This window comes from Macaca fascicularis, chromosome 2 (genome assembly GCF_037993035.2).
Source record: "Macaca fascicularis isolate 582-1 chromosome 2, T2T-MFA8v1.1".
NCBI lineage: Eukaryota > Metazoa > Chordata > Mammalia > Primates > Cercopithecidae > Macaca > Macaca fascicularis.
The window spans coordinates 27165417-27237505 of record NC_088376.1 but is presented as its reverse complement, the minus strand read 5'-3'; the positions used below and the strand labels follow the sequence as shown (position 1 = coordinate 27237505).

The window sequence follows — 72089 nt, the reverse complement described above, 5'->3', positions numbered from 1 at the left end:
GTTTGTGTCACACATGTCCGTATAGAAGACCACCTAAACAGGCTTTGTGTAAGCAACAAGGCTGTCTGTTCACTTGGGTGCAAGTGGGCTGAGTCCGAAAAGACAGTCAGCGAAGGGAGACAGGAGAGGGGCAGCTTTATAGGACTTGGGTAGGCAGTGGAAACTTACAGTTGAAGGTGGTTATGTGTTGTCAGCAGGGGAGGGGGTCACAAGGTGCAGGCTGGGGAGATCGTGAGATCCATTGTCCAGGAGAAGAATGTCATAAAGCCGATAGATCAGTTAGGGTAGGGCTGGAACAAGTCATAATGGTGGAATGTCGTAAGGTTGGTTACTCAGTTAAGGCAGAAACTGGCTGTTTCACTTCTTTTGTGGTTTTTCGGCTGCTCCAGACTTCTTGATTCCTGCAGGCCATCTGGATGTATACATGCAGGTCACAGGGGTTACAATGGCTTAGCTCTGGTTCAGAGGCCTGGCTATTTGTTTGTGTGTGTTGTATCTTCCAAAGGTTTTGGAAAGAGAGGATATGTAAAAGGATATATAGATTTATATATATATATATATATTTACAGATTTATATATCAATCTATAAACTGATAGCTATATTTTATATTTATATAAATTTATATAAATTTATAAATCTATAAACTGATAGCTATATTTTATATGCTTTAATCAGTTAGCACTTTCCTTTACCACTGTCTCAAGATGTTTGCAACAATCTGAGCATAGCCTCTCTCTTATATATAAAACTATACTATATGCAAGTACATAAAAATTACTATATAAGTATATACATATCTGTCTGATGATCAGAATTTACAGGACAACGTGTGTTCTAGCCTTTATTAAAATATCTCTATTCCTTCACTGTGTTGTTTTGTAATGCTTTTTGTATCATATCACATGTATATTATGTATTATATTATTATATAGTCTCTGGTCCATATCAGAACTACTTATGTTAGCTCACTGATCTGTTATAACCATAAATCACTCATTTATTTGCTATACTTTTTAAAATGATTCATTGTAGAATAATCGACTGTGCAAGTGTTTTATTTCCCCTTTTCAAAATGGTTTATCTGATTTTTTTCCAAGTAACTTAAAATTATTTTGTCAAAATCCAAATAACTTTCTCTTGGTGTCTTTAATATGATGGCAGCCAATGCAAAATAATTTTAAGCATAAGTAAAATCTTTTTAAAAATTCAATATTTCCATCTAGCAAAATGCTGTTTCTTTATTTAAATTTTCATAGCTCATAGAAATGTTGTGGCTTTGTTTATGTAAATTCCAGTCATTCCCCATTAAAATCGGTTATTTCTATAATATATATATAAAAATACTTTGTTTTTATTTTAGGAAATTTCAATATATTGTAAATTCTAATGGGACTTTAGTGATATATAGGAAGGCTGGTACCTTTTTAATTAGGTATTTTACTAGGCTTTGTTGTTAATTCTATTATAGTTAATCATCTGGAAGCTTTAAAAAACAAATGTGATGACATCATTGCAATAATTTTGTATTATTCTTTCCACTAGGTTTAACTCATTACTTGTTCTCTTTTCTTTTCTTTTTGCTTTGACTATAGCTTTCAAAAAATGTTAAATATTAATGCCACTACCAAACTTTATAAAATTATTTATAAACTGGAGAAAATTTCATTACAGCTGTGTTTTCCTAAACGTTATCCTTGAAGTATTAGTCTCTCCAGATGCTCTGCAAGAAAAAATTTTGTGTTTAAAAAAAAAAGTCTGTGAAAGTTTTCATTAAGGTGTTATAATGTATTTTTGCATGGTAAAGATCTAAGAAATTCTACAGTAGTAAAAAAAATATTTAATTGTGTTTTACTTCATTTCCTTCTAACAGTTTTTTCATAGTATTTTAATTAAAAAGTTATTAGGGGCCGGGTTTGGTGGCTCATGCCTGTAATCCCAGCACTTTGGGAGGCCAAGGTAGGTGGATCACCTGAGGTCAGGAGTTCGAGACCAGCCTGATCAACATGGAGAAACCCCATATCTGCTAAAAAAAAAAAAAAAAATACAAAATTAGCTGGGCATGGTAGTGCATGCCTGTAATCCTAGCTACTTGGGAGGCTGAGACACAAGAATCGCTTGAACCCCGGAGGCGGAGGTTGTGGTGAGCTGAGATCACGCCATTGCACTCCAGCCTGGGCAACAAGAGTGAAACACCATCTTAAAAAAAAAAAAAAAAAAAAAAAGTCATTAGGATTCATTTTTCCTTGAACAAAATTATCTATCAGTTAATACCAAGAATAGGATTGCAGATGGGAAAAAATGTTCTTCTCTGGGGGCAGACAATAAGGAATGCATTGTCTGAAAAAAATTAAAAGTGTTAATAAAGCCGAACTAAAGAACAGTTTTATTATTGCTCTATATCTATAATTCTTACCCCCAAAATCTTTGGTTGATCTGAGCTCTACATTTAGATAATTGTTTTTGTTTCTGTTGAGTCTGTATGATATGTGTATAAGCTTCCATTTTGACCATTTTAAAAAATTATCCTTTAGTAAGTATTATATTCTACATGGCAGTTAGTTTGAAATATTCCCATTTAGATAGTGACTCCCAAGACATACAGAATCAACCACATGTGTTAATTTGGAGAGTTCGTTGGTAAAGGATAGAATTGTCATACTTAATTGGGGCCAAGTTTCTATCACTGTGGGTCTATGTAGTCCTTCACTGAAACCACATATTTGAAGTCAACAATCATAACATAATGGTAGCAAAGACAAAGAAACAGAAGGTGTGTTATTTTGATTCTATAATTCATTATGTACCCTTTGAGATTTTATTTGTGTTGAGGAGTATAATATTTGTGTTGGCTTCCTACATAACAAAATTTTGCTAAAATAGAATGATATATTTAAGCTGGCATTTTTAGTTATTCCTATTTGGGCAGCAGAGCTGGCCTTTGTTCTCCTGAATCAGTCATTGGCTCAGACTGGGAGTGAGGCATCTCCCATTAGGAGAAGATAATTCTTCACAGGAGGAACTGCTGTGAGCAGTTAGCACCCAACCCTCACAGCAGCTGGGGGTGGTTCACTGGCCTGGTAAGGACTCTGAGTGTGGAACCAACAGAATGCAGTGCAGCGTCAAACTTGTATTCTGTTAAAGAGTTCTTCAGTTTCTTTTTCAAAAAGACACCTGAGGTAGGCATAAAAAAATTTCCTTTCTGCTTAAAAAAATTCATTGCCTGGAATCTGGGAATTTTATCTAATATGATTAAGAAAACAGTCTTTGCAGATGTGATTAAGAATATTGAGATATGGAGATTAGCCTGGATTTTGCAAGTGAATCCACAGTGCAATCTCATGTATCCTTATAAAAAGGAGGTTGAAGGAGATTTTGCACAAGACACAGAAGAGGTGATATGATTACAAAGGCAGAGATTAGAAGGGTGCCGTGGCAAATCAAAAATGGCGGCAGCCTCCAGGAGCTAGGAGGAGCAAGGAATGAATTCTCCCCTAAAACCTCCAGGGGCGTGGCCCTACTAACAACCTTGATCCATATTGTGAAATAATATATTTGTCTTATCTTAAGCCACCACATTTGTGTTAATTTGTTGCAGTACCCATAAGAAACTAATGCAACACTGTATTCGAATTCACAGGTAAATAACTCTGAATTAGGCAGACTTCCTCATTCATATCACATTTGTGCCAGATCTGTAAATAAACTTTTTCCCAATATTCATAGATTTTTCTCTTAGCAAGTTTTTTTGTCTATATTGTTGGTGCTACACAAATGAATCTTATTTTGTACTACCTTTCATTAATTGTTTCATGTGTATTTTTTCTCTTTTATTCATTAGCCTATAATGTCCTATTGAACAGAACCTATTTTGGTAAAGGTAGAAAGAAAATAATTTTTAAAGTCAATTTTTCTTGGTTCTGAATTTCAGACCCTAAGCAAGATACTTAAGTATTACACCCTCAGGTTTTTTATATATAACACAGTGATAATAGTACCTATGGTGTAAAGGATTATTGCATAGACTAAACAAGGAACAAATCCAGAGCACCTGGCTCAGAGTAGGAATCAGATAAAATTCCCTTTCTTCTTCTTACCCTGAGTAACAAATACATCCTTTGGCACTATCACACCTTTGGGTAAATACTGTACTTGCTTAGGACACACATACAATTAAAATTTTAAATTGAAATACTCTTAACATTTAATATTTACAGGGGGTACATATATTATTTGTATATCAATGTTATACATTGGAGTTGAAGGGGACTTGGGAACACTTTAGGGGTATGAGGGCTAAATTTTTTTTTTTTTTTTTGCCCTATTATAAATCTTTCTGCATGAGGAAGCAGTCAAAAACAAGTGTTACTAACACTTTTAAATCTGATACTTTTTTTGCAATCTGAACATAAGAAAGCAATCACTGGTATGCTAGCTCCTTCAAATGTACCTAGATATGTGACATCTTTTTGGTGTGGTCTGGATGTTGCTATATGTCTTTGCATATGTTAGTAAGTCTAACTAATTGTCAAGAATAGACACTAGAAATATTAGGTTGGTGTAGAAGTAATTGCAGTTTATGCCATACTTTTAATAGCAAAAACCGCAATTACTTTTGCACCAACCTAATACAAATGGCATTCCCAGGAACGAATGCTATTTCTGGGCCTTGTATTGAGCCATTTTCATAAGAAAGAGATCATGAAAAAAATGAAAGTTAATTAGCTCAAAAGAAAGGCGGATTTAAAAGAAACTAAAATAATTAGGGGAAATAGAGTAATATCCAATAGATATTTTGGTGACCCAGTGAGTCCAGGACATGCTGGATAGGTAGAAAAGCCAAATAATCTCAAAAGATAATATAAATACATTTTTTTTCTTGTAATCTCAATAGCAAGTGGCTCAGGGTATGTCCTGAGCTGCTGGATCAAACTAGTTCTTAGAGTTCATTAATTAATCTAATTTGCTGCTAGATCCACTGTGAGTTTGTCTTTCAGCCTTGCCAGTGACACTCTTGTGTTGTCCTTGTTTGCCTGCAGATTCTGACCAGCAGCAAATGTGTGTCTATGTGTGTAAATAAACCCTGGCCTATACCAGGAGTATCAGGAATAATATAACTAATTTATTGAGAAGATTATTAAGGGAAAGTGTTTGCTTTTTAAAATGTTTTTCTCTCTCTTTATATGTGTGTATGTGTCTGTGTGTGTGTGTGTGTGTGTGTGTGTGTGTATATTTACAGATTAAAAAGGTTACTAACAAGGAACAGAAAACCAAACACCGCATGTTCTCACTCATAAGTGGGAGTTGAACAATGAAAACACATGGACACAGGGAAGGGAACATCATACACTGGGGCCTGTCGGGAGGTTGGGGGTTAGGGGAGGGATAGCAAAGCATTATTTTCTTATAGTCCTCATCTGAGTTAATCCAACCCCAGCTACCCAGTAACCCAAACTAGAAATCTGGAACGTGGTTTAGTATAGCAAAGGCTTGGATAGCCTACGTTTGACTTCACTTTTCATGACTTTGAATAACTTTGCCTCTCAGTGCCTCAGTTTCTCATATATAAAATGAGAATATAATAGTGTATTATAATGCATTCCAGGATTCTTGTGAGGATTAAATGAGAGTTTATATATTTAGTGTTTAAAATTCAATAAATGTATAACTTTATTCCTTTTTTTATGCACTACATTCAATCTGTAAGTTTATTATTTTATTTTCTCTTATCAAAAATTTCCTTCGCATCATTATCACTTCCTTGCTTCAAGTCCTTCCAGTCTGGCTTTCCTGGATAACCTGTATCCAGTGTTTGCAAATTACTTCAACCATCTCTCTCCACTCTTCCCCTTAGTCGTATTTCTTCTCTGGTGGTGTGTACTGCTGATGGAGTGTGTTTTCTTGATATAAAATATTTTACATATTTATGGAGTACATGTTAGTATTTGTTACATGTATAGAAAGTGTAAGCTGGGCACCATGGCTCATGCCTGTAATCCCAGCACTTTGATAGGCCAAGGCAGACAGATCACCTGAGGTCGGAAGTTCAAGACCAGCCTGACCAACATGGAGAAACCTCGTCTCTACTAAAAAATATGAAACTAGCTGGGCATAGTGGTGCAAGCTTGTAATCCGAGCTACTCGGGAGGCTGAGGCAGGAGAATCGCTTGAACCTGGAAGGCGGAGGTTGCAGTGAGCCGAGATCATGCCATTGCACTCCAGCCTGGGCGACAGAGTGAGACTCAGTCTTAAAAAAAAAAAAAAAAAAAGAAAATGTATTGATCACGTGAGGGGCTGTTTGGTATATCCATAACCTTGAGTATTTACCATTTCTATGTGTTGGTAACATTTCAAGTCCTTTCTTCTAGCTACTTTGAAATATACTATACAATGTTGCTGACTATAATCACCCTACTCTACTATCAAATAATGGGGTTATCTTTTCTATCTGACTATATGTTTATATTCACAAATCAATCTTTCTTTATCCCCCCTTTCACTCTTGCACCTTTCCCAACCTGTGGTATATATCATTATATAACATTCTATTTTCTAATTACAGAAAATCAGTTTTTTTGTTTGTTTGTTTGTTGTTTTGTTTTGAGATGGAGTCTCGCTCTGTTGCCCAGGCTGGAGGGCAGTGGCACGATCTCGGCTCACTGCAAGCTCCACCTCCCGGGTTCACGCCATTCTCCTGCCTCAGCCTCCCAAGTAACTGGGACTACAGGTGCCCACCACCACGCCCCGCTAATTTTTTTGTGTTTTTAGTAGAGATGGGGTTTCACCGTGTTAGCCAGGATGGTCTCAATCTCCTGACCTCGTGATCCGCCCGCAAAGTGCTGGGATTACAGGCATTAGCCACGGCACCCAGCCCAGAAAATCAGTATTTTAGCTCTCACATATGAGTAAGAAAATGTGGTATCTGTCTTTTTGTGTCTGACTTATTTAAATTAACATAATACCCTTCAAGCTCCACCCATATTTCTGCAAGTAACATGATTTTATTCATTTTGATAGCCCAATAGTATTTTGTTGTGTATATATACCACATTTTTAAATTTATTAATCCACCAATGACACTTGGGTTGATTCCAAATCTTTGCTATTGTAGAGTGTTGCAATATTCTTTTGATATACAGATTTCTTTTCCTTTGGATAAATACCCAATAGTGGAATTGCTGGATAAGAACATAGTATTAATTTTTTTTTAGAAAACTCCATACTGTTTCCCACAGTGGTTGTACTAAATTACATTCCCACCAATAGTGTACAAAAGTTCCCTTTTCTGCTCGTCCTTGACAGTATCTGTGCTTTTTTGTTGTTTGATTTTTAAGTAATAGCCATTCTAACTTGGATAAAATGGTATTGCATTCTGGTTTTGATTTGCATTTCCCTAATGATTAGTGATGTCGATTATTTTTTTATATACCTGATAGCCATTTGTATGTCTTATTAAAAATTGCATTCATGTCCTTAATACATTTTTTAATGGGATTATTTGATATTGGTTGTTGAGTTGCTTTAGTTCCTTGTATATTCTGGATATTAATTAGTCCCTTGTCAGATAAATAGTTCGTAGAAGTTTCTCCCATTCAACAGATTGTTTCTTTACTCTGTGCATTTTTTCCTTTGCTGTGAAGAAGGCTTTTAGTTTAATTTAGTCCTACTTGTCTATTTTTGTTATAGTCGTCTGTGCTTTTGCAGTATTAGCCATGAAATGTTTCCCAAGACCAATGTCTTAAAGCATTTTCCCTATGTTTTTCTCTAGTAGTTTTATAGTTTTGGGTATTATATTTAAGTCATTCTTCTGTATATGGATATCCAATTTTCCTGGCACCACTTTTTGAAAAGGATGTCCTTTCCCCATTGTGTGTTCTTGGCAACTTTATATTAAAACAACAACAACAACAAAAAAAAACACAGTTGCTTGTAAATGCATGGATTTATTTCTGGACTATCTATTCCGTTCCATTTGTCTATGTGTCTATTTTTATATCAATACCATGCTGTTTGGGGTGCAATAGACTTGTAATATATTTTGAAGTCAGGCAGGGTGATGCCTCCAGCTTTGTTCTTCTTTGTTCAGGTTTCCTTTGGCTATGTGAGCCCCTTTTTGTTTTCATACAAATTTTAGCATTTTTCTTAATCTCTGTGAAAATAGAAAATACTTAGGGATTGCACTGAATCTATATATTGCTTTGTGCACTATGGTCATTTTAACAATAATGATTCTTTTGATCCATAAGCATGGGATGTATTTCCATTTGTTTGTGTACTCTTCAAGTTTTTTCATTAGTGTTTTGCAGTTTTCCTTGCAGATATTTTTCACCTCCTTAAATTTATTCCTAAGTATTTTATTTTTGGGAGCTGTTATAAATGGGATTACTTTCCTGATTTATTTGTCATCTAGCTCATTATTAGTGTATAGTGTATTGATTTTTTATGTTGATTTTATATTATGCAACTTTACTGAATTTATTAATTAAATCTACAAGGCTTTTGGTGGAGTGGTTCGTTTTTTCTAGATATCTGATTATATCATTAGGAAAGAGGAACAATATGACTTCCTATTTTTCACTTTGGATGCCTTTTCTTTCTTTCTCTTGACTGATTGCTCTTATCAGGACTTCCAGGACTATATTGAATAGCAGTGGTGAAAGTGGGCATCTTTAACTTGTTCCAGTTCTTAGAGGAAACACTTTCAGCTTTTCCCCATTTAGTATGATTTTAGCTGTGAGTTTGTCATATATGGCCTTTATTATTTTGAGGCATATTCCTTCTATTCCTAGTTTGTTGAGAATGTTTATCATTTTTAAGTGATGTTGAATTTTATCAAATGCTTTTTCTGCATCTTTTGAGATGATCATATTATTTTGTTGAAGTGATGTATCATGTTTACTAATTTGTATATGTTGAATAATCCTTGCATCCCTAGTATAAATCCAAGTTGGTCGTGGTGTATTATCTTTTTGGTGTGCTGTTGAATTCTGTTTGTTAGTATTTTGTTAAGGACTTTCTCCATCTATGTTCATCGGGGATATTGGCCTATAGTTTCTTTTTGTTGTGTTCTTGCCTGGTTTTTGGTATCAGGGTAAAGTTGGCCTCATAGAATGAGTTATGGAGAGTACCTTCTTCAATTTTTTGAAATAGTTTTAGGGGCACTGGTATTTTTTTAACATGTTTGATAGAATTCGGCCATTAATCCATCCAATTCTAGGCTACTTTTTGTTGGAAGACTTTTAGTATATGATTCAATCTCACTACTTGTTATTGGTCTGCTCAGGTTTTCTGTTTTTTCCTGATTCAGTCTTGGTAGGTTTTATGTTTCCAGGAATATATTAATTCCTCTATGTTCTCCTGTTTATTGGCATATAGTTGCTCATAATAGTCTCTCATTCTCTTTTTAAATATTTCTCTGATATCAATTGTAATATCTCCTTTTTCATTTCTGATTTTGTTTATTTGGGTGTTCTCCCTTCTTTGTTAGTTTGGCTAGAGGTTTATAAATTTTGCTTCTTTCCAGAGACCCAAATTTTATTTGGTTTATCCTTTGTATTTTTTAGGTCTCTCTTATTTAGTTCTGCTGAGATCTTTATTATTTCTTTACTTCTAGTAAATTTTTTTTTTCCCTAGCTTTTCTAGTTCCTTGAAGTACATTATTAGGTTGTTAATTTGAAATATTTCTACTTTTTTGATGTATGCATTTATTGCTATAAACTTTTCTTTTTCGCTGTATTTGCTCAGGTATTGGCATATTGTGTTTTCATTTTTATTTGTTTCGAGAATATTTTTTATTTTCATCTTAATTCTTCATTAACTCAATGGTCATTAAGGAGCATGTTATATAATTTCCATGTATTTGTATATTTTCCAAAGTTCATCTTACTGTTGATTTTTATTTTTATTCCATCGTGGTCTCAGAGGATACTTGATATAATTTTAAGTTTTTAAAAATTTGTAGATATTTGTTTTGTGTCCTATTATATAGTCTCTCCTAGAGAATGTTCCATGTGCTAATTAGAATAATGTATATTCTGCAATTGATTGAAAATTTTCTGTAAATGTCTACAATATCCATTTGGACTAGAGTCCAATTTAAATCCAATGCTTCCTTATTGATTTCCTGTCTAAATTGTCTATCTAATGCTGAGAGTGGGGTGTTGATATCCCTCACTATTGTTGTAGTAGATCTAGCTCTCTTTTTACATCTAGTAATATTTGTGTTATGAATCTGAGTGTTCCAATGTTGGGTGCATATATATTTAGAATTGTTATATCATGTTGCTAGATTGATCAATTTTTAATCATATAGTGACCATCTTTGTCCTTTTTAAAACTGTTTTTGATTTATAATCTATTTTAGCTGATATAATTATAACTAATTCTGTCAGCTTTTGTTTTCCATTTGCATGGAATATCTTTTTCTATCCCTTTATGTGGAATCGATATGTGTATTTGTAAGTTAAATATGTTTGTTCTAGGATAGTTGGATCGTTTTTCTTTATTCATTTTTCTCTATATCTTTCAAGTGGAGAATTTAATCCATTCATATTCAAGGTTGTTATTGATATAAGAGGGTTTTTTTTACTATCATATTGTTAATTGTTTTCTGGTTGTTTTGTATATTCTTTTTTCCTTTCTTTTTCTCTTATTGTTTGTCATTGTAGGTTGGTGTTTTACTGTAGTAGTACCATTTAAGTCCTTTATGTTCCTCATTTGTGTATTTGGTTTACCACTGACTTTTATCTTTTCATGTGTTTTTATGACTATAATTCATCCTTTAGCTTTAAAGTTTTGAACTCCCTTGAATTTTTCTTATAAGGCTAGTTTCAGAGTGTTGAATTCCTTTAGCATTTGCTTATCTGGAAAAGACTCAATTTCTTCTTCATTTATGAAGGATAATTTTGTTGGACATAATATCCTTTGGTGAAAGTTTTTTGTTTTCTTCCAGCACTTTGAATATGTCATATCATTCTCTTCCTGCTTGTAAGGTTTCTGCTAAGAAATCCACTGTTATTCTGATGGGGGTACCTAGGTGCTTTTCTCTTGCTCTTTCTATTATCCTTTATTTTGCTTTGACTTGAGACAGTTTGACTATAATGTGTGATATGGTTTGGCTGTGTGTCCCCACCCAAAATCTCATCTTGGAATTGTGATCCCCATAATCTTCAAATGTCAAGGGCAGGATTACCTGATGGAGGCAATTGGATCATGAGGGTGGTTCCCCCATATGGCTCTCATGATAATGAGTGAGTCTCTTGAGATCCGATGGTTTTTAAGTAACTAGTATTTCCCCTGTTTGCAGTCACTCTGTCCTGCCACCCTGTGAAGAAGGTGTCTGCTTCTCTTTTGCCTTCCGCCATGACTGTAAATTCCTGAGGCCTCCCCAGCCATGCTGAACTGTGAGTCAATTAAAACTTTTTCCTTTATAAATTACCCAGTCTTGGGTATTTCTTCATAGTAGTGTGAAAATGGACTAATACAATGTGTAAAGGAGAAAACCTTTTTGTATTATATTTGTTTGGGAATCTTTGAATTTCTTGCATCTGGATGTCTAGGTTTCTTGCTAGAATTAGGAAGTTTTCATCTAATATTTCATTAAATATATTTTCTAACATTTTTATTCTGTGTCCTTAAGGACACCAATAATTCAAATATTCACTTGTTTTCTATTGTTGCAAATGTCATGAAGACTTTGCTCATTTTTTTCTTTTTTCTTTGTTTTTATCGAATTGCATTATTTCAAAAGACCTATCTTCAAATTCTGAGATTCTTTCTCCTGATTGATCTAATATATTGTTGAAACTTTCAAATGTATTTTATATTTCAGTCAATGAATTATTTAATTCCAGAATTTTTGTTCTTTTGTTTTAATATCTATCTCTTTGGTAAACTTCTCATTAATATCCAGAATTGTTCTTATGATTTCTCTGTATTGCTATTTCAAACTCTTATATATCTTGCTGAGTTTCTTTAAAAATTAGAATTCTGAATTCTTTTTCCAGGATTTTGTAAATTTCTTTTTGATTAGGATATGTTGCTGTAGATTTATTTTTGGAGATACTGTATTTCCTTGCTTCTCCATGTTTTCATGTTTTCTGTGTGCTTACATTAATATAAATGTATCTAATGTAAGAGTCACTTCTTCCAATTGTTGAATTTGCCTCTATAGAAAAGGATTTTTGCCTGAAACTGTGTGTGTGTGTGTGTGTGTGTGTGTGTGTGTGTGTGTGTGTGTGTGTAGTATAATCTTTGTATGATTTTTAAGCTGTAAATAGTGTCAGTGGTATCCAGGATTTTCTTTGCGGTTTAGGAGGTGTTTATTAGTGGAGGCTTTGGTGAAGTTTTGCTGAGGACTAGGAAGCCAGGTGGGCCAGTCTCCAGGCCCCAGTGGCGGTGGCAGTAGGCTAAGTATGTCTGTCTTTGAGCCCCAGTGTGGCATACACTGGCACCATAATTAACAAGTCCATGGTGGCTGTTTTTGGGTTTCCAGGTGGCTTGTTCAGACGCTGGCAGTGGCAATGGTAGGCCAGGATTATGGGCCGGCTCTTGTGTTCCTGGACAGCAGGCATGATGTGGATGATGGCAGAAGCAATAGTCGGGTGTACCCCCTGGTCTTTGCTGGTGGTGGTGTTGGCTATGACGGGTTGAGTAGACCAGTCCCCTAGCCCTCTAGGAGTGCATGAAGATGGGTGCTAACTATGTTAATATCAGCAGGTAGTGTTGTCCTGACCACAGACTCTGGGAGAAGTGTTCAGGTGCCAACAGTGGTCGACTGGTAGGAGCAATCGCCAGATCCCTGGATCATATGCTTGAATAAAGGGGGGTTGGGGCATGTAGGACTGGGCCAGTGGACTTGTTTCAGTCCCCATGGTCATGTGTTCAGGCACTTACTGTGATAGGCAATGACAGCATTATCCTCAATTTTCCAGCATAATGCTCATGTATGTTCACTGGCGGTTGCACTGTGAACCAACCAATGCAAAGGGCAGAGACCCTCTCAGCAGGAGCAGGATAATCAGGTAGCTGTGGGATGTGAAGTTTCCCCATACCTTGATCTCACAGTGGCCTGCAATAGCAACAATGGGATTTGTCTCTGGGATGTATGAAAGTGCCCAGTCTCGCCTCTCTGTCCTTGGGCCTGTGGTGGTAGTGGCAGTGGCAGTTCTGGTTGGTCCCAGGGCAAAATAGATCTTCAGAGGCTGGGGTCTCAGAATGGCACAGGTTGTGGTCCTCTCAATGGGGAGGGTGGAGCCACTCTCAGTGGAAGCAGCATAGTTGGGAGTATAGTTTGCTTGAATCTTGGTCCCTCAGCAGCCCTCAGCTGCAGAGGGGTGATTGTCCTTGGGGTGCATGAAAGTGCCTGGCTTCCCTCCTCATCATTAGCACCAGTGGTAGCAGCAGTGGTGGCATCAGTTTCAGGGTAGGATGCAGTCCTTTGGGGGCTTGGCTCTCAGAATGGTGCCATGCTGAAGCTGCTCATGGCTCAAATACCTGTGGGACTCAGCATGAGTTCCTTCCCTGAAGCAATGCCTCTGTGCATCTCTAGGCAGCTCTCTCTGTTATCCTTGAGGCCCCTGTAGGTTGAGGGACTCTCCTGTAGCTAGAATTGTAAAAGTCCATGACAGGAATGTGGGGCCCTGGGGGCTGTTCACTTACCCTTTACTCATGTCTGGGAGTTTCTCCTGACTCCCAACTATTCTCGGCCAAGCAGGATGCCTGCCATGTGATATTGTTTGCTGTGTCCCCACCCAAATCTCATCTTGAATTGTAACTCCTACAGTTCCCATATGTCATGGGGAGAACCCGGTGGCAGATAATTGAATCATAAGGGTGGGTCTTTCCCATGCTGTTCTCATGATAGTGAATAAGTTTTATGAGATGTGATGGTTTTAAAAATGGGAGTTTCCTTGCACAAGCTATCTCTCTCTTTGCCTGCTGCCATCCATGTAAGACTCCTCCTTGCCTTCTGCCATGTTGAGCCTGTGAAGCCTCTGCAGACACATGGAACTGTAAGTCCACTAAATCTCTTTCTTTTGTAAATTGCCCAGTCTCAGCAGCGTGAAAACTGACTAATACAGTAAATTGGCTGCTGCTAAAAAGATACCTGAAAATGTGGAAGCAAATTTGGAACTGGGTAACAGGCAGAAGTTGGAACAGTCTGGAGGGCTCAGAAGAAGATAGGAAAATGTGGGAAAGTTTGGAACTTCCTAGAGACTTGTGAATGACTTTGACTAAAATGCTGATAATGATATGGACAATGAAATCCAGGCTGAGGTGGTCTCAGATGGAGATGAGGAGCTTGTTGGGAACTGAAGCAAAGGTGACTCCTGTTATGTTTTTGGACAGAGACTAGTGGCATTTTGCCCCTGCCCTAGAGATTTGAGGAACCTTGAACTTGAGAGATGATTTAGGGTATCTGGTGGAAGAAATTTCTAAGCAGCAAAGCATTCAAGGGGTGACTTTGGTGCCATTAAAGGCATTCAGTTTTAAAAGGGAAATAGAGCATATAAGTTTGGAAATTTTGTGGCCTGACAATGCAATAGAAAAGAAAATCCCATTTACTGAGGAGAAATTCAAGCTGGCCACAGAAATTTGCATAAGTAACAAGGAGATGAATGTTAATGACCAAGACAATGGGGGAAATGTCTCCAGGGCATCTTAGAGACATTTGCAGCAGCCCTGCCCATCCCAGGCCCTGCAGTTTAGGAGAAAAAAGTGGTTTTGTGGGCTGGACCCAGGGTCCTTCTGCTGTGTGCAGTCTAGGGACTTGGTACCCTGTGTCACAGCCCCTCCAGCCATTAGTAAAAGGGGCCAAGGTACAGTTCAGGCTGTTGCTTCAGAGGATCAAAGCCTCAAGTCTTGGAAGCTTCCACATGGTGTTGAGCCTGTGAGTGCACAGAAGTCAAGAATTGAGTTTTCAGAATCTCTCCCTAGATTTCAGAGGATGTATGGAAACACCTGGATGCCCAGGTGGAAGTTTGCTGTGGGTTTGGGGCCCTCATGGTGAACCTCTGCTAGGGTAGTGTGGAAGGGAAATGTGGGGTTGGAGCCCCTGCACAGAGTTCCTACTGGTGTACTACCTAGTGGAGCTGTGAGAAGAGGACCACCATCCTCCAGACCCCAGAATGGTAGATCCATTGACAGCTTGTGCCATGTGCCTGGAAAAGCTGCAGACACTTAATGCCAGCCCATGAAAGCAGCCAGGAGGCGGGGGCTGTACCCTGCAGAGCCACAGGGCTGGAGATGCCCAAGGCTGTGGGAGCCCACCTCTTGCATCAGTGTGACCTGGATGTGAGACATGGAGTCAAAAGAGATCATTTTGGAGCTTTAAGACTTGACTGCCCTGCTGGATTTTGAACTTGCATGGCGCCTGTAGCCCCTTCGTTTTGGCCAATTTCTCCCATTAGGAATGGCTGTATTTACCCAATTCCTGTAACCCCATCATATCTAGGAAGTAATTAACTTGCTTATAATTTTACAGGCTCATAGGCAGAAGGGACTTGCCTTGTCTCCGATGAGATTTTAAACTGTGGACTTTTGAGTTAATGCTGAAATGAGTTAAGACTTTGTGGGACTGTTGGGAAGCCATGATTGGTTTTGAGATTTGGGAGGGGCCACGGGTGGAATGATATGGTGTGACTGCATCCCCACCCAAATCTCATCTTGAATTGTAACTCCCACAATTCCCATGCGTCATAGGAGGAACCCAGTGGTAGGTAATTGAATCATAGGGGTGGGTCTTTCCTGTTCTGTTCTCATGATAGTGAACAAGTCTCACAAGATATGATGGTTTTAAAAATGGAAGTTTCCCTGCATAAGCTCTCTCTCTCTCTTTGCCTGCTGCCATCCACGTAAGATGTGACTTGCTCCTCTTTGCCTTCCTCCATGTTAAACCTGTGAAGCTTCCCCAGTACATTAAACCTCTTTCTTTTGTAAATTGCCCAGTAAAATTGGGTATGTCTTTATTAGCAGCATGAAAACAGAATAATACACCATCCTTCCCTCTCCTTAGCTGCCAGAGCTTCCCATCACTTCTCTGTTGAATTCCATTGTTCTCTCTTCAATAATCTATTCAAAATGTCATGAGTGTGGTCCTTGACTGGACTTCTTTTCTGTCTTCAGCCAATTTCATTGTAATAAAATAACAAAATAGCTCCTTTTAATAAGTTTTCCTCAAATTTTATACAGAAACAAAACATGGGTCTTGGAGTACATGACTTGGATTTCCACATTTAGTTTAAGGCTAGATATATGTTTAGACTACCTTAAGATAAAGTGTATTTATAAACTAGGACCAAGGCAAACTCATATTATCTTTACTATTGACATGGATAACAATATTAACAAGTTTCACATTTCAATGGATTTCAAATTTTATTATGTAAAATATGGGCATTGTAATATCAGCTTCATAAATGTTTTGTGATTAATTATAAAGTATGAGGTATTTTACATGGCAATTTTGATTTTTTTGGTGAATATATATACATTTTATATTATCAATCCTGATTCAGTATATTTTAAAACGCACAAACTTACTTCTGAATTCCTTTTGTAAGCAAGTCAGATTTTCTTTATCATTTTTCAATAGAATGCATCTGCCTTCATAAATCATATATAAAGTTGATAAAAGCAAAGAGCACAGCCTTAAGAAAATCTAACAGGTCAGTAGCTATTTATAATTTGACAATTTATGAGAACAAATGTCTCCATTACATAAATAATTCCCTTGCATTTCATTTGCTTACACACCATTATTTCTAAAAGTTTGTCACAAAAAGAATGGTGATCAATTTATCTTCTTAGCTGGCACAGTGGGAAAATGTGAGCACCACTGCATTCCTTCAGTCAGCTTGCTAGGAAGATAATATTAATCTTTTATTTTATAAAGATATACCTGAATTTTAGCCACAGGCCAATGATCCACAGAGACATAAAAAGCCCTATGAGTAATTCAGCCCTGAGCTTTTTCTGTGTACTCCAGTGATCATTTGGCTGGTTCCACCTGAGTCACTGAATGGAAATGGGAACTGTCCTTAAATATTATTCAGCCCTTTATTGTCTCTCATCAGCATAAGAGTACGAGCAATAAAATTGCTTCGGGGCATGTTTGCCAGCTTGTGTAGAAGTGAAAAGAGCCTTCCATGTACTAAGGATTAGACAACTTGTGTTCGAATCAAGACCTCCCATTGGGTATTCTTGTGCCAATCAATCATAAAGCATTCTGAAAATCACTTATAAAATAAGAAATACAGATTAGATATGCCCAATTATAAAGGACATTAAAAGCCATTTCATTTATAAATAATAAAATCATTTATTATATAAGAAGGCTGGACCACATGCTTGAATGTGTTTTGTCAATTTGGGTAAGAATGGAAACTATATTTCTCAAACTCCCCTTCCCTGTGTGGGTCCAGAATAGTTTGGGTCAAGAAAGAAACTTGTGTAAGATTTGGATGGCAGAAATAAATGTGGAGTCATTACTCTTGGAAGAAACTTTATAGTCAGACACTAGGATAGCAGACCAGAAGGGCCCAATAGTCCACTGAACTCCAGTTTATCTTAACTCTCCTCCCTTTCTGAGATCATAGTTGCTGGTATGTCAACCAGCAGTAACCCTGCGCCTACAACTATGCACCTGACTACAAGTGCCTTAGAAGTACTAGTCATACATAGGCACCAGCTTCTTCAGAAGGGGCAGTAACTATGGGCCTCCCCATGAGTACTCTCTTCAGGGGCCCACTTAGAGATCCAGAGGCTCTTGTCTAGAATTTCCTGTAAACTAACTTGTACACACATACCAGTGCTTCATGTCAACGTGGTTACAGCAGTTATTTCTCTGATCTCCTCACTTTCTCTTTTGTTAAATCCTCACATATTCACAATTTGCTGTGACCAAGTATCTCAGTCCAGAATATAAGTTCTCAGGGAATATAGCAACTACAGATGCACAGATGTGACTCAGAGCATCTGGGAACACCTGGAAAGTATGCATTTGTATTGAGCATTTTTCTAGGTAGAAGGGGTACATAATTTTTAACATATTTATAAAGAATTCAGTAAGTCCAGGCTGAGTGCAGTGGCTCATGCCTATATTCCCAGCACTTTGGGAGGCCGAGGTGGGAGGATCACTTGATGCCAGGAGTTTGAGACCAGACTGGCCAACATAGCAAAACCCCGACTCTACTAAAAGTACAAAAATTAGCCAGGTATGGTGGTGCACAGCTGTAATCCCAGCTACTTAGAAGTCTGAGACACGAGATTCACTTGAACTTGGGAGAAGAAGTTTGCAGTGAGTCGAGATCGTGCCGCTGCACTCCAGTCTAGGGGACAGAGTGAGATCAGTCTCAAAACAACAACAACAACAAAAGAATTCAATAAAATTCAGTGAGTCCAAACAGATTAAAATCAACGCTTAAGGCTGTACTGCTTAATATGGTCATCACTGGCCACATGTGACTACTTACATTTAATTAATTTAAAACTAATAAAATAAAAAATTCAGTTTCTTTGTCACATTAGTCACATTTCAAGTGCTTGGTAGCCACACATGGTTAGTTAGCTATCATATGGGACAGTGTAGACAATGTTTTATCATTGCAGAAATTTCTGTTGGTTAGCGTGCTTCCAGGATAAATAACATTGTATGGAAATGCAGAAGTTCCATTGCTTTCTATATACGATACTAAGTGAGCTAAGCACCTTTCTTATTATTTCCCTACTTCCTCCAATTTCTCCACCAAACACAAAACCCTATTCAAGTAGAACATCAAATTCATTGAACAGCTTAGTACAACATCTATTTTTCTTTTATAAAGGTCAGTGCTTTTGGTACAGCATGATTGCATGCAGAGTTGAAAAACAGATCCAATTCACCTACAGAGCCACATAAATATTTTAAGACTGTGTTTTATAAACTGTAAACTTTATTATAGGCTTTGGTTCCAGAGCAGGTGAAGTCTATATATCATCAAGTCCCACCACTCGTGGCTATTGTTTTAGTAGCCTGCTTCTTCACTTCTGCCATACACTACCCAGCAGACTGGATTAACAGCTCTCCCAGGTCCCCTTCCATCTTCCAGGAGAAATACTGATTGAACCAGAAGCAAATTCTTCCTATTCTGACATATATGTATACAAGAAAAGCCTAGGATTTACCAACAGCACAATAGGCTACAAACACGAAACCAATCACGTTCCTCAGGGAAAGCACTAAGTAGTTTATCATCCTTTCAGGCCAGAAAGGTTTTGAAGGGTGAACACAGACCTCTACAGCTGCAACTGACTTCTTTGCATTTTAAGGAGCAACATAATAGCATTCCCGATTAGGAACTAATTAGAGAAATAAGCAGCAGTTCTAGAATTTTGGCAGCTATCCCACACAACCTGAAAGCAACAACAACAAAAACTCTTCAAATTCACCTGCATAAGGAAAGACTGGAGTGGGAGTCAATATCAGCTTTGTCATAAAGGGAATATAGTTATTTACCTTAAAATTATCTAGAATTTATCCTATGCAGGCCATTTAGAAGTAGGTTCTCTGCTTCTACAGTAACTCAAAAAATAATATAGGGGACTGACAGTAAATTGCTCCTTAAATTGAAATATATGTAGCACCAAAGTCTGGAATGTTTTTAGTCTTCCACCATTGAATATGATGTTAAGTGTGAGCTTTTCATATATGGCCTTTATTATGTTGAGTTACTTTCCTTTTTTTACCTACTTTCTTGACAGCTTTAATCATGAAAAAATACTGAATTGTTTTAAACACTTTTTATGCATCAATTAAGATTATGTGATTTTTTTTTGTCCTTCATTGTATTAACATGATACATTACATTGATTTTTGTATGTTGAAACTTCCTTGCATCTGAGGGATAAATTCCACTTGGTCAGAGTGTATGATCCTTTTAACGTGATGTTGAATTTTTTTGCTAGCATTTTGTTGAGGATTTTTGCGTTAATATTCATTGGGGATATTACTCTGTAGTTTTATTTTTTTGTAGTATCTTTCGGTTTAGTATCAGGATAATGCTTCCCTCATACATTGAGTTTGGAGGTGTTCCCTATTCCTCAAGCTTTGGAAGAGTTTGAGGAGGATTAGCATTAATTCTTCTTTAAATGTTTGGTACAATAGCACCAGTGAAGCCATTTGGTCCTGGGCTTTTCTTTGTTGGGATGATTTTGATTACTGTTTAATCTCCTCACTAGATATAGGTTTGTTCAGATTTTTTGTTTCTTCATAATTCTCTTGGTAGGTTGTGTATTTCTAGGAATGTATCCATTTCTTCTAGTTATACAATTTGTTAATGCATAATTGTTCATAGTAATCTCTTACAATCCTTTTGATTTCTGTGGCATCAGATGTAATGTCTCTTTTTTCATTTCTTTTTTTTTTTATTATTACCCGTGATGTTTTATTTTATTTTATTTTTTTAATTTTTTAAATTTATTTATTATTATTATACTTTAAGTTGTAGGGTACATGTGCATAACGTGCAGGTTTGTTACATATGTATACTTGTGCCATGTTGGTGTGCTGCACCCATCAACTCGTCATTTACATCAGGTATAACTCCCAATGCAATCCCTCCCCCCTCCCCCCTCCCCATGATAGGCCCCGGTGTGTGATGTTCCCCTTCCTGAGTCCAAGTGATCTCATTGTTCAGTTCCCACCTATGAGTGAGAACATGCGGTGTTTGGTTTTCTGTTCTTGTGATAGTTTGCTAAGAATGATGGTTTCCAGCTGCATCCATGTCCCTACAAAGGACACAAACTCATCCTTTTTGATGGCTGCATAGTATTCCATGGTGTATATGTGCCACATTTTCTTAATCCAATCTGTCACTGATGGACATTTGGGTTGATTCCAAGTCTTTGCTATTGTGAATAGTGCTGCAATAAACATACATGTGCATGTGTCTTTATAGCAGCATAATTTATAATCCTTTGGGTATATCCCCAGTAATGGGATGGCTGGGTCATATGGTACATCTAGTTCTAGATCCTTGAGGAATCGCCATACTGTTTTCCATAATGGTTGAACTAGTTTACAATCCCACCAACAGTGTAAAAGCATTCCTATTTCTCCACATCCTCTCCAGCACCTGTTGTTTCCTGACTTTTGAATGATCGCCATTCTAACTGGTGTGAGATGGTATCTCATTGTGGTTTTGATTTGCATTTCTCTGATGGCCAGTGATGATGAGCATTTTTTCATGTGTCTGTTGGCTGTATGAATGTCTTGTTTTGAGAAATGTCTGTTCATATCCTTTGCCCACTTTTGGATGGGGTTGTTTGTTTTTTTCTTGTAAATTTGTTTGAGTTCTTTGTAGGTTCTGGATATTAGCCCTTTGTCAGATGAGTAGATTGCAAAAATTTTCTCCCATTCTGTAGGTTGCCTGTTCACTCTGATGGTAGTTTCTTTTGCTGTGCAGAAGCTCTTTAGTTTAATGAGATCCCATTTGTCAATTTTGGCTTTTGCTGCCGTTGCTTTTGGTGTTTTAGACATGAAGTCTTTGCCCATGCCTATGTCCTGAATGGTACTACCTAGGTTTTCCTCTAGGATTTTTATGGCATTAGGTCTAACATTTAAGTCTCTAATCTTTTTTCATTTCTAATTTTAGTTATTTGAGTTGTCCTCTTTGTTTTTTTCTCAGTTAATCTAAGGGTTTGTAAATTTCGTTGCTCCTTTTTAAAAAAGAACTCTGAGATTTTTAAGTTTGTTTCTGTTTTTTATTTTCTATTTCATTTATTTCTGTTCTAACCTTTTATTATTTCCGTCCTTTTGCTAATTGTTGGTTTAGTTTTCTCTTGTTGTAGTTCCTTGTGGTATAAAACTGAGTTGCTGATTTGCAACCTTTCTTCTGTTGTAAGGTAAGCATTTGCTACCATAAACTTCTTCTTCTTTTTTTTTTTTTTTTGTATGGGTTGGGTATCCCTTATCCAAAATGCTTAGGACCAGAAGTGTTTCAAATTTTGGATTTTTTTCAGATTTTGGAATATTTGTATTATGCTTACCAGTTGAGCATCTCTAATCTGACATTCTGAAATATGAAATATTCCAAAGAGCATTTCTTTTGAGTGTCATGCCAGCATTCAAAATGTTCTGATTTTAGCACATTTTAAATTTTGGATTTGCAGATTAGGGATGCTCAACTTGTCCTACTTTTGCTGCATCCCATATATTTTGTTATGTTGTGTTTTTTTCATTTTTCTCAAGATAGTTTCTAATTTCTCTTGTGATTTTTCTTTGACCAATTGTTTGGTTAAGAGCATGTTGTTTAATTTCCACATCTATGTGGATTTTTTGTTCATTTGTTTTACTCCTGTTATAACTTTTTAGTTTCATTCCATTGTGGTCAGAGTAGATACCTTCTATGATTTTAATCTTCTAAAATTTCAGATTTGTTTTGTGACCTAATATAATCTATCATGAAGAAAGTTTAATCTGTGCTTCAGAAGAATGTGTTTACTCCTTTTGTTGGTTGCAGTATTCTGTGTGTGTGTGTGTCTGTGTATGCGTGTGTATGTATGTTCCAATTTGTATATAGTGTTATCTAAGTCTTCTGTTTCCTCATAGATTTTCTATCTAGTTGTTCTATCTATTATTAAAAGTCAGATGTTGAAGTCTCCTACTGTTATTGTGTTGCTGTCTATTTCTCCCTTCAGTTTTGTCAATGTTTGCTTCATATATTTGGGAGCTCTTATGTTAGGTACATCATATGCATTTGTAATTATGTCTTCCTAATGAATTGACCACTTTATGATTATATAATGTCTTTATTTGTCTCTTGTGACAATTTTTGACTTCAAGTATATTTTTTCTAATATAGGTATAACTGCCCCTGATTTATTTTGTTACATAAAATATAGTTTTATTCTATATCTTTCAGTCCACATATGCTCTTATATCTAAAGTGAGTCTCTTGTAGACAGAATATAGTTACAACTGGTTTCCTTATCCATTCAGTCAATCTATGTCTTTTGATTGGGGAGTTTAATCCATTTACATTTAGAACTTACTATTGTCATATTTTTTGTATGTCTCATAGATATTTTGTTTCTCTTTTTTTCTGTTATTGCTTTCCTCTGTGTTTCTTTTTTTTTTTTTTTTTTTTTTTTTTTTTTTTTTTTTTTTTTGGAGCAACATGTTTGATTCCTTTCACTTTTTTGTGTATATCTTCCATAGATATTTTGCCTTTGGTCACCATGAGGATTACATAAAACATCTTAAAGTTACATCAATCTATTTTAAACTGACAACAACTTAAATCCAATCATATGTGAAAACTCTATTTTTTTACATTTCTTCTCCCCCCAACATTATGTTACTGATGTCAAATATTGCACCTTTTTATATTGTGTATCAATGCACATAGATTTAGTTATATTTTGTGCTTTTCTCTTTTTTAAATATTTCCAACTTTTAAGTTCAGGGGTACATGTGCAGGAGGTACAGGTATATTGTATAGGTAAACATGTGCCATGGTGGTTTGCTACACAGATCAGCCCATCAGTCAGGTATTAAGCCCAGCATCCACTGACTATTCTTCCTGACGCTCTCTCCTCTACCCCCTAGTCTCTGACAGGTCACAGTGTGTGCTGCTCCCTCAGTCATGTGTCCATATATTCTCATCACTTAGCTCCATTTGGTTTTCTGTTCCAGCATTAATTTACTGAGGATAATGGACTCCAGTTCCATCCATGACCCTGCAAAGGACATGATCTTGTTCTTGTTTGTGGCTGCATCACAATCCATGGTGTATATGTATCACTTTTTAAAATCTAGTCTATCATTAATGGGCATTTTAGCTTGATTCCATGTCTTTGCTATTGTGAATAGTCCTGCAGTGAACATACATATGCATGTGTCTTTAGAGTAGAACTATTTATATTCCTTGGCATATATACCCAGTAATGGGATTATTGGGTCAAATGGTATTTCTGCCTCTAGGTCTTTGAGGAATTTCCACACTGTCTTCCACAATGGTTGAACTAATTTACACTCCCACCAACAGTGTAAAAGTTTTTCTTTCTCTCCACAACCTTGCCATCGTTTTTTATTTGCTTGTTTGTTTGTTTTTACTTTTTATAGTAGCCATTCTGACTGGTGTGAGATGGTATATCATTGTGGTTTTGATTTACATTTCTCTAATGATCATTGATGTTGAGCTTTTTTTTCATATGATTGTTGGCCACGTGTATATCTTCTTTTGAGAAGTGTCTGTTCATGAGAACACATGGACACAGGGAGGGAAACATCACACACCAGGGCCTGTTGCAGGGGTGGGGGCTTAGGGGTGGTATAGCATTAGGAGAAATACCTAATGTAGATGATGGGTTGATGGGTGCAGCAAACCACCATGGCATGTGTATACCTATGTAACAAACCTGCACATTCTGCACATGTACCCCAGAACTTAAAGTATAATAAAAAAAAGAAGTGGGCCAGGCATGGTGGCTCATGCCTGTAATCCCAGCACTTTGGGAGGCTGAGGTGGGTGGATCACCTGAGGTCAGGAGTGTGAAACCAGCCTGGCCAACATGGTGAAACCCTGTCTCTACTAAAAATACAAAAATTAACCAGGTGTGGTGGCAGGCGCCTGTAATCCCAGCTACTCAGGAGGCTGAGGCAGGAGAATCGCTTGAACCCAGGAGGCAGAGGTTGCAATGAGCCGAGATCGTGCCATTGCACTCTAGCTTGAGGGACAAAAGTAAGACTTTGTCCCCCCCAAAAAAAAAGAAAGAAAAAAGAAGTGTCTGTATCTGTTCATATACTTTCCCACTTTTTTAATGGGTTTTTTTTTTTAATTTAAGTTCTTTGTAGATGCTGAGTATTAGACTTTTGCCAGCACATAGACTGCAAATTTTTCTGGGGGTTGTCTGTTTTCTCTGTTGATAGTTTCGTTTGTTTGGGTTTTTTTGGGTTTTTTTTTTGTTTTTTTTTTTTCTGTGCAGAAGCTCTTTAGTGTAATTCGATCCCATTTGTCAATTTTTGCTTTTGTTGCCATTGCTTTTGGCATCTTTTTCATAAAATCTTTGCCCTTGCCTATGTCCTGAATGGTATTGCCTAGGTTTTCTTCTAGGGTTTTTATTGTTTGGGGTTTTACATTTAAGTCTTTAATACATCTTGGGTTGATTTTTGCACAGTGTAAGGAAGGAGTGCAGTTTTCATTTTCTGTATATGGCTAGCCAGCTCTCCCAGCACCATTTTTATTTTATTTTATTTTATTTTGAGATGGAGTCTTGCTCTTTTGCCCAGACTGGAGTGCAATGGTGCTGTCTGGGCTCACCGCAACCTCTGCCTCCCAGGTTCAAGAGATTTTCCTTCCTCAACCTCTTGAGTAGCTAGGATTATAAACTACTTGGGATTATAAGTACTAGGATTATAAGCACACGCCATCATGCCCAGCTAATTCTTGTATTTTAATAGAGAGAGGGTTTCACCATGCTGACCAGGCTGGTCTTGAACTCCTGACCTCATGATCCACCCACCTCAGCCTCCCAAAGTGCTGGGATTACAGGCGTGAGCTACTGGCACAAGCCAACCAACACCATTTGTAAAATAATAAATCCTTTCCGATTGCTTATATGTGTCAAGTTTGTCAAAGAGCAGATGGTTGTAGGTGTGCAGTCTTATTTTTGGGTTCTGTATTCCGTTCCATCAGTCTATGTGTCTGTTCTTATACCAGTACCATGCTGTTTTGGTTACTGTGGCCCTATCATATAGTTTGAAGTCAGATGCCATGATGTCTCCAGCTCTTTTTCCTTTTTCTTAGGATTGCCTTGGCTATTCAGGCTCTCTTTGGTTCTATATGAATTTAAAAATAATTTCTAATTCTGTGAAGAATGTTAATAATTTAATGGGAATAGCACTGAATCTATAAATTGCTTTGGGCAGTATGACCATTTTCATGATATTGATTCTTTCTATCCATGAGCATGGAATATTTTTTCGTTTGTTTGTGTCATCTCTGATTTATTTGAGCAGTGGTTTGTAGTTCTTCTTGAAGAGGTCCTTCAATGCTCTTGTTAGCTGTATTCATAGGTATTTTATTCTCTTTGTAGTAATTGTGAATGGGAGTTCATTCATAATTTGGCTCTCTGCTTGCCTGTTGTTGCTGTATAGGAATGCTAGCGATTTTTGCACATTGATTTTGTATCCTGAGACTTTGCTGAAGTTGCTTAAGCACCTTTTGGGCTGAGAGGATGGGCTTTTCTAGATATAGATTCATGTCATCTGCAAACAAAGATAGTTTGACTTTCTCTCTTCCTACTTAACTACCCTTTATTTCTTTCTCTTGCCTGGCTGTGATGGCCAGAACATCCAACACTATGTTAAAGAGGATAACCTTGTCTTGTGCTGGTTTTCAAGGGGAATGCTTTCAGCTTTTACATTCTATACTATAATTTAAATAATTAAGTCACCACTAAAAGACTATAGGATTCTGTATTTGTCTATATATTTACCTTTACGAGAGAGGTATACATTTTTCTATATTTTTGTGTTGTTGTATAGCATCTTTTCATTTAAACATGAAGGACTCCCTTAAACATTTTTAGGGAAAGTCCAGGGGTGATGAACTCCCTCAGCTTTTCTTTAGGAAAGTTTTATTTTTATTTTTTAATGACAGTTTTAATAAATATAGTATTTTTGATTGGCAGGTTTTACTTTCAGCACTTTCTGATGTAAATATATCATCCCACTTTCTTCTAATCTGCAAGGCTCTTGCTGAGAATCCTCTGATAGTCTTATAGGAGCTCCCTTGTATAAGGAGCCTCTTTTCTCTTACTGTTTTAAAGATTCTGTCTTTTTCTATGACTGTCAACAATTTGATTATTATGTGTTTCAGTGTAGGTTTCTTTGTATCTCTTAGTTGGACTTTGTTGAGTTTCTTTAATTTGTATATCCATTTTCTTTCTTACATTTGAGAAGTTTTTGCCTATTGTTTCTTCAAATCAATCTTTGTTCCTTTCTCTCTCCTCCTGGAATTCCCATAATGCATATTTGTTCTGTTTGATGGTGCTCCATAAGTCTATTAGGTTCTTTTTCCTTTATAAAATTATTTTTGACTTTTCGTCCCTCTGACTTGATAATTTCAAATGACCTATCTTCAAGATGGATGATTCTTCTGCTTAATGAAGTCTTCTGTCAAATCCTTTTAGTATATGTTTTAATTAATTTATTATATTCTCCAGCTCCAGAATGTCTATTCACTTACTTTTGTAGTTTCTATTCATTTGTTGATTTCTCATTTTATTTGTGAACAATTTTCCAGATGTATATTGTCCATCTTTATTCTCTTTTAGCTCATTGAGCATCTTTAAAATGGTTATTTTGAATTCTTTGTTAGGAAATTTATAGTCTTTATGTCTTTAGGGTTCTTTTTTGAAGATGTAATTTGCCCCTTTGATTGCACTATGTTTTTCTGTTTCTTTGTATGCCTTCTTATATTTAGTTGAGATTTGGGCATTTGAAAAAATTAGCCACCTCTCTCAGTCATTAAGGAATGGGTTTGTAAGGAGAAGGCATTCACCAACCAGCCTGGCTACAGGTTCTGAAGACTTTTCTAGGGACACATTTTCTCTAGGATTGTGAGTATAGCCTTCCCAGTTAAAAAAAGGTTTGTCTCAGTCTCTTCTAAACACCCTGTAATCTCTTGCTCCTCCTGGTGTCTCTCTGCAGTATTGTAGTCTCTCTGGTGCCATTATAAGACACAGTGCTCACCTTTGTGTTCAGCAATCCCCAACTTGGCATCCAAGGTACAGCACTGTTTCGTTCAGTGCTCTAAGTCAAGCAATACAGGAAACAATCTTTCAGGATGCCCCCTGAAAAACCAGAATGTTTAGCACATGTTCCACTCTTCTTTTTCACTTCCAAGAGAGAAGCTAGGACTTAGGAGTTTTGTCTAGATTGTACTATGCTGTAATGGGGGTGGGGGTGTAGATGAAAGAGGGTAGCTTAAGCAAATGCAACAAACTTTCATGCCCATTTCTTTGCAGTTCTTCATGGCTTTGTGCTCTTCTCTGCGGTTGCAACCTCTTAACTGGTTTCTGGAGTTTTCATAAAGGCAGTTTGGTCTATATATTAAGTCAGTGTCTCCACAGGGTAACATGGGCTTAGGGCTTCCTTTCAGCCATCTTGCTGTCATCACTTGAAAGCAAGTAATACATTAATGTATTTTCTTCCTTAAAGAAAGGAAGCTGTATAAGGAAAGGCAGCTGTATAAGAAAGTATGTATACTTGCATAGGAATCCCTTAGTTAAAATCAAAACTCCAAACTCAAAAAATGGAAGGAGGGTAAAAGCTTCTAATAAAATGTCAGAATATGTTTTTGTGTGGCTGTCTGCTCAACTAGACTAAATGCTGTGTAGAAACAGAGATAAGCCCTTATTCACCTTTGTGGTTGTGATGACATTCATTGTTTCATGCTTCCAGCAATGACTACTTTCATTGAATGCATGTTAGCCCATATATTTATTGCTAGGTACAAATGGTAAGCAAACACAACCCGGTTCCTGCCTGTATGGAGTTTCTAGTCTAGTAAAGAATACAAGCATATGAACAAACACCTAAAATCTAGTGTGACAACACTCAGAAAGGCTTAATTGCAGAGTACTAGGGGAAAATGAAAGTGGGACTCGTACCATAAATAAGAAAAACATTACATAACAAATGCCTATCTTTGCTAAATTGAATGGAAGAAAGACTATACTTGTACCAATGTTCCAAAGGTGGTCAGCAACCCCATAACATAACCCAGAACAGCTAAAATAGTCTGTGAACTTGTGAAGCCTCAGTGAAAGCAACCAGCAAAAATTGATACTTCTTCCATTGTTCTCATTAGATGGGGCTCCCTACTTAGCTCGCCAACTCCCCAAATCTTTATCATTTTTGAGTCAGCTCTTGATTACTCAACTAGGCATTTTTGACACCAGTCTAGAACTTGAGGAGTTAATCAATAGTGTGGAGGCTGTAGGACGTGTGGAATGGATGGCTTTAGGGTACAAGAGGTGGTCAGCACTCAATTTGTCTTGTGCCTACAGTTTCATTTCAAAAGCTCTCTATTTTAGCTCTGACATTTTACGTGTGAAGAGCAGAGTCAGCAAGTTCCCTTAGTGAATACTTTAAAATAATGCTGCAAGACACTAGGGAGGGAGATGTGGAAGCAAAAGCCAGACAGTGACAGGAAAATAGACAGAATTCTTAGTCAAGGGAAAAGGAACAGCATCCAGTATTCTGATATGGATGGCCACTGTTCAGGGACAGTGAGGTTTTTTTTAATGCTTCAGGAAGAAATCTATTATTTGTTTTCCACTCTTTTAACAAATACTTTAGAAACAAATGAAGTGATAAAAAAGGATTCTTTTTAAAATATAATGTGAACACTATTTAGATAGCATATAGTATTTTAAAAGGAGATTTGCTCTTTGATTGTAAGAAAATATGTTCATAAAACTCAGAGAGAAGGACAAGAAATTGATCCCAGAGCAAAATGGAGCTGTCTAGTTTCTTTGCAAGAATATGCAAGTATACATATTTTCTTACACAGCTGCCTTTACTGGTCATTAATGTATTTTCTTCTTTAAGTACACCTTTTTAAACTTTCCTCTCAAATTTAGAATTCCACTTAGCCATCTTAAGCTGAATATTTTACAACCCTCAATGTATATCCCATAAAGTATTAGAGCCAAATACATTAGGGTATAGATTCTAGATGAAAGACAAATGTGCTCTCTAGGCTTACAGGAATGCTCCTTTAATGATGGCCTTTCTGGCATTGAGGGAAGTGATACACCTATAGCAGAGCTCTTTGAGTGTGAGGATGATTTTCTAAGGTGACTTCATTCCTGGCATTTTGACAACTTCTACTCTTCTATTGCATCACTAAGGTTTCTTCTACAAAAGTGGAGATAATGAGTTGGTGTATTCTAAGTTCTCATTGCACAAACCTTGAAGAGCCCCCAACAAAGTGGTCTTGTATACATGACAAATTCTAAATATTTATTTAATATTGTACAGCCTTGCTCAACCAGTTCCAATTATTTTTGTTCAAATTGATATCCTACACTGTCTACCTTTGTGAGAATATGATTTGGTGCATGTCATCAGGCAAATTTCTCAGCAATCCTCTGATTCCTACCGATTCTCTAGGGAATATTCAAATCTAGACGTATGACTCCTTGAAGCTTTTCCTGACCTCTACAAACTTCAAATATCTTCCTCTCCACGTATCTCCTACAAGTCTTTTATTTATATATATTTGGCACTCATTATATAATCTCTCAAATTCCAGTTTTTGAAGGATGTATTCTACTGAATCATCTCAAGTTTAAGCTCCTGAGAAGAAGAAGCCATACCTCATATCATGTTTTTCCTGTCTATACATTTGTTAATGTCTCAGTCCAGTGGTTCTCTATTTGGATGGAATATATGCAACCCACCTTAACAAAAATATAACATGTATCTTCTATGTTAAACAATGGAGTTTCAGAGATGTGTAAAATAAGATCCCTGACCTTGACGTTATAAAGATAAGTAATGGAAAAAGAAACAAGAGCTTGGTTTCCAACAGCCAAGATCATTTCCAACAGCCAAGATCATTTCCAGCAAAGCACATTGGATTGCAGGGCCCTTGAAAACAGAGACCATACTTTGCTGTGTCTTCAGCACGTAGCACAGTTCAGCCCTGACTTGATTCTTGAGCACTAGGCTAATATATCCAACAGCCTGTGTGACATTTCTACTGCTATGGGCATCTCATACTTAGCTTGGCTCACAGACAACTATTGATTTATTTTATCCCATAGGAAGCCTGCTTCTTCTATTAGCAAATGACAACAGCTTCTGCCAAGCTCCTAAAAACCCAGGAATTACCTTTACATTCATATCATCAGCCAATCACATTAGTTTTAAATTTGAAAAATATGTTCAAGGCCAGGAGCTGTGGCTCACGCCTGTAATCCCAGCACTTTGGGAGGCCAAGGTGGGTGGATCATGAGGTCAGAAGATTGAGACCATCCTGGCTAACATGATGAAACCCCGTCTCGACTAAAAATACAAAAAATTAGCCAGGTGTGGTGGCAGGCACCTGTAGTCCCAGCTACTAGGGAGACTGAGGCAGAATGGTGTGAACCCAGGAGGCGGACCTTGCACTGAGCCGAGATTGCGCCACTGCACTCCAGTCTGGGCGACAGAGCCCGACTCCGTCTCAAAAAAAAAAAAAAAAAGAAAAAGAAAAAAGAAAAGAAAAATATGTTCAAATCTCACTATTTCTCTTGCTACAGTTGAAGCCACCAAGTGTTTCTCTGTAGTAACTATAACCGCCTTGTAACTCATCTCCCTACTTCCACATTTACGTCCTTTCCATTTTGTTTTGTTTCACATAAAGCTTATTTTTGCTTCAGGGTCTTTGGCTTTCCTGTTTTCATTTTCCAAAATTCTCTTCTTCTTAAATAGAAATTTTATCTTATTTATCACTAAAGTCCCAACACATAGTAGATTGCCTGGTACAAAGCAATAATTCAATATTTATCAGAAGAGTGAGCACAATTTTAATTGTCGTTTAAATATATGTAGAAATGAATCATAAATGACTTGAGTTTTTGTGCCTAGAAGCTGACATAGTTTAGACCTCAAGAAGGTTATGGCTTAAATATATTTGATTCTATGGGCTATCTGTATAAATAAATGAGTAATCCTCCACTAAGTATTAGATGAGTGACTAAAATGTTTGTCCTGAGTGAGCTCACAAAACCAATGGCTGTCAACCACAATAGTTAAGCCAATAGTTAAGCAGTGATTTTCATCTTTAATACACGTTTTCATGTTAATAAAAGCTCACTCTTAGCCAGACAGGACCTCTTTTAGCCTTTAAGGATTGGAAAAGTTCCCAAGTGAATAAGCATCAGTTTCACGATTTATCTTAACTGACTAAATACATCAGTAATTCCTGGAAGCTGGGATAGGATGAAAACAGGACTGCATTACCTCTCTGGACTACAGGGTTGTGCTGCTTTAATCCTTTTCTGGATCTCAGCTTTTAAAAACAAGGTATCAGAAAATTGGGGATAATAATAGTAACTACTCAAGGAATGGTTGTGTGTTTTTAGAAAAGTAATATACATAAATATATTAGGACAGGGTCTGGTATATACTAAGTCCTCATAAATGATAATATAATAATGATGATTATGCATTAAAGCATTTTTAAGCTGTAATAGTGCTTTCTAGATATAAGGGAGAAGACATCAAGGCCTTAAAAATACAAATTATGTTTCGCTTCTGGCATAAAGATTACATCCCTCTGTATCTCACACAGTTTTCATTATTTTCACCAGGTATGTACTAGGTACTCAGTTAAATGTTTTTGAAAAAAGTATGTTCAGAATCAGAGAGAAGCAGAGTCAGAAAAATTCAGGAAATTTTTATTTTTTTATTGAAAAAATAATTCACATCATGTTTAAGTTTTCCAGTTTATAACTAAACTTTTGGGAGGGCGCAAATATTCCTTGGGGTAATTGAAGTAAATATAATATTCTCTGCCAAAATACATAATTCAAAGCCTACATTTTGTTCCAGTCAAGTTTAAATTTTATTCATGATCCTTCTCTCAAGAGCAAAGTTAAGGCATAGGTTAGGATTCTGTCAAACATTAGGAAAAGAAGGTTTTATTTCTTCTGAAGTTGACCTTGATTACTTTATATCTCTCATAGTTTTCAGTACTTTAACCAGGTTTATTATAACTTCCCAATAAATACCATTTGAAAAAATGAATAAAAAGGTATTTAGAAATGACACATATAAGCTTCATGTGACTTTACAGACACATGTGCAGATAGTTGTCGAGTCCTTTATTCTCTTGTGACACAGGCCATATGTCATGATTAATATCATCTATGATATGGCCTCTTTACCTTCTTTTGAAGCCCCTGTTTCCAAAAGACTTCCCATTTCTAGGAATTATATCCCAGCCTGGTCATCAAAAGCTTCTGTTTTTCAGGCTCCAATTACAAGCTTCCCAGGGGCTGAAAAGCCTTTTCTATACTCCTTAAGCCTGTGGTGACTTATTTTCAGTCCTTTGTTATGGAGTGTCTCTGACACTCTGCCACTCCACCAACCCACACAGACTGGTCACAAGAGGGCCTAGTCGTTTAGGCTTATTACATATGAGAAGCTAAGTCACCTTCAAAGCTGTGAAAATCAGCAATGTTGAGTGCCTGAGTGTTTCTCCAGTGACTGCCAATCTGATGGGGTCTCTGGTTGGCCTTGTGGCTGCTTTCAGTTCTCTCTGACTTCAGCAGACAGCTTTATTGTGGAGGATGTTCTTGACCTAGAGCACCATTCATCAGAGGCACCATTCCTTCTCATTGCTTTAATACTTACTGAAATTGTTACTGAGGAGTTTAGCTTCAAAATGCATTTTAAAACTTTTTTCCTTTCCTTCTTAATCTCAGAATTTAGCCTTGTATTTTTTAGAACTGTTTGTTTCCCTCACCAAGTACTCCTATGCAAAGTGCTCACTTATCTAACTATGTGCTTGCTTAGAAATTCCAGGGGCTAATTTTGAAGCAAAGCAGGAAGAGAGACTTAGCTGCAGAATCCTCCCACTTAGGGGGAGTCACAAACAATTAGTCCACCACAATCTGGACAAAAGTCAAGGTGATTCCAACCGGACCTCCAGATGAGAGATTATTCAAGATAGCCATAAGGCCAAGACACACTACCTGCACCCTCCTAAACCACTCCTGCATGTTTCCTTTTTAAACCCTTTCACTCAGCCCAAAAAGTGGGAATGGCCTTTTAAAGGCATGAGTCTGGCTGTTTTCCAACTGCTAGTGTTCGATTAATAAAACTTTTCTTTCGCCACACCTCACCTCTTGTTTTCGGTCTCTGACTGGTGAGCAGCCAGGCTTAAGTTGGTTACGGAATTCCCTGTAAGAATATATCCAACTAAGATCTCAAAGTTGATTTATTTTTATTTTTCTTATATTTAGAGTGGTTGTCAAATCCAGCTATAAAAGCTGAGAGTGCTTGACCAAAAACCTAGGTGGAAAAATTAAACTGTTTCTCCTTTGATCTCTGCTCGATAGAATAAAACTGGGATTTGTACGAAGAAAGTTATACTTTTGGCTGTGAAATAGGTCCCCTGCTCCAAATATGTCTACTAACATTATAACTAGGGATTGATAACTATCCCTTAACCTAGTATTTAGCCAGAACTTTCACTGAAATATTGTGAACGTCTGTCTGTTGCTTTTTGCCTACGCTGACCCCCTTGCATGTTTAACCACTCTGGGATCAAAGACTATGAGGTATCTGGTGGAACCTCCCTACCCTATAGCAAGGTTTTGGAAGAGCAAGGTTTTACACAGTGTGCCAAATGATTACACCTACCCCTGAGCCTAAGATAAACACCAGACATACAGCTTCCTTATTTAAGCTTCACTTGGTATGGTTAGCCAGCTTTATTCTGCTCTAGATTATACTGTCCTCTCCAATTTCCCCTTGGGACTGTATCTGAGCTCACACATGAGATCTTCTCTTCCTTGCCTTTTTTTTTTTTCTACCAGTTCTTTCCACTGCCTTGGGTCTATGCCACACATTGCTATCTTCTGTATCAATATAGATAATTAACTTTTTCATAAGACCTTGACATGAGAGAAACACTACAAACAAGATGCCCAGAACTGCTAAGAACATGACCATGAATTGCACTCAAGTTAGTTCTCACATGTCTTCTGCAGCTATTTTGGCTTCTGGCCCCTGCATATGCTCCACTCCAACCTCTAAGAAACAGACCCCAACATTTTGCATGGCTTGTTCAACACAATGTAAAAACAGAGTAAAACTGGGAATTATATCTCACTGCTAAAAATGCAGGTTCATGGTTTGAGTGACCCAGAAATGATAATAATAATGCTAAGCAATCTTAAAGTAATTCAATTTTCCTGACCTCAGGAAAGGAGGAGGATTTTGTTTCCTTTGTTTGGCCTACATAAATTATTTATGCAAAACCAAGATCTTTAAGGAAAGAGAATGTAGCCAAAGAAAATGTTTTGTGTTTCCTCCCTCATGTAGCCCTCCACCTTGCTCGGAAGGCAGTTGCTAATTAGGTTAAGGCTGCTTTCTCCCAAGGAGCCAAATATTAGATCTGAGAGTAAATTAGTTAGAACCCCAAATATTAGATCTGAGAGTAAATTCTCTTCCTCCATATCTCCCACAATAAACTTCCCATTATTAAAAAAAAGTACAATTTTATTTCATAGTTTGTTGTGTTCTGGGCACTGAATCTATCTGATTAGAATAAAACCAGTGGAAAAAGGGGAGAATGAAAAAGGAAGGTTGTTTTATTTTTTTTAAATCCTTTCAATCAAGTGAGGAATTTTTAGCCAGTTTTATTCCCATGGTTTCCAAGTTGTTCTGAATGAAAACCAACCTTCTAGCTAACTCTTACGGGTGCAGTATCTATCAAATAAAAGTGCTCATGAAACAGTTGGTTGGAGGTCAAGTGAAAAGAACACATCAAGTTTCCCACAGATTTCTTCCCCAGTAGATAATGGCTGTGAATTCACTAAGAAGCGACAAAGCATGTAAGGGGACCCCTCAAACAGTATCTGCCCAAGGAGTTCACAAGACTTCCCCCTTTAGCCGAGGGCTTCCTGTTGTGAGTATGAAAGATTTTTGATCATGTCATTTCAATTTGTCCCACACAACATGTCTCAAAGAGAAAAAGAGAAGTATTTACCTCATGAGCACTAGTTGTTAGCCCAGATCTTTTTTCTTTCATTCTTTCCGTCTTTATTTTTTTTTTTCAGTAGCTATGTCTCCTGAAACTTTATTCCTGCTATGACCAAAGTGCCTTCTGTTATCACAACAGGATACAAAATAACAGCTAAAGAAAGAGAGAAAAAAATAACAATGCATTGCTTTGTAAGAACTCAGACTCTCAAGTCTCCTATTACTTCTGCACCCAGGTTTGCACATTCAGATTTATCTCCTCTAGACTGTACATGCTTAGAGGCCTAAATAGGTTGCCCGTATGTCAGAGTAGGCTGAATAGGTGAAGCTACTAGGCAGAATCATAGAAGTGTTTTGTAGGCCTGCCAACAAAGAGAAGGTCTGATGCTTCCTGCAAAGCTGATTTGTCAGCTATCAGATGAGAAGGCTAATTGGTCTCTCTGTCTATGCAAATGATGATTTGTAGTTCTGAATAAATTTAATTTGAAACAACCTGTGAGCCTTGTACTCAGAGAAAAGTTAAACTAATTAAGTTGAGAGACAAGGTTTATAAACAATAATCACTATCACTAAAGAAATGTTTTGGTTCCCTAGATGTTACATATCTACAAATATACCCTCTCTTTTAAAAATGTAGAAGCTAAAAAGAAAAATTCTGATTGTGCTACTAAAGTTTTAAAATTTCATTCACTCTTCTTCACATTTGGTCCCCACTGCAAATGACTGACTTTGGGATTTATGTAGTCCTTCTATATCTATGTCCTCATCTGTCAAATGGGCTGAAAATGGTGCCTACCTCACTGGGTTGTTAAAAATATTAAATGAAATATTATGGCAGGTACATAGTAAGCTCACATGGCTATAATTAACAAAGCCCTTCATTATTCCATCTGTGTCTATCTCTCCAGTCTCATTTGTCAAAGTTCTGGTTTTGTGTTTTATAATCATATGATTATATACATATATAATCATATATATATGACACCCAGCATGCAATGTTAATAAGGATGGGGGGGCAGAGAAATTCTAGACAGAAAAGGGCGGGTTCCTGGCAAAATCCCACCCTCAAGCCGAAAAGCCTGAAACCACAGCCCAAAGTGAGAAATACCATCCCTGTTTTCCCCCTCGAATATTGCCTTTTCTTAAACTACCCATGATCCACACCACTGTACCCCATCCTGTGCCTATAAAGACCCCCGAGACTCAGCCGGCAGACAGTAGAAGCAGCCGGGCATCAGGACTACGGCTGGACATCAGAGAGAAGTGGCCTGACTTCAGAGGGACAGCTTGAGGTGTAACTTCGGAGAAGAATCTGGCCGGAGATGGTCGGACTTCAGGGGAACATTAACTACCCGCCTCATCCTCTTTTCAGCTCCCCTTCCCATTGAGAGCTGCTTTTATTGGCAATAAAATCCCCCACATTTACCATCCTTCAGTTGGTTCGTGCGACCTCATTTTTCCTGGACAGCAGACAAGAGCTTTGGAACCACAAGTGCAGATGCAAAAGGCTGTCACATTGGCCCTTTGCCCTTGCTGGCAGAGGGCAGCTGCCCCATGCGACAAGGCAAAGGGCCCACTGAGCTGTTAACACCTAAGCTATCCACAAATGGCAGAGCTAAAAGAGCACTGTAACACGCCCTCTGGGGCTGCAGGGGTCACAGGCACCCCCATCTGCCTGCTGCCACGGGGCCTACACAGAGTTTGCTCCTGCCAGCACCGAAGCAGCCGCTGGTTGCAGCACTCATGCACTCCAGCTCCTGCCTCATTTGCTCACGCACTGCCTCTCACAAAGAGTTGACAGCAATGGGCTCAGTAAATCAGGCACCCCTGTCACGAGTTCCGCGAAGGGGTCAGGGAAATATCCTGCTTCAATTTCAGCCCTCTAGATACATGGACATCTCTACTGTATCTGGAATATGCTTCTTCTGACCTGATTCTCATCCTTTCTACCTTTGAAACTGCTTATTCAAAACTTGGTTCAGCTATTGCTTTTCTTACGGTGCTCCATCTTCCCAAAACACTTAATTATTCCATTTTTGTTTCTTTTAGTATTTGTAACAGATTGTATTTTCCGAAGACAGCTCAAAAATATATCTCACCATATGCTCTTCTGCATTTGGACATTGCCATTGTCATGACTGTATCGAAAGGTGAAATGTATTGCTCCACTCCCTTGAATCTGGTCAGACCCTGTGACTGTTTTGGCCAATAAATTACAGCAGAAATGATGCTATGATTACCACAGGCACAGGCCTTAACCTGCCTAGCAGTTAAGCTTCCTGCCTCTCACAGCTTTGAATATCCATTTAAAAAGTCCAGGCTACTTTGGGAGGCACAGACACCACATAGAAGGGCACTGAGGTGTCAGACACATGAGTGAGGAAGCCATTTTTGATATCCAGCCCAGTTGAGTCTTCAGTGACTCCAGTTCCAGCTGTTTTCTGACGGCAACAAATAGAAGGCTCTAAGCAAAAACCACCCAGCTGGACATAGCCAAACCATAAAACCATGAGAGATGATGAGAAATTATTTAAAGCCACTGAGATTTGAGGTTGTTTCTTATGCAGCAATAGATAACCAGGATAATATGTATCTGGTTTCAAAGAACCTTTACTATTGCTTGTGTACATTCCTTTTATTGGTTTCATTTCTTTGTATGTTTATCCCCTTTGCTAGACTATGAACATCTTAAAAATTGAGGGTTTGTTTAATAAGCATTTGTAATGTAACTACTGGGATCATTATAGGCTCTAAATATTTGTTGAAATGTACATGTACAGGGTAAAATTGTTTCTTAAACTTTGTGAGAAGATAAAATTAAAATCATTACTTATACTACTATATAGAACATATTTTTTGAGTATCCTGTTCCTCTCCCCCAACTTTTCTACCAACACCAAGGAGGATGAGAAGATAAGATGTTACTCATATACCAAAATGCATCCAATACATTGGATACATTTTGTCCTGGGAGCACCTGGGGACACCAGGGGACAGTAAATTCTTACTGGAACAAAGATTGTTTTCATCCTTGACAAAGATATGAAAAGCTACACTCTGAACCCTTATCAGTTGCCTCCAGGGAGGGGATAGAAATTGCTGGTGGAGAGGAGTCCAGGGGTGAGTAAGGACATTAACTTTGTACTCTGTGTACTTCTGTAATGCTTCAGGGTTTTTTAAATGTGCATATTGTACTTTTAAATTTATTTATTCATTTTATTTTATTTTTTATTTTTGAGACAGAGTCTCGCTCTGTCACCTAGGCTGGAGTGCAGTGGTGCAATCTCAGCTCACTGCAACCTTTGCCTCCCAAGTTCAAACAATTCTCCTGCCTCAGCCTCCCAAGTAGCTGGGACTACAGGCACCCGCCACCATGCCCAGCTAATTTTTTGTATTTTTAGTAGAGATGGGGTTTCACCATGTTAGCCAGGATGGTCTTGATCTCCTGACCTCGTGATCTGCCCCCCTTGGCCTCCCAAAGTGCTGGGATTACAGGCGTGAGCCACCGTTCCCAGCCTAAATTTAAATTTTAAAAATTTTAAAAATAAAATAAAATAAAACAGAAGATAGAAATAATCACAGATTGACTGCACACCCTATGATAATACGGGGCAGTAGATCTGCTGATGGTTCATTAGTTATGCACTTGGACTTCAGCGTTATGCAGACATGGATTGAATTCTGAGTGTGCCTGGGTGACTGGGTCCAAGCACTTCACCTCTCTAAGCCCTAGTTTACTCATCTAAACAGCAGGCATAAAAAAGTCTAGAACTGTTGTGCAGACCAAGAGGTAATACATACAAAAAGTTTGGCACAGTGCCTGACATATAGTAAGTGCTCAATTATTGGAGTAAAGTAAGAAAATATGAAGAGAATTGGAAGTAGCAGCCATTGAGGAAGAAAAGGAGTCAGTGCTGGGTGTGGTGGCTCACACCTGTAATCCCAATGACACAGGAGGATCTCTTGAGGCTAGTAGTTTGTGACCAGCCTGGGCAGTGTAGACCCTGTTTCTTAAAAATAAATAAATAAATAAATAAATAGAGAAGTCAGTGACAATGGCCACCTTTGCTAGTATGAATGGTGGGATTCTTTATTTCATTCATTTTTTATGTTATAGTATCACCTTAGTCCACACCTTCATTACCACACACTTGAATTACTGAAATACAATCTATGTTGTGTCCCTATCTCTAGTCTCTTTCTTTCCTTGAATCCTCCCTGAATAGGTTAATCTGGTCTCATTCCCCACTGGTGTCTAATTAGAACTGGCATAGCTTTTCAATGTCTGCCCATCAATGTTCATGCTCTCTATCACTCAAATTTCTTATGAACAAGACTCTAGATAACTTTAGCTCAGAAAAATTCTTCCTCACCCAAAAATCTGGCATGGAAACACTATGTAGACGTTCAATCCACTACTTTCTATTAGTATTTTAAGAAAGGACAGAATAACACATATTCATAAATTTGAAGTGCTCCATATTTAGGTATTTGTGTGTTCCCCAAATATAAATGACCCAAACACTCAGCCAATGAGTTGCCCATATGTAGTTAAGCCATTGTTTTAGATGCGAGTCATGTGCATTTGGTGCAGGATGGAGCATCATATGTCAAAGCATATGCCTGCTGCTGAAGCCAAATGCGGATAACATATGCTTGGAGGTAAAATATTTGTAAGTCTTATTGCTTATCAAAAATTAATGAGAGCAACTGTGTGTGTTTACACTATTTGGGGTTTATAACCAGATCAGCAGGGTTAATTGTAGAAACTGCTTTTGCAAAACAGTCAAGTGTAGCTTGTTCAAGCTGCGGGCCTTTCTTTCTACACTTCAGCTCTGAAATACACATACACACCTACCCTTCCTATACACAGGCAGGCACACCAACATGCATATTTACTATAGGGGTGGCCACATGTCGGAAGCCCTATTAATGGATCCTTTAGCTCAGAGTTGCTTTTCTTCACAATGCAGATAAAATAACAGTGTAGGAGGTTACTCATTAAAAGTTCACTTCTGGAAATATTTACATTTCCACTGAGGGGGGGAAATCTGTATGTAAAATTCAAACAGAAGCCATAAAAAATCCACACTATGCATAGTTACATAAAGCTTCTTTGTTTATAAAGTTCATTGATTTACATGATCCAGTGTAACTTTAATATGGTAACAGATATTTTTGTTTTTGTTTTATGGCTGAATAAATTGAGCTTCTGCTTGGCAAAGTCACTTTTATAGTTGGTTTTGCTGAAGCCAGACCTTGAGCCTTTACCTGCTGCCCCACCTCTAGGGTAGTTTCCACTCCATATAGCTATTCAGCATCATTAAAGAGTGATGTCATATTAGTCATCAGCTGATGCTCTGATTAAGTGCTTAATTGGTGGTGAGAGCTGGGGAAGTTGTCTCCGATATCATTACCACTAAACCTACTATTTGTAGATTTCAGAATACTTGGGATAAGGAGGTTTGGCTGCACCATCAGAGCATGCAGTGATGTCACTGGTCCGTGGTAAACCAGCAATATAAGTAAACTTTTCTTTAAAGATGGTAACATTTTCCCTTTCCAAACAAACCCATCAGAAACCTGAGTGCCAGATCTAAATCAACAGTGACCGCACAGCTGCTACATAGTGTGGCTCTCTCTGAAACCTCTACATTTAATCATTATTCTAATAGTGATAATTATTTTTCAATATTGACTATACTACCCTCTCCTTTTGATTCCATGTACACTGCCTTTATTTGGGCCTCCATTACCTCTCCCTGGCACTCTAACTAAAGCCCTCTAAGTAGTTTCCTTGCCTTCAGTCTCTCCTTTCCCAATTCTACCTTATAACTCTTCCATGATAATTACTTTCCTAGTGTAAATCTTGATCGTGTCAGCTACCAAACTCCAACTGTTCTCAAGAGTCTTCTGAGCATAGAAAATTAGTTATTTATTTTTCTAATTATAGGATCAGGGTTAAGTAGCTTTTTTTTTTTCTTTTTTTTTCTTTTTTTTTTTTTTTTTTTTGCATTTTATCTATGCTTGCTCTGATGCAAGATTGCTTTACATGCATATGATATGTTTTAGGTCTCAACTATTTAAATCAGGTACCATGTAGGCCATAACACATAAAAACACAGTATGACACTATTGGTGGTTACAATCAGTCTAGAACAGCACTGTGAAAGCTACACCTGCAATGTTAAATTTTCTAGTAACTATGAATTCTATAGACAGAATTTGTATGATCCCCCAAATTCCTATGTTGAAATCTTACTCTCCAGTGTAATGGTATTAGAAAGCGGTGTTTTGGGGAGGTGATGAGTCATGAGGGCAGAGCTCTCATGAATGACATGTGAAATCTTAAAAAGGAGACCCCAAAGAGCTCCCTCAACCATTCTTCCATGCAAGGACAGAAGGAGAGGACAATTGTCTGTGAATTGGGAAGGAGGCCCTCACTAAACACTAAATCTGCCAGGATTTGGATCTTGAACTTTCCAGGCTCCAGAACTATAAGAAATTAACTTTTGTTGTTACCCAGTTTATGGTAATTTGTGATAGCAGCTCAAATATACTAAGATACTGCATTAAACAAAAGTAAAAGGAAAGATATTAAATTCACTTTAATACTATTTTATTGGACCTAATGTATCTAATATATTTTCATTTCAACATATAATCCTATACAATTATTGAGACATTTACTTTATTCATGCTAAGTCTTTGGAATCCAGTAAATTTACTTTATACTTACAGCACATTTCAATTTAGATTAATCACAATTCACGACATATGATTACAACCTACTGTGTTCGTTATTGCAAGGCTGGAACGCTTTGTCCTATCTGCCTTCCCTTTCTCTCCTCCCTTTCATGACTGAACTTCCAGAAAGCATCTGTCCTTGCTTTCTGGACTTAATCACCATTCAATCTCCTGAACCCCCAGCAGTCTGATTTTTATCCCACTTTTACACTGAAATAGTTCCTGTCAAAATGCTCAGCAACTTCCTTGTCACATACAATGCCAATCCTCTTTTCAGCAGGAGCTCTAAATAAGTTTAGGTCCAACCAAGAACACACGCCAGATGTTTCAGATGGAAGAGAAGGAAACTATTTACATAAATGGAAGAATTAAAATAACCTCAAGTCTATTGGAGTGCTAATTTTAAATGAGGGAAAAGAACAACAAGAATTATTAAGAAAAGTTATCCAGGGCATGATCATGCAGTATCTTGTGAGTCATTTTTAGGAATTTGGGGTGTTTGAAAGGCCAAAGAAACAAGAGCAGAAATCAAATTAGCACAGGAATTAACTCCAGGAAACTTTTACTATGTCTATGATAGGACAAATAAGGCAATAGGTAGCTTCACCACCACTCAGGAGTGCACTTACAGCTGACACTGGTGGAAAAAAAATGCTGCTGCTGGTGAAACCTCTGTTTGGAAATTTCTGACACTGGGGGAGCCCATAGTGCCTGGTGGACATTGTCACTGCTGCTGGAAGATCACCAAAAAGAATGACAGTAAAAGATGAGTAGCTTGTCCCTTCTTTACATCTTTTAATTTCCAGCCAGCACCTCTCATTGACCAAACGAAATTCACAAAGGAATCTGGAAAATGTAGTTGTGATTGGTCTAATCCTCTGCAGTACACAGATGAGCTCAGAAGAAAGGAAATAAGTTGAGTACAAAGAGATAAATGTCAAGCTGAACATCCTAGTGACATTTGGTACAAAAACGCTTTTTCCTCCAACATCTCTGATCACTCACTTCAATCTCCTTACTAGAAAACTTTCTCTTGTTAATTAGTAAATATTACTAAGATTATTACATATATATTACATATTAATATTATTTAAAGTCTTGTACTCTAACCTCTTCTATTGTACTCAGTGGGTGATTTCATACAGTCCATCTTGATCCCCCTGTCTCCAATTATGTTTTTTATAATGATGATTCCCCAATCTTGAATTCTCCTCTCTTCCCTGAGATTTGAATCTAAGCCAAAGAAACTGCCCACTGGAAAACTGCACTTGGATATACCATATGCAGATAAAATTCAGAATTTTGGAAATACAAGTCATCCTCTCCCTTCTCAATAATATACTTCATCCTCCATCAGTTATTCCATCTTGACCAATGAATGACATCATAATCCAGGCAGAAACCCAATAAAAGTTTTCTTTAATTCCTACATCTAATCAAAAAGTCGTATCTACCCTCCATTTACTAATGATTTTTCAAAATTGCCTCCTCTTAGCCAGCCACAATGGTATGTGCCTATAGTCCCAGCTACTCGGGAGGCTAAGGCAGGAAGATTGCTTGAGCCTGGGAATTTGAATGTAGCCCGGGCAACATAGCAAAATTTTGTCTTTAATAAAATTTTAAAATATTTCTTCCTCTTTCCAGAAAACACTGATGTTTTTCTACTTCAAGTCATTATCTCCTTTGTAGTAACAATTAGGTTACTACCTCAGTAATAACAACTTGTAGTAACAATTAGGTTCCTGTATCAGTCTCCTAATTGCTCTCGCTATGTTCAATACATTTTTCACACTGAAATTTGAGTGATTACCCTAATATCCAGACCTAAACACATCATTTTTTTGCCTACAACCCCTACTAGGCCCTGTAACATTTCTCTCTCCTTATATTACCAACCCCATTTTATGCCATTCCCTGCCCTCTTTAGAGGTGAACACATTGAGAAAATGGAATTAATTTCATTTCCTGCTTTCTCTCCTCTCTTGACCTTGGTGCATGCTGGTCCTTTCTTTTGCATGGCACACACTCCTCCTCCTTTTCTTTGCTTCAGTCCTCACCTTGCACCTTACCTGAATACTCCTACTAATTTTTTAGATCTCAGGATATCTTTTTCTTCATCCAAGAAGACATCCTTGACTCCTGGTACTTCAAAAATCTTGATATATCATAATAGAAAGCATTTTCTGCCTTAGGTACCTACTCTCATCATCCCATTCTAAAATGTCAGCTCTTGGAGGGAGGGAGAAACTGTCAATTCTTTTCCCTGGCATAATACTTGGCACATACTAGGCATTTGATAAATATTTTTAAATCAATGAATGAATAAATGGTTGAATGAAGACATGTAGCTAAATGAAAACATGGAAAATTTCCCAGCATTCATTAATGCCTTTGCCTTTTACACCCTGATATATTGCTTTAACACAGATTGTTCATCATATTTTAGTCCATTCTATCCTCTTGGATATAACATATGAATTACAAAAGGGTATATTCACTTTAACTTATTCTCTCAGTATTCCTTTCTCCAGAGATCAACTGAGAAATTATATAAAAGGTCAGTGGGGGAGGGGGTTATGAATTTGTTGAAAACTGTGTCTCCCTATGTGTAGTTCTTGATATCATTAAGAGTTTATTTATATTTGCAGTTCCCAATTGCCCAGGACCTAGTTGTGCCCCATAACTCTTTGGTGAATGAAATAACAAATGAATACGTAATCAATGAAAATTTGTCTTCTAATAAATAATACTTGGATGTAAATTTTGCTCAAGAATCACTTTCTTAAAGGAAGTAAGACCAATATCAACCTGAGAAAGCAGGTCATTGGGTTTGGGAATTGTTGCAATTGCTCCATGAAAGCATGAGAGCACTGAGCTTGTGCAATTGCCCTGAAAAACCAATGATTCTTTGCAAATGTTCATGAGTTCACCAAACTATTAAGTTCTCGCAGCTTGGATGCTTAAACCAAACAATTAAATTAATCAGGAAAAAAAAAAAGAATCTGTGAAAGCACTCTACTTCTAACATGTATTCCACTTTTTAAACTTGATTTGGGACTATCACAAGATACAAGTAGGTATTCCTTAAGGCATTTATGGTTTATGGGAAGATGTCTCTTCCCATAAACTATAAAATGTGAAATTAGAAAGGGGTCTTGAAATTTCTCCTATTCAATCTACCCCCACAACCCTATGCTTTATATTATAGATAAGCAAATTGGAGCCCAGAAAAGCCAGATGACTTTCTCAAAACCACACAATTCTTTTGATTACTGGGACTCCAATTTAAGTTTCCATGAAGAAAATGAGAGCAATAACTATTCAACACTGAGAACTTATTATGTATTTGAAATTAGCTAAGTATTGTAGCATTTGGGTTTGGGAGTTGTAGCATAATTACAAATGTAATTATTCATACAAAGGCTGACTTCAACATAAATTTCTGCCAAGATTTATTGGCATACACTAGGTGGATGCTGAGCACTACTTTTAGTTATGAGGTTGAGGTGAGCAGAATAAACTAAAAATAGTGTGTAAAACAAACTGTGAGAGTTACCTTGTCTCCTTATCTCTAGATTTTCAAATTACAGTGATACATTTCATGGTGATTCTATTTAGCCTTTTCCCTGATTGCCTACTGAGGAAACAAACAAACAAAGCACACATGCACACACAAAACTCACCTTGAAACTAGGTGATTGCTTTGGGAAAAAAAAAAATCTGAAACAATGTGAATGAGCTGACCTAGGATAGTAAATTTGCAGGTGGTTATACTGCAAAACAGTGCCCAGTGAAGAGGCTGTGTGTATTCCAGCTCTTCCTATTTCTGTCCAATTTTTCTATAAGGACTGCTGTGCATGGTATCTGCAGTTAACCTACACAGGGCTCCACCAGATGCTAAAGTGTCAGTTGGACAGCCACAGAGCTGCAGTGAAGGCAGGAATAAATGTTTATTAGCATCCCCATTTACTGCCATCCAAAATATTCACATGAAAACACCCACCATACTCCCAACCCACCCCTCCATCTGCATGCTGGCTGGCAAAGAAAAAATGCAAACTGAAAACTCTCTTTGAGGCCCTGTTTGCATCCAGCTTTCTGAGTAAAGATGCTGGTTCTTGTGCTATGGTCTGAATGCTTGTGTCCCCGCAAATGCCTATGCTGAAACCTAATGCAGAAGGTAATGTTATTAAGAGGTTGGGCATTTGGAGAGTTGATTAGGTCATGAGAGCTGAGCCCTCCTGAATGGGACTAGTGCCATTATAAAATAGGTCCAAAGGAGCTCCTTTGCCCCTTTCACCATGTGATGACACAGATAGAAGTCCCAAATATGAACCAGGAAACTGATTCTTACCAAACACCAAATCTACTAGCACCTTGATCTTGGATTTCTCAGCCTACAGAAACTATGAGAAATAAATTTCTATTGTTTTTAAGCTGCCCATTTTTTGGTTTTTTTTTTTTTATAGCAACCAGAATGAACTCAGACATCCTGGGAGGGACATCTCAATTCCAGGGAAGTGTCAAACAATGCTGTGCAATGTAGCCAGGCTGCTATGGCAGAGTCATGCAGCCCTGAACTCTCCTAAGAAGGTGAATGTGTCCCGTAATGAAGTGCAGCTGATGGGTCCAGGGCAGTCGAGCAGCCACCGTGAGTGTTTCCCAGCCTGCAGTCACACAGAACCCCCATCTAGTGCAGGCTGGATGTTTTTCATTCATCCATTCTAATTGTGATAGATCGGAAGAAGATGCAAAGCACTCTCTCTCTTGTCAGAAAAGCCTTGATGGTCATCAGTGTTTCCACTGCCCAAGGCTACAACGGTTTCAAGAAAATGGAAACCGTGAACAATTTCTACTGAGGACAAGTATGGGGGCTTATCCTTGGCACAGGAGCTTGTACATTTGTGTAAAATATTCAGATCTCAAACACTCTTCATTTTCTAATAAATAGAAATAGTTCATGGATCAGATATCTTTTATTAGCCAACATCTGAGTGAGTAATTATAGAGGATAATAACCAAAATGATGTGTGTTGTCCATTTGAAAGAGATAATATCTTCTAGCAAAAATAGGCCACTACGTAATATTTGGCCACATTGATTGAATAATTGGACACACTTCTACTGGTTCACAAAAGGCCTCTCAAAGGATTTTTAAATGTTCGAAATATACAAATTCGTCTTCATCAAGAAAACCTTGAGTAAGTCGGTTTGGCCTAATAGTTACCTTGGCTGTAAACTATACAGACTTGGAAAACGTATTCTGTGTCCTGACGTGAGTCCATGATTGTCCTCTGGAGCTTCTGGAATCTCAGGAAAAGATCCAATCACACAGGCCTGGTGGCAGAGACTGTAAAAATAGATGATCTTCTGCCATTCTCCCTAAGCGACCCTAAACAATATATTTTGTAATGATCATTTTTAGCTATGAGATTGGTGAGTTGAAATGATTACTTTGATGCCATTTAATTCAATAAATGTTTATTTAAAAATTAATTTCTTTCATCATACATAGAATATTTAGGACAGAATCTTTTTCAACTTCCTAGATAATTTAAAATGCATTTGAAATAGTTACAAAACAATATGAGATGGTCATGGTGAAGACAGGAAGAGCACAAAGCCAGATGAACAAAATAACAGAGAAATGGCCAGAGCCATTGGAAGGGTTTTATTTAGAAAGAGAACAGGGCTAGCATGTGGAAAAATGAAGGCACTTTCAACAAGCAGAGACGGGAAGCAAGAGAGTTAATAAATGAAATAGTGTATTGTCAAATAAAATTGGGCCTAGAGTGAGCAGAGAACAGTAATCTACAGAGAACTTTGTCAGTAAGTCATGGAAACAGAGTTGGGTAGGTAATGTGGGCCTGTTCACAGGAAGGAAGAATAGATTCTAAAGTAGCTGAATGCCGAAAGCTATTATTTGGGAATAATCACTCTAAAATTCCTTTGAAATTGCTTTTCAAAGACTTTCTCTCATGTAGATTATAGCATATTGAGATAAAATATGACTATATCCTGCCACTTTACTGAAAATTGTTTCTATTCCAGTTCTAGTTCTTTCTTGAAGCCATTTCAGGCATAAGAGGTATGAGAAGTCATATTTGATTTAGAGCCAGATGAAAACCTCCAGAATTACCAGTTATTCCACTGAAGTAATGCACTGTTTCCAGAGGACTCCCATTTGAAGGAAAACATGCTTCTTTCTTCATTTAGTGCACACTTATTGGATGCCTTCTCTGAGCCTTGTACTGAACCACAAGAGCTAAAGCATAAACCCACCAGGAGCTAACAATACCTAACACACGTTGATTTTTTTCAGAGTGCATTGATCACAGTAGATCATAGTCAAACATTATCTTCATAGAACAGAACTTGATGCCTATAGGTGTGATTTCTGAGTGACTGATAAAGGTCTCCTGCTAAGGTGCTACTAGCCAGGAAGGAATCAGAGGATTGGTGGGTACTGTGGGTACAGCACAGGACCTAGGCTAATTGGGACAGTAGAAAAAGGCACCTAAAGAAAACTGTTTCTGATTTTGTGTTTGGTCTGAGACTGAGCCTATTCCCTGTATTGTAAAGGAATGGTACATTATTTCCTACATCTGGTCCAAGATCCAACTGCAGAGGGTGTATACATACATCCTGAACATTCCAGAGGGACTTAGATCTGACAGTAGGATCAGTAAATGTTACATTTTTAGAGATTTGAACATCCTAAAATTGCACACAGCTGGCAGTAAACTTGGGAGAACAGCTTCTGTGTGTGGTCAGGACAGTTTACCCTTCCCTGGTATAACAAAAATTAGTCAAAGGAAGTATGGGTAAAAGGAAAGGGAAAACTTTCCTTTCCTCTAGGTTTTCATTGCCAAAGAGGAAGTATCAAAATAATTTCAGTTGGCTGATGAATGGTGAAGTATTCCAGGCAGGGAGCTGCACAGCTCAAAGAGAATTAATTTTAGAGTTTTCTGCCAATTTTTCATTTCCCACCTCTCCCCCATAGAAATATGGTGTCTTAGTCACACACTGGATGAATAAAATGAGCACATAGCCTACTGTTCAGAGCTGGAGTTGTGGTCATCTTCTGCCCTGGAAGATAGTCAAGGACTAATTAGGCATGTGTCTCTTCCCATCAAGTTTTGACAACCTGGGAGTTTAGTGGCAGCATAAGTGGAGGCCTGCTGACAGGGCTCTTTGGTAGAAGGGACTGTTTAAGAGGCTGGGAGCCTTAACAGATAGGCATCTGGCATTATTTGTCCTGTCGTTTATTTCCTGGATCTCCTACATTAGTGCTATTATAATCTGGCTGATGATTTGATTCATTGGGGAAACTTTTCTTTTTTAAAATGTGTGTGGTCTCAACCTCCATTCTGAACTTTAGTGAACAGGAATTTCTCGGGATGGGTATCAATAATCTACATTTTCAAAATATGCTTTTTGAGTGTTTCTAAAGACCATCCACGTTTTGCATCCATAATTTGAGATGACCATAAGGTTTTAACTGAAAAATGAGTGTGTTGGGGGAGAACTTACTCAATGTAAAGCCATGGAAGAAGAAATGCTTCTCCGTTGCTTTATGCATACCTGGAAGATTCTGGAGCAAAGACAGTCTTTTTTTTTTTTTTTTATGAAAATGTATTAAGGTAATAGAACTTTAACATTAAACAGAATTGAGTAAGCCCAATTATTATCTTAAAGTCAGAATGGTTTCAACGTGCAGACAGAGGCACAGTACCTTTCTTTTTGTATTTTCCTTGGGACTAATTTAATGAGTTCCATACATTACTCTGCATTAAAAACGTATGCATAAAATTGTGTTTGCTACACTTCATAGGGTTTTGCACAATATTTACAAAGTGAACTTAACTATATCTAATTATAATCTAGAGTGGGTTTTACAACCTAATCCTTACATAAAATGCTACTCAACATTTTGACCTCCAAAACATTTTATTTCAGACGTCTTCACAGGTGAAGATATATTCCTCTTTACCGAACACATTAAAAAACACTCTCCAAAATCATGTTGACTGATGTTTTGTTTGCATAGCCACTAAATAATTGAACTCATATTCTATAGATGATGACTACTTGACCGAGAATTTTAAAAATTGATGATACCTTTGTGTAAATTTGTACAGATATGATGGGAGTAGGCAATGCATAGTTCTAAGCATATGTTCTTTTTTTGTCCATTTTTACACAAAAGGACACAGCCAACACCAGTAGTTAGTACATGGGGCAACCTTTTGAGAATAATGAAAGCAACAAAGAGTATTTTTTAAGTAAGTCTAGAGCTCAGTTTTCTCACCTTTAAAGTGACAGACTGGCCCAGGTGATACTTCCTTAGATATGCGAGCCTAGCTTCATCACTCTGTGCTTCTGCTAGTCTCAGAGATGACTGAGTCAGAAAAGAAGATTAAGGGCTAACTACCATTTACCAGGATGAGAGTTTCACCATAACTGTGGTTGTGCTGTTTAAAAAGCACTACAGCCAGACATGGTGACACGTGCCTGTAATCACATCCTCTCAGGAGGCTGAGGCAGGAGGATTGCGTGAGCCCAGGACAATAGTGAGACCCTATCTCAAAAAAATAAACAAAAAATTTGAAAAGCATTATTGCATTAATTCCAGTGCAAATATTATATGTTAAGTGACTTCTCCTGCCTTAGGCAGTAACCCTCATCATAGCTTATCATCCTCCAGCCCTGCAACCCAAGGATTCAGTAGTACACACAGCCAGGATTATAATTAATAATGGAAAACCAGTGCATATTCAGGTGTCAAGAGTGTCTATACAAGGAGGACTGAAACTCACATGTTGAGAAATCAGTGCTTATTTAGCAGAAACTGGAGTCTTCTGGCTCTGGGCAGTTTCAAGGCCAGGCAGCAGCTACCTCCCAATTCCTGGCAGAAAGCACAGGAATCCCAGAATTTTAAGTCTTCTGCAGAGGAGACTATTTCTTCATGTTCTCCTTGCTAGATATGAGTTATTAAAGGTAAAGGAGAAGAGAAAACAAGTTAGGAAAGTATGGCCAATGAGATATATTTAGTTGTTCTTGACAATAAATGATGAGATCTTGAATAAGAATGGGATAAGTCTGATGTGATAATATCACTGTAGGTTTTAAAAATGATGAATCTAATACTCGTTGTTACATAGGCTGAAGCCAAAGAGAGAAGATGTGAGATAGGAAATAGGAAAATATGTTTCAAATACTGGAAAGAAGAAAAAGAATCATATAGCAGTCACTAAGATAAAAAGAGAGAAAGAACATCCAAGGTCCTTCCTACTTTTCCAATTATTGCAACTAAACACAAATATGCAGTTTTGCCTTTTATTATCTGTTCACTAATGTGTTCTTTTTGCTTCCTTATAAACACTGCCCGTGTATTTCATCCCCCGCTCATTTCACGGTATCTTCGTTTTTACTTTCTTGTCTTCCAAGACTGAAGTCAGCAATTGTCAGTATGAATGTCTCTATTACAGAGCCCCATGCACTAGGAATGACCCCTGGTGCCCAGAAACCATGTCTACATTGCTTCACCCTGCTCCTTTGGTCACTGCCAAAGAAACTAGAGAGTAGACATTTGTCCAATTGGAACACTCAGATTTTTGTGGCAAATTTATAGCTAGACATTGTCAATAACACTAAGGAGGCTTATAGTTATCTTCTACTTGGTGTCTATTCCATAGAACATATTCTTAATGAGGCATTGTTATTACCAGATAGATTCTGTAACAAATGCCAAAATGTATGTGATGGAGGAGAGAGGTATCAGTAAGCAAGATTATGTGATGGGAGGGCTACAACCAGAAGTGGTTTTGATTCTATATTATGCAGATATTTAAAATTTTGTCTTGGAAAAAATATGGAAATTTTTTAAACTTCTGCTTTATTTCTGTATTAAAATATGAGTTTAATCTTGGAGTTCTTATATCACTGTTTCTACTTTTTGAATGGGGATTAAGGAATCTATACTTAATCAAATATTTTTATATATATTATGTGCATAAAATTATATTGAGGTTTCAATGTAAAATAGTGTCCTTAATAAGAAGCACTACATGTTCCATTTCCTTTCAAGTTCATAGATTTCACGAAAGGAAAGTTGTGTTTTGATTCCAGCATCCACTCCTATTAAAGACATGAAAAGCTTCCTGGAATATTATCTGCTAGTTCCTCAGTTAGGAAAATAAAACCCTTCACCTCCTTATGTTTAACAAAACCAAGCAGTTTCAAAATAAGTTCTCTAGTTCCCGTCATAGAAACCATTTATTTAATTCGGGTTTGCCATGTCATAACTTCTGCTTGTTAGTCCATGATTTTTACCCTGTGTTTCAGAGAAGAAACTAATCCACTAGGTCTTTTAATGAGTTTCCAGAATTACCTGAGATGGAGATAATTCTCTGAGGTTAAATAACTGATACAGTGATTGACCTTCGTCTTTTTCTCAAATTCAAATATAATTAATTCCTCAGCTACCTACGCCTAGGTTGCTCTAAAGAGATTCATATACTTCTGACCTTGGTCCAGACTTTATCTCTTTTGCATTAATTGACTAAGAATGTTGTCCACTTGGGGAACACTATCACCCCAAGTGAAGTTGATTAGTATATGCTTACATTGCAAACTTTTAAAAAAACAGATTGGAATGAATTCAAGGTTATACACATGAAGGAAACTACCTTTACTATCTATATAGTTTATATACAGTATGTTTTATTACATTTTTGAGTGCACAATTTAATTGTTTGAAAGACTCTACTAGAGTTTTTGTTTATATTTTATCCACAGTTACAATTGTCAAGATTTCTGTGTTTCCTTTTAAGTAGCTTGATTATGGCTCTGTGTACTAAAAAGTAGACATAAATTATAGAAGTGTTTTTACTAAAAATGAGAAAATTATTTTTCCATAATTGTCACAAATAGAGAACTCAATTAAAATAAATAGACATTAAACAGAAACTGTTAAAGAAAAATGCATTGAAAGAAAATTGCTTGTGTTTATGTGTTTGAATTCTAGTTTTAAAAAGAAAAATAAAAGAAATATAATCACAATATGGGAAATTTACAAAGCAGTAATATGATGAATTATATTGATTTTCAAATCTTGAACTAGCCTAGAATACCCAGGATAAATACTACTTGGTTGTGGTACATAATTCCTTATATACATTGTTGAATTAAACTTGCTAATATTTGGTTGAGGACTTTTACATCTATGTTCATGGGAGGTGTTGTTCTGTAATATTCTTTTACTATAATGTTTTTGTCTGGCATACTGTTAGGGTGATGCTGACCTTATAGAATGAGTTACAAGCAGGTCCTCTGCTTCTATATTCTGAGAGATATTGTAGATAATTGTTATAATTTCTTCCTTAAATGTTTGGTAGAGTTCACCAGTGAGCCCTCTGATTTGGGTGCTTTCTGTGTTAGAAGGCTATTAATTATTGATTTGACTTTCTTAGTAGATATGGGTCAATTCAGTGAGTTTTGGCAGATTGTGTCTTTTAAGGAATTTGTCTATTTCATATAAGTTACCAAATTAATATATAAAAGTTTCATGATATTCCTTATTTATCCTTTTAATGTTCATGGGATCTGTAGTGATGTTTCCTCTTTCATTTCTGATATTAGTCATTTGCTTTCTCTTCTTTTTTTTCTTAGTCAGCATGTTTAATAGCTTATCAATTTTATTGTTTAAAGAGCCAGCTTTTACTTCCACTAATTATTCCTACTGATTTCCTGTTTTCAAAATTACTTTTATTTATTTTATTCTACTTACCTTGTATTTCATTGACTCAATTTTTCTAGTTTCCTAAGATGGAAACTTAGATGATTGATTTTAGATCTTTCTTCTTTTTGTTTTTTAAATTATATTTTAAGTCCTGGGATACATGTGCAGAATGTGCAGGTCTGTTACATAGGTATACACATGCCATGGTGGTTTGCACTACCCACCAACCTGTCATATACATTAAGTATTTCTCCTAATGCTATCCCTCCCCTAGTTTGCCACCGCCGCCTCCCCCCGACCCCACCACAGGCTCCACTGTGAGATGTTCCCCTCCCTGTGTCCATGTGTTCTCATTGTTCTACTCCTACTTATGAGGGAAAACATGTGATGTTTGGTTTTCTGTTCCCGTGCTAGTTTGCTGAAAATGATGGTTTCCAGCTTCATCCATCTCCCTGCGAATAACATAAACTCATCCTTTTTTATGGCTGCATAGTATTCCATGGTATATATGTGCCACATTTTCTTTATCCAGTCTATCATTGATGGGCATTTGGGTTGGTTCCAAGTCTTTGCTATTGTGAATAGTGCTGCAATAAACATATGTGTGCATGTGTCTTTATAGCACAGTGATTTATAATCCTTTGGGTATATACTCAGTAATGGGATTGTTGTGTCAAATGGTATTTCTGGTTCTAGATCCTTGAGGAATCACCACACTATCTTCCACAATGGTTGAACTAATTTACACTCCCACCAACAGTGTAAAAGCATTCCAATTTCTCCACATCCTCTCCAGCATCTGTTGTTCCCTGACTTTTTAATGATTGCCATTCTAACTGGTGTGAGATGGTATCTCATTGTGGTTTTGATTTGCATTTCTCTAATGACCAGTGATGGTAAGCTTTTTTTTCATGTTTGTTGGCTGCATAAATGTCTTCTTTTGAGAACTGTCTGTTCATATCCTTCACCCACTTGTAGATGGGGTTGTTTTTTTCTTGTAAATTTGTTTAAGTTCCTTGTAGATTCTGGATATTAGCCCTTTGTCAGATAGATAGGTTCCAAAAATTTTCTCCCATTCTGTAGGTTGCCTGTTCATGCTGATGATAGTTTCTTTTGCTGTGCAGAAACTCTTTAGCTTAATTAGATCCCATTTGTCTATTTTGGGTTTTGTTGCCATTGCTTTTGGCGTTTTACTCATGAAGTCTTTGCCCATGCCTGTGTCCTGAATGGTATTGCCTAGGTTTTCTCCTAGGGTTTTTATGATTTTAGGTTTAAGTCTTTAATCCATCTTGAGTTAATTTTTGTATAAGGTGTAAAGAAAGGGTCAAGTTTCAGTTTTCTGCATATTGCTAGCCAGTTTTCCCAACACCATTTATTAAATAGGGAATCCTTTCCTCATTGCTTGTTTTTATCAGCTTTGTCAAACATCAGATGGTTGTAGATGTGTTGCATTATTTCTGAGGCCTCTGTTCTGTTACATTGGTCTATATATCTGTTTTGGTACCAGTACCATGCTGGTTTTTTTTTTTTTTTTTTTACTATAGCCTTGTAGTATAGTTTGAAGTCAGGCAGCATGATGCCTCCAGCTTTTTTGCTTAGAATTGTCTTGGCTATACAGGCTCTTTTTTGTTTCTATACGAAATTTAAAGTAATTTTTTTTTCTAATTCTGTGAAGAAAACCAATGTTAGCTTCATGGGCATAGCATTAAATCTATAAATTACTTTGGGCAGTACAGCCATTTTCATGATATTGATTCTTCCTATCCATGAGCATGGAATGATCTTCCATTTGTTGTGTCCTCTCTTATTTCCTTGAGCAGTGGTTTGTAGTTCTCCTTGAAGACATACTTCACATCGCTTGTAAGTTGTATTCCTAGGTATTTTATTCTCTTTGTAGCAATTGTGAATGGGAGTTCACTCATGATTTGGTTCTCTGTTTGTCTATTATTGGTGTATGGGAATGCTTGCGATTTTTGCACATTGATTTTGTATCCTGAGACTTTCAATAGTCCCACCTAATCTGCAGAGGATGCATTCCAAAACCTTGAGAGGATGCCTGAAACCATGAAAAGTGCCAAACGCTACATAGGCTGAGTGTCCCTAATCTAAAAATCAAAAATCCCGAATGCTCCAAAATATGAAATCTTTTGAGCACTGACATGAAAGGAAATGACTATTGGAGCATTCTGGATTTTGGATATTCAGACTAGGGATGCTCAACCAGTATCTATTCTGCAAATATTCTTAAAAAAAATTGAAATCCAAAAAACTTCTGGTCCTAAGTGTTTCAGATAAGAGATCATCAACCTGTATATAATATGCACAAATTTATTTTTCCTACTTCACAATTTCACAGATAAAAGATTTGTTTTTACTGTAAATTTCAGCAACCTCAGCATACATTTTTTTTTCTTTATTCAGTCAAGAGCTTTCACCTTTTCACTTAAGAGGGTCACTTTTAAGGCTTCTCCGTGGCATATTCAAACTGCCAGCTTTACTACTCTTGTGCTTTGGGGCCATTATTAAGTAAGATAAGGGTTACTTGAACACAAGCCCTGTGGTACCCTGGCAGTTGATATGACAACCAAGACACTATGTGACTAACAGGCAAGTAGTATATACAGCCTGGGTATGCTGGGCAAATAAAAATTCATGTTCCAGGTATGACAGAGCAGGATGGTTCACTACTTCATCCCACTAATCAGAATAGTGTACAATTTAAACCTTATGAATTTTTTATTCCTGAAATTGCTCATTTAATATTTTCCAACCCCGGTTAACTGCATGTAACTGAAGCTGTAGAAAGCAAAACTGCAGATAAGGGAGGAGTACTGTATGAAGTCAATGCTATAAATTCCCCACTAATTACTGCATTCACTGCATTTCCCAAATTTTGATAAATTATGTTTTCATTTGTATTTAGTTCAATTTTTTACAATTTCTCCTGAGATGTCTTCTTTGATCAATGTGTTTTTTAAAAGTGCATTGTTAAATCTTCAAATGTTTTGGGATTTTTCAGCTGTCCTTCTGTTACTGATTTCTAGCTTAATTTCATTAAGGTCTGACAGAAGACACTGTATAGCTTCTATTCTTTTAAATTTGTTAAGATGTGTTTTATATTCCAAAATGTAATCTTACCTGGTGAATGTTCCATGTGAGCTTGAGAAGATTGTTTATTCTGCTGTTACTGGAAGAAGCACTCTAGAGCTATTCATTATATCCAGTTGATTGATGATATTGAGTTCACCTAAGTCCTTACTGCCTTCTGCCCTCTGAATCTGTCCATTTCTGTTAACTGGGTATTGAAGTCTCCAACTATAATAGCAGACTCATCCAATTTTCCTTGTAGTCCTATCAGTTTTTGCCTCATATATTTTGATGTTCTGTTGTTAATCACCTACTCATTGACAATTGCTGTCTTTTTGAAGAATTAATCCTTTTATAATTAAGTAATATTCTTTATCCCTGATAACTTCCTTACTCTGAAGTCTGCCCTCTCTGAAATTAGTATAGCTACTCCTGCTTTTCCTTGATTAGTGTTAGCATCGTACACTTACCTCTATTCATTTACTTATCATTTATATGTCTTTATATATTCAGTGGGTTTTTTTTTTTTTTTGAAGACATCATATAATTGAGTCTTGTTTTTTGATCCACTCTTAACATTTCTAGAATTGGTACATTTAGAGAATTGGTGTTCACAGTGATTAATGTTATATTAAGATTTATATCTTCCATATTTGTTACTATTTTGTTCCCCTTTTTCTGTTCCTATTTTTGTCTTCTACTCTTTCTATCCCTTTGTGGTTTCAATTAAGCATTATATATGCTACTATTTTGTCTCCTTTCTTAGTATATGAGTTGTACTTTTTTTTTTTTTTTTACTTTTTTAGTGTTACTTTAGTTTGCAATATACATTTACAACTAATTCAAGTCGATTTTCAAATAACATTATACCACTTCACAGGAAGTATGACTGTCTTATAATAAAATAATTCTAATTTTTCTCTCCCATCCCTCACAGAATTAGTGTCATTCATTTCAAATATATAAGTTTATATATTCATGTGTTGCTTAATGATGGGGATGTGTTCTGAGAAATGTGCCATTAGGTGATTTTTCCATTGTGTCAACATCAGAGTGTACTTACACAAACCTAGATGGTAAGGCCTACTACACACAGCTTATATGGCATAACCTATTGCTCCTAGACTACAAACTTATACAGCCATGTTACTATACTGAATACTGTAGGCAATTGTGATACAATGGTATTTGTTTATCTAAACACATAGAAGTATAGGAAAGGTACAGTAAAAATATGGTATTATAATTTTATGCAAACACCATTGTATATGCAGTTTATCCCTGACCAAAACATCATTATGTAGTACATGAATTTATTATATATATATCATATTTATATGTATGTTACATGTTATATATTTATATATACACACAGAGGAGATGTGTGTGTGTGTGTATCATCTTAGGCTAGAATTTTTATTAAAAAGAAGCCATTGTGTCTATGGAAAAATTAAAATATCTGTAATCATGTCATACAAAAATAGATGATATCCCTAATATAGAGAGAATTCCTGAAAGTCTAGAAGACAAAGATCAGTAAAGCTATAAATAATTAATTAGAATTGACTAAAGACATAATAGACATTTCATAGAAAACAAAATGCCAAATGCTGCTAAACATGAGAGATGTTCAAATTTCTCAAACTCATTAATAATGAAAGAAATGCAAATGAAGCCTGCACTGAATGTGGTTTACAGTTATCAAAATGACCTCAAGGGAATCATGCCTCCAGTTAGTAATGCTCCTCTGAGATCCCCTCCACTTTGACTCTGGGCTGGGTCCTGTGATTTGCCCTGTCACTGGGAAATCAGAAAATGTGATGCAAGGCTACATGCTGGGGTTTGCCTCCTGGAATTCTGCTGCTACCCTGTAAGAATGCCCAGTGTGGCCTTGAAGACGGAAGACTGCATGAAGAGACATGACCAGCTTTCCCAGTTATCCCATCAACCTAATGTAGCCAAATGAGTAAACCTAGGGAAAACCAGCAGAAGGATAGCTCGACCAACATACAGAATGGTGAGAAAAAATAAATTATGGTTATTTTATGTCAGTACTTGGAGAGGGGCTATTGTCATCTAGCAATAGATAATCGATACACTGAGATATCATTTTCACTTACAGAATTAGTAGAAATCCAGGAGTTTCACAGTACACTCTGGTAGTGACTCTATAGAGAAAAACACTCTCATACACTGTTGATGGAAGGGTAAGTTGATAGAATCCCTGTAGAAGGCAACTTGGCAATATCAACTAACATTTCAAAGGCTTATTGTCTTTACCCAACAATCACATTTCTAGTGAATTATTCTACAGATAGATTTACCCAGGTACAAAATTGTGTATATGCAAGTTTATTTGGGCAGATGTAATGTTAAAAGATAAAAATAAACTCAATGTGTATTAATACAAGTCTGGGTAAATATACAATGGAATTATGATCTGTAAAATGATAAAAAATAAGGACTCATTACACACAATGTGGAAAAAACTTAAAGATATATTATTAAGCAATAAAAGCACCGTGTAAAATAAGGTTAATAGTATCCCACATATTGTGTATAAAAAGAAGAAAAATAGAAATCTGTGCTTGTGTGTTTGAATATGCATTCCAAAAACTCTGGAAGGAAAGTACATGTAGGCTTGGGGTGGGGGGTGGGGGCATGAGGCATTTGGGATCTGGGCTTACAGGGGATGGGGCAAGTGGGAACCTTTACACTGTATTATATTTTAATAATTTGAGGAACACATAAATATTAACATTTAATTTGAAAATTAAAAATAAAAATTACTTTCTTAAAAAACTTAATATTTGCATAGTACAGGGATACATTTATCTAACAAAACCCATGTAGTAGCAAATTAGGTTTTTATTAACATAATGCTGTTATAAATATCACTGCTGTAAATATCCTTATGTAAAAGTTTTCCACTTCACCTTTGATAACTTTCTCAAAGTAAATATCTCAAAGTGGAACTGCTGTGTCAAAGGATATGAAAATTTTAAGTATCTTTATAGAGGTAAATAATGTTTTGTAGGAGGGAGGAAAGGTTAAATCTTTTTAAAATTGTACTATCGAATATTTTTTATTGTCTATTTAAAAATAAGATTATTTGCTTTCATGTTGACTTCCAATCACTTTAAAATAATAAATACAGTAAACTTTTGTCAAATTTATGGCATAGTATTTCCTAAATTTTGTGTTTATCTATATATAACACAAAACAGAAATCCTTAAGTAGCTCATTGTATATATAATGTACATTATACAACATAAGTATAATGTAGAAAGTTTAGGCTTCCAGACAATCAAAACTAAATAGAAACAACATACTTTCACAACTTAGGATAACCACTATAAAGTAATGATTCGTATATTTCCAGATTTTTTCTCATATAAATACATTTTAACATGTCTTTGCAACCTGATTTTGTCAGAAATCATCTCCATTCCTTAAAGAAAATTTTAATTTCATTTAATCAACTGTATTCAAGTATTCCCAATTATTCCAAAAATGTTCTCTACAGTTTGTTAATTAAGACTAGTACTGAATTCAGGCCCATATATCACATCTAGCTTTTATGAACCCTAATTCAATGCAATAAAAAAAGATTGTGTTAGATTAAGACAAATCCTTCATTTATCCATCTTTTAAAACACTGTTAATTTGGCCTTCATTTCTACATGTGATCTTATATCAGAAATAGTCTAGAATTTGATATTTAGAGGTGAGGAGATGCTATAAGAGAACTTAAATGGCTTTGGCTTAGTAGCTGGTTGATAGACAGTGTTGACAGATCATTGCTGTCTGGAAAGCTGTGACCTTGTGATTTAATTTTTTGGTCAAATTGTCATCTGTGATGTCTTGGAACTCAGACAAATTTTGTATCTCTAGTGAAATGGGTTGGAAAACTCAAAATGATGGTGTTGGTTACCTAATTTTTGTAGTTTCTATTTTGAAAAATTAAATTGATAAAGAGACAAAAGTTTAACACACGCTAAGGATAAGAGGTGCCTCTGGCGAGGCAATCCAACGAGTATATGAGCCTGTGCCCCTACCCAGTACCTCCCATTAAAAATTATCAAATTAAGAATTTTGTCTCCCCATCCCAAGCAGACTCCATCAGTACTCTGCCACTGCTCACTGTAATCTCTTTACAATTTCAGTTCACATCAACTTCTGAACTGCTTTCTCTTCCTTCAGCCAATACCTGCATCTCTTTTTTGGCAGACTGCACTTGACCTACTGGCACTGCTTTGCCTCAAACTGGGAAAGCCAGAATTACTGGCAAAAATAAATGTCTTTATTTACCCTGGGGCAGCCCCTAAACAATGACCAGTAGATATAGGAGTATAAATACTCCAGCTCCCTCGTGACTTGATTAAAACAACATTAAAAATGTGGTTTATACCACTACATCATCTCCAAAGCTCCCCTGGCTGTTTGAGGCGATGTTACCTTTCACTAGCTTTCTTGACTTTCTTAACACCTTAGTCCACTTTCCTACTCCTTTGTTGCTTTTCCTAGATAACATGTACTAATGAAGCATTTTCACATGAATACTTATCTTTGGTTCTGCATCCTGGGCATTCCATCAGAGACATCATTGCAAGCTCATTATTTTAATAGGATTCCATTGATCCTTTACTAAGTTGAAAAACAGAGAGATGAACAGATCATTTAGGCTAGGAAATAAAGGAGCAAAATTATCAAGTATAAAGTAAATGTATATTTACATTATATCTTTTACTATTGTTTCTGGCACATAATAATTGACTGAAAGTAAGTAGACCAGAGGTCTACCAGGTTATTAAGAGTATTTTACTGTTGCAGACATCACAAGCATGAGCTTCAAAGCCTGTAGCTGTTTGACACTTAAAGCAAACCCAGAGCTGCACAACCCTCAAAAAGGGAGTTCTTTTCAATGCCCATTTCAGAAGTGGCCATGGAGAACAAAATACAAGGGAGAAACTCCAAGAGGAAAAGCCCTGGACCATAAAAGAAAACAAACCCGAAAGCAAACTAACCATTACTAGATACACTAATCCAGGAACTTATTCATGACAAGACTAAGAATGTTCACAGTATTTTCACAGCAAGATTTAATAAGTTGTTACGAAGAGTAACGACTGTGTATTTCCCATTCCTACCTTCTCCCAAAAAGCAGTTTTTATTGCAGATATTCTGTGCACACACTCTTCTCTCCACCATTGTATATTGAATGTGATGAGGGTTGAGAGAGAAGCAAAAACAGTTACATTTTAGTTTATAGGTTTGCAAGATAATGAAGGAACACACTCAGAACTAAAGAAAAGTAGTTCATACAACCCAAAGACCTTGGGTCTTGAGCTGAAGGTCATAACTACATAGAATTTTGACTCTTTTAGGGAGGAGTGAGTGGTTCTACCTCTGAAAAAACTGAAAATATATATAAGAAGTGTGGACTATATAAGATACTGCTAATTGTCCATACCTATACATTCTTCTTTAATTTTTCCACCTTTAGTAACAAAACCCCTAAATTTTAGCTAGAATGTGGTGGGTTTAGCATGACCACCCAGTTAAAGACATTTCCCAATCTCATTTGCAGACAGGTGTGGCCAGGTAAAGGTCAATGGTATCTTAATAGATAGAACAAATTCGATGTTCAGTTTATGACTTGAAAGAGGATAGCTGTATCTTCCCTTGTCTTTTTCTCATCTTCTTGGCAGTTAGTATGTGTTTGTGGTAGTGAGAGCTGAATAGTGTTACCATATCCTACCTGGATTACTTAGGATTGAAATACTGTGGAAAAAAGTAAGAAACATCTGTCTTTTAAACCACCTTTATCTGGGCATTTGATTTGGCTGCTTAGCTAGGACCCTAAGTAATATTCAGATAAGGATTGAATTTGGTTCAATCATATGTGTTTGAACTCCTAGGAACACTCCTTGGTGAGTGCATGATTCACCTTCTTGTATTTAGCAAGGTAAAACATTAATTGTAAATTAACTCCCAGCTTTCTAGGCTTCCCAGATTCAATATTAGCGTGGCTCTGCTTGCTTCTAGCTCTTTTGATTGTAGGAAGACAAAAAGAAAAGATTTTCATTAATTACTTTAGGCAACTAGACAACGCTAACAAAGCATGATAGACTTCTCACTTATCACAATAAATCATTAAGTTTATAATGAAAAAATATTTAACTTTCCAAAACTTGATCTCTATGTTTTCTTTTTCAAATCTTATAACATCTCTATAAGGCATGTACTAATATTATTTCTATTTTACACATGAGGAAACTAAAGCAGAAAGGCTAAGTAACAATTAGTATTAGAATCTAAACAATCCGAACCACTATTCTGGACTTTGAACCACCACTCTCTACCACTCTGAGATATCAAGTGTGTTTCAAGGACTTGCCGAAGCTTCATTTATACAAAACGGAGAGATTGATATGTCAGACTAAATACCAGATGTTAAGGTAGCTTATTATGAGATACCTCAAACCTATTTTTGTGGCCTAGGAATATAAATATCTGCACTTGTTGGAGGAAAAACATGCTTATAGGCAAATAAAAGAAATATGTATGAGTTTTAAATTTAAATGCATAAGTTTTTATTTGGGTTTTTTTTTTTAGGATGACTTTAATAGTCATTCTTTTTTTACCTCTATTCTGAAGAGATAATACATAGAATCAGCAGACCTAAATGAAAATAATAGAATTAAGTTTGGTTCTATCAATCTTGAGAAAGTGAATTAACCCTGTAATAAAATTCTCTCGTAAAGTTCAAGTCTCCAGTTTCCTGTAGGGAATGACTCCCACTGCATCACACTGCTGACCATCCCAGTGCAGAGTCCCAGCTTAACCTAGCCAGAGGAAAGTAAAACGATGTATTAGACTGAGTGGGTTACTTAAAGGACACTGATGGTCAATTTTAGAATCAATGGGACCAACAGGAAGGGAGACAAAGAAGGGTGAATGGACAAAGTACATGCAATTTGATTTAGGTTGGGAGTGAAAACACTATCACTATTCCAAATGGATTATAAAGAATAGCTGAAAAACATTCCAAGCAAAGTTGAAGATAGAAGTATAAATTAAAAACAAACGTCTTTGGATTAATAAACTCAACGAAATGTCAAATATATGTATGTTAATTATCTAAGAATCATTCTGATGATGGCCTACTGCTAATTTATTTGTCAAATGACAGAAGTCAGCAGCCTCCAGAAGGAAGCCATCACATGTGTAACAGACAGGGAGACTTGGCAGGCAGGCAAGAAGCCTTTGACTGAGTTAATACTAAACTGTTTTCGGAAATGTAAAATCTAAGACTCTCCTGAGTAAGTCCCAAACTCAAGACTTGGCACATTTAGACCCCAAGGACAAAAGTATACAGATTTTTTTTCCATATGCATGAATATGATTCTCTATAAACTGACCTAATTTAATGCAAGTTTATATGCACATAATTTTGCTTTCCTCACACATACCTTTCATTTAATAGTAGGAATGTTCTCTCTGCTTCAAGCTTGTGATCTATACCACACAGAATTTTACAAATATATTTATTTTCCTTCTATATAACACTCATTATTTTGGCTCTGAAGACCCTTACCTAAATTAAACACCCTGCAAAGGATGACTTAATTTTCCAAGCTACTTGGGAAAGAAAATGAGGATTTGCAAGTTTCAGAGGATGAGATTTAGACAGGCGAGTGTGTCAGTTATAGTAATATGAATCCAGGGAAATGATTTCCCTTTTCCAGGCCCTTAGAAAAACCCAGATATATCCATGTTCAGCCCTAGTACATGTGACATGGAAGTTGCATAATTGCCTGTTTCACAGGAGATGAGAAAGACTGAGTTAATAAAAGCTCTAATCTGAATATCTTTAGTTAAGATAATGCTACAGAAATTGTTCTTATAACTTGTCCAATCGAGAAGAACTGTTTAGATTGAGACTTCAGGAGCATGTGTTGTTCTGGTGCTGTTTCTGCAGATAATTGATCTGTGTAACCCAGTAAGTGACAATGCTCTCCAGAAAACTCTCTTATCTGCAAAATGTGTGAGAATGACTAGAGTCATTAAATTACTTAGAAAACTAAGATCTGAATTTTAATAACTCAATGTCTTAAAAGGAACAGGATTTTAGAAAAGGAGCTCCTAATCCCCAAAGGAAAAATTAAGATACTGAATGTCTGCTAATTTCTACATACACTCTTTTCCAAAGTACTATAGTTGTCTTCCATGTAATTATTTCTTTAATTCAGTTTCTTTGTTTGTTTTATTCTTACGGAAGGCGTATTTACCCTCCATCCTTCAAATTACAATTCTTTTTTCTTACCGGTACCCTTCATTTCACTTTTACTCAATAACTTTTGTCAGGAATTATCTCAAATTTTAATGAGTGTTTTGAAGAAGTGTTTGGAAATTCCTTAGGACTACTGCTGTCAAATAGAACTTCTGAGATGATGGAAATGTTCTTTTTCTGCGTTGTCCAATACAACATCCACTAGCCACATGTAGCTATTGAGCACTTGAAATTTGGCTAGTGCAAATAAGAAACTGAATTTCATTTTAGTTTATTTTAATGTAAATAGATACATACGCCTAGTGGCTAGTGTTTTGTACACTGTAATGTAGAAGATCAGAAAACCTGCTGCAGAAATTAAGTTAAATGTGAGTTACTGTTTAATCTTACATTTAGATGGAAAGAGCCTGTCCAAAATGTTGGCAGAGATGTTAGGACTGGAGATGTGGGCAGATGAGGATGGTTCATGGAAACTGGAAGTATAATTTTTTTCACATGGCCCAATCAGGGTGTTTGGCGGAAACTGACTGTGTCAGTATTAAGGAGAAATTTACATGAAAGCTACAGAGAATCTTGCAGAATCAAAGGAAAAGCTGAGTAACAAGACCTCAGAAGGACAGCATCCTGTGATGGTTCAAATAAATGGGCAGTGAGAGGAAATAGACAGTCTCTTCTGGAATGGCCCATCGGGATGAGTTCCCTCCAACCATGCTTTCCTGGGACCTCTCTGTCTCAAACTCAAATTCTAGATACAGGTGGTCAAGACTGGATCATGTAGCACTCCTTGTTTAGGGGAAGTCAGATAAAATACCTAGATTACCATTAAAGAAAGAAAGATAAATTCAGGTTTCTTCTGTTACCAGAAGAAGAAGGCAGGGCAACCAATGATAGATGTCAGTTTTTGTGAACTGACAGGTTTAATAAATGCCATGTTCTATATTTATAGATTTGTCCCACCACAAAGACATCTCCATTCTCTTGGCCTTCATACTTAGTATGCTTTAATCTATATAGAATACACACACACACACACACATACACACATATACAAATGTGTGTCTGTGCATGTACTATATATCTGTATATATATCTCTGTGTGTATGTGTGTGTATATATGTATACATATATATGTATATATACACACACATATATATATGAGAGAGAGAGCATTTATCATGTTAGGTGCTTTGATATATGCAATTTCACTTAAGTCTTAATGGAAACTTTTTGAGAAAGGGATTAAATCATTTTCCATGTGAAAACTGCATCTTGGCATGTTTACACAACATATTTGGTTTTATATTAGAAGATAGATGCATCTGGTCCCTGCTTGAAGTTACTGCATATAAGTCAATTTTATGCAAAAGCAGCACCACAGAATTAAATCTTCTTAGGCATGAAGGAGATAGTCTATTCAACTCCATTATTTTACGGGTGTGGAACTGAGAGTCTAAAATGGCATTGTCCATTGCAGTGGTCATGAGCTACATGTGGCTACTGAGCACCTGAAATGTGGTTAGTCCAAATAAAGATGTGCTGTAAGTGTAAAATACTCACTGGGTTTTGAAAATTTAATATGAAAAATGTAAAATATCTCATAAATAATTTTTAAATTGATTGTAAGTCAACATGATAATATTTTGTATATTTTGGGTTAACTAAATTATATTTTTAAATTAACTTTACCCATTTTTTAATGGAGCCACTAAAAATCTAAAAAGACATTTGTGACTTGAATTACATTTGATTGGACAGTGATGATCTAAAAGTTAAATGACTTGATCAAATGCTTACAGCTAGACAGTGACAAGGTAGGAATCAACTCATCTCTTGTGATCTTCTCTATTCTAAGACCAATGTTGCAGGCTTGCCTTAGCTAGCTTGATCATTCTTTTATTTGTTTCTCAATCTTTTTAGAATATGTTGCTGCTCTACATGACATCTTTCCATCTCTTTTAAAAATATTACCTCTTGGGAGCCTGAGGTGGGCAGATCATGAGGTCAGGAGTTCGAGACCAACCTGGCCAACATGGTGAAACCCTGTCTCTACTAAAAATACAAAAAATTAGCCAGGCATGGTGGCAGGCGCTTGTAGTCTCAGCTACTTGGGAGGCTGAGGCAGGACAATTGCTTGAATCCAGGAAGCGGAGGTTGTAGTGAGTCGAGATATGCCACTGCACTCCAGCCTGGGCAACAGAGCGAGACTCCGTCTCAAAAAAAAGAAAAAATGCACTTCACGATTATATAAATTTGCTTAGCTTTCAATTATCATAATTTTAAAAAACATAGTCCAATAAAAAGCAGTAGGCAAAAATGATGTCAATTCATTTCTTTTTCATATCCAAACAGATAAGCATAGAGGGACATGAAAACTTGAAATATCTGTACACTGGATTTAAATATGGCCTTCCAGAATATTAGTTGTTGCACCATTTCACTCCTTATTTAGAACACTGTTTGAGTGTAGCTGGTTCACACCAGCTAGTCAGGTTTACATCTATTCATAGTAAATTTAAAACAAACTTTCTTCCTTTTTCCCTCTCTATTCCTCTGCATTAGCATTTGAGCATATTAAAAGGTAGTTTTCTTTTCTTGCACATGGCAGTAGATGGATTCCTACCTGAGTCTGACACCAGTCTTCCAGGAGGCCTCTCACAGAGCAGTCAGCAGTTAAGCCAATCTAAGGGCTGGTCTTCCACCTTCTGTGAGAAGTGGGCAGCAGCATGGAGGAGATGAAGGAAAATTCAATGATTCCTCCAACCTGGAAATGGAGGAACTCTTCATTTAAAGTGGTAATAAAGAAACAGAAGATCAGATACCTCCAGTTTTAAATTCACTGACAAACACACAGAAATAATGAGAATATTGGGTCTGTCTTTTGGGCATGTTTTACTTGGTGTTCTGCAGTCCAGTTCTACTGGCGATGTAGTGAGGAAGGTAACATAAACATTTTCAGTTATTTAAGCAGGAATGTGAAGCTTATATATGTACTATACCCAAACAAATTTACTTCACAGAGAATAATAATTTTTAAACTGTGACATACAAGTTTTAGTAAATACTTAACTTTATATACTTATGATGCCAAGAAGACACGAAACTCTTCTGAAATTCATTGCTGCAAAGAAACGAATCTTCAGACATGAATGCCTAGCATTGCTATCTACCTAGAATCACCAGAGTAATTCAATGATATCTTCAGGCCACAGCAGAATGATAAGATGAGGTCTGAGAGCAGGTTTCCTGAATCCAGTCAGCCAGGGTTTGTACAGGAAGATTCTCATTCTACATATTTCTTAAATGAGGAAAAAGAATCCCAATCAGTTCAATTATTCTCACTATAATAAATAAATACCTAAGGAGCATACCAGATCTTGAATGGAAATAAAGCTTTTCTTTTTTTTTTTTTTTTTCCTGGAGACGGAGTCTCGCTCTGTCGCCCAGGCTGGAGTGCAGTGGCCGGATCTCAGCTCACTGCAAGCTCCGCCTCCCGGGTTTACTCCATTCTCCTTTCTCAGCCTCCCGAGTAGCTGGGACTACAGGCGCCCGCCACCTTGCCCGGCTAGTTTTTTGTATTTTTTAGTAGAGGCGGGGTTTCACCGTGTTAGCCAGGATGGTCTCGATCTCCTGACCTCGTAATCCGCCCGTCTCAGCCTCCCAAAGTGCTGGGATTACAGGCTTGAGCCAAAAGCTTTTCTTAAAACAGAGTTGTCTTAGATTTTCTCTTTCTGCTTATAAAGCCAATGCACACATTCTTGGAATTGGTACGAGAAGCAACTGAAATAATATATAGAATTTTGAAAAAGATTACTTGAGATGATATGATAGTAGATACTAGATTTTTTTTTTCATTTTTTCCAACTCCTCAATACAAACTACCTTTTAAAATTCTCTCTATTTGCCCATTACTGATGCCAAGAGCAACTGGAGGTCCCTGGTAAAGAAGACTGATAGAAATTTATCAAATATTAAAATATATTTTATCACTTGAAAGCATTTTTCAGAAAACTTTTCGCAATATATTTCTGAAGTTTTGACTCAATAATGTTTATTAAGAATTATTATGGGCCCGGCACGGTGGCTCACGCCTGTAATCCCAGCACTTTGGGAGGCCGAGATGGGCGGATCACGAGGTCAGGAGATCAAGACCATCCTGGCTAACGCGGTGAAACCCTGTCTCTACTAAAAATACAAAAGGTCTATTTTTAGTACACGAGGTGGCGGGCACCTGTAGTCCCAGCTACTCAGGAGGCTGAGGCAGGAGAATGGCGTGAATCCAGGAGGCGGAGTTTGCAGTGAGCCGAGATCGCACCACTGCACTCCAGCCTGGGTGATAGAGCAAGACTCCGTCTCAAAAAAAAAACAAAAACAAACAAACAAAAAAAGAATTATTATGTGCCAGGTACTACTTGTATTACTCTCATATGAGGATTCTAACAACTCTGTGTTAACGGATTATTTTTTATTGTGAAACAACTTAACACTAAACCAAGTTAATACTAGATCTGTGATTTTAAAATTTTTTATCTGATTTAAAAGTCTATTCAATTTCTTTCATCTAAAACTGAAAATGTTACTTAAACTCCATTTAAACATACTTGTATGTTATATATATATAATATAGCAATGTGTTTAACTCCTTAAGTATTTTAATTTATTAATTTTAGAGAATCCTCATTTTTTGTCTCTAAAAAATGCGAAGTAAATAATATTATTCATGCTGCCTATCTGTTTTCAACATTTTCCTTGTTCTAGATTCCTTATTTCTGACATCAACAAAATTTGAAAGGAGAGGGAGAGAGAGAGAAAATATCTCAAAATTTTTATTTCCATTTGGTTTTCACTTTCTCAAGCAAGAAACCTATGGTTATAGTATACAACACTGTGAGCATAGATGGTTTCAAAATTAACCTGTCTCTGAAAAGTAAAGTTATGGAGTCAAGGTGTCACAGACTCAGCAACAAATCAACAAGAAGCAATGAGAAGCATCTGAAACGGACAACAGTGCCCTCATCCGCTTCTGCTATAAAGGCAGAATAACCTCAAAGGTTAGGTTGTCCTGGGATGTATTGGGGCCTTTCAGCAAAAGGCATGGGCTAAATCACCTTAACTAAGACAACCCTGACCAAGAAAACATACTTAAGAGCGAATGTGATATTTCTTTTAGAAATTTAGAAAAACAAATTTTAACATGGAAATTAAAACTGAGATTGACAATTTAAGACCTGAGATTAAACTGATAAATGGAACCACAGGTTTGAAAAAAGAATTTACTTGCAACTAGAGTAGGATTTACTGAACTAATGGACAGAAGTACCAATGTATTATTAATTATGTCTTGGAATTTCTTATTTTTTTGTTGCTTATTTTGTTCTTTGTTCTGTTTGGACCTTGCAACATAGATTTTTAAGGTAAATTTTACAAATTATTTTTATCACTTGAAATATAAGTATTTGTATTTAAAAGACTAATGAGTAATTTCAAAGTATCTATCTTTGTTTTCCTTAATTTCTTTTTTTTTTCTTTTTTTTTTTTTTTTGAGATGGAATCTCGCTCTGCCCTCAGGCTGGAGTGCAGTGGTGGATCTCGGCTCACTGCAACCTCCGCCTCCCGGGTTCAAGCAATTCTTCTGCCTCAGCCTCCCGAGTAGCTGGGACTACAGGTGTGCACCACCAAGCCCAGTTAATTTTTGTATTTTTAGTAGGGATGGGTTTTCACCATGTTGGCCAGGACAGTCTCAATCTCTTGACCTCATCATCCACCTGCCTCGGCCTCCCAAAGTCCTGGGATTACAGGCATAAGCCACTGCGCCTGCCCCTTAATTTCTTTTATTTAAATTTTCAATGCATAAACTCCTCCATGATGTAGCAAATAGTAGCATCAACTAGTTGTTGATGATAATAGGTAATAAAATAATTAGGAAGAGCTTCTCAGTTTGCTTAAAACATCAATGATAGTGATACATTGAGAAAATCAGTTAGTCATGATGTTCACCTCTGACATAAAACTCTTAAGTTGAGGAGAATAGCAAGAGTGAGAGAAAGAATAAGAGTGAAAGGAAAATTAATCAGCTCAATGCTTGAGGAGGCATAGGTAAAACAGAAATTAGGTGTAGTAGGAAGACTTGTTAGCATATATAGGTGATCTGAGGCTGCTGTACATTTAAACAGCAAGAAATATACACTTTCAATCCCAAGTGCTTTTCTCTCTGCTTTCATGGGTAACAGTCCATTCAAAACAATGAATCAATCAGAGGAAGTGCCTATCGGAGGAAAAGATGAACACATGGCATTTATTCACTGCAGGGCATTTTGAGACTCCAATTGTTCCTACTAGGAGATGCATAAGCATCATTATATGAGTCATTTAAAATGTTCCTAACAGAAAGCTCAAGGTAGAGTTCTAGAAAGATTCATTCTTCTCTGACAAGGGATGGCTGAAGGCATGGCACAAGAATTTCAATAAATA

The 72089-nt window shown here is 36.8% G+C and overlaps 1 long non-coding RNA gene across 2 annotated transcripts; it reads right to left on the bottom strand.

The window, feature by feature from the left end:
• Window positions 1-32756: 32756 nt before the first annotated feature.
• On the bottom strand, window positions 32757-68857 carry LOC135969616 (uncharacterized). 2 transcript variants are annotated; one of them, XR_010584914.1, is made up of 4 exons: window positions 68242-68857; window positions 59445-61972; window positions 51314-51474; window positions 32757-35901 (listed from the first exon to the last, which is right to left on the bottom strand). It is a non-coding gene; the product is annotated as an uncharacterized lncRNA (long non-coding RNA). The 2 variants fall into 2 exon arrangements; XR_012430644.1 differs by lacking the exon at window positions 68242-68857 and adding an exon at window positions 62476-63430.
• Window positions 68858-72089: the final 3232 nt, after the last annotated feature.